At 40.3% G+C, this 67,577-nt stretch overlaps 1 protein-coding gene across 1 annotated transcript; it reads left to right on the plus strand.

The window, feature by feature from the left end:
• The first annotated feature begins 34,416 nt into the window (after positions 1–34,416).
• gpatch3 (G patch domain containing 3) lies at positions 34,417–53,726 on the plus strand. The gene is made up of 7 exons (XM_064945189.1): positions 34,417–34,864; positions 46,160–46,599; positions 46,887–47,061; positions 47,185–47,244; positions 48,582–48,706; positions 53,050–53,177; positions 53,330–53,726. Exons 1-7 carry the CDS (start codon positions 34,444–34,446, stop codon positions 53,511–53,513), a joined length of 1,533 nt encoding a protein of 510 aa, XP_064801261.1. The 5' UTR covers positions 34,417–34,443; the 3' UTR covers positions 53,514–53,726.
• The last annotated feature ends 13,851 nt before the right edge of the window (positions 53,727–67,577 follow it).

Raw genomic sequence — 67,577 nt, forward strand, 5'->3', positions numbered from 1 at the left:
TTAAAGAGAAGATTAAAATGACATCATCAGTTCTCACATTTTCTCCGATCCACACAATAGCGCAGTGTCTTCAGGTCTGGAGATTATCTCCTACTCCCCTCATAAAGCAAACATTCCAATCTGTCTAAAAGATGTACTCTTCTCCACTAATGGAACATCAAAGAACATTCTTATCTGTCTAAAGAGATATACCGTCCTTCTCCCTTAAACCCACAAGGTACAGACAATTCATTCGTTTTACCTGCATTTTCAGTCCTAGTTTAACCAAAAACCCATACATTTCATACCACAACATAATAGTATTAAAATTAATGGTTCTAATTTAAATGTATACATAATTAATCATTTCAACTATAATTTCCTCCAACAGTAAGTTAAGCCACCCTTGTTTCTAGGAAACCATACTCAAATTTAATCATTTGATCAACTATTTAGGAAGAAGTCATCATTTCATGGTGTCTTTGAAGGAAGAAACCACATGGAAAACACTGTAAGCAAGTTAGGTCTAAAAAACTGATTTTGAGATTCAAATTAATTTATTGTGTTATAGGTTTCATGACGCTTGTATCTAAACCAAAGTAGATCCTTTTAAAAAGTAGATCAGTTGGGACTTGGGGTCTCTATAAACTTCAACATGAGATCCTAAACCTCGAATTAAAGTGCATCCTTGTAGCTGTATGGGATAATATAGTCCAAATGTTTGCCTTGGGGTAAGTTGAGCCACTGGCCATGGGGTAAACTGAGCCAATGGTTGAGCCAATGGCAAGTTGAGCCATGAGACCAATTTTTCAAGTTGGGTTTTTGAGCTTTTTAGTCTAATGGGGTTTTCAAGCATTTGACCTGGAGTGTCACATTGAGATTGACTTTGGATTGTATAGGTAGACACAGCAAGATGACGTAGCCATGAGCATCAAGACTGATATTGGGCGCGTTTGAGTGGTAAGGCTAAAGCATCCAACTATAGATGAAAGTCGAATAGTGAAGTCGACAGTCGAAAGTCGGACGGTAATGTATTTTTCCAACAGCAATGCTTATATCAAAATGGTAGTGTTGCCAACGTTTATCAAACATGTACAGTGTCTTACCCCCATATTACACATATCACAAAATGAAATCATAATATAATATTGTGTGTACAATCAATAAGTGAGAGAGTGGCTCAAATATCACATTTATTTGTATATATCCACTGTACACATAAATCTCAACAAATTCCTGTTTCCGTTATGTCTTTGGTCACGTTCACATGGGTCATACAAAACACGTACTGATTAAATGACAATAGAGCTTCTGACATTGCAGGTGATGGCTGCAGGATAAAGTTGGTGAAGATCAACTGCAGAAACTTGCTCTTGACTAGAGTCAAAACTTGGAGAAAACACAAATCTTTAATAAACTACTACTACTACACCAACTACCACTATTCTCATACTGCTATTACATCACACTACACTCAGACGCTAGTCGGATGTGGCAGGGCTAGCAAACTATTACAGAAGGGAAGCACAGCCGCGAGCTGCCCAGAGACACAAGCCTACCAGACGAGCTAAATCACTTCTATGCTCGATTCAAGGCACGCAACACTGAGGCAGGCATGAGAGCATCAGCTGTTCCGGTCGACTGTGATCATGCACTTCGTAGCCAACGTGAGTAAGACCTTTAAACAGGTCAACATAGACAGGGCTGCGGGCCAGACGGATTACCAGGACGTGTGCTCCGGGCATGTGCTGACCAACTGGCAGGTGTCTTCACTGACATTTTCAACATGTTCAACATGTCCCTGATTGAGTCTGTAATACCAACATGTTTCAAGCAGACCACCATAGTCCCTGTGTCCAAGAACACAAAGGCAACCTGCCCCCAGGAGTTGAGGGTAGGTAGCAACACATCTGCCACGTTGATCCTCAACATAGGAGCTCCCCAGTGGTGCGTGCTCCCTGTTCACACACGACTGCATGGCCAGGCACGACTCCAACACCATTAAGTTTGCAGACGACACCACAGTGGTAGGCCTGATCACACCGACAACGATGAGACAGTCTATAGGGAGGAGGTCAGAGACCTGGCCGGGTGGTGCCAGAAAGCTAACTATCCCTCAATGTAACCAAGACTAAGGATATGATTGTGGACTACAGGAAAAGGAGCACCGAGCACGCCCCCATTCTCATCGACTGGGCAGTAGTGGAGCAGGTTGAGAGCTTCAAGTTCCTTGGTGTCCACATCAACAACAAACTAGAATGGTCCAAACACACCAAGATAGTCATGAAGAGGGCACAACAAAGCCTATTCCCCCTCAGAAAACGAAAAAGATTGCCATGGGTCCTGAGATCCTCAAAAGATCCAGGACTTCTACACCAGGCGGTGTCAGAGGAAGGCCCTAAAAATTGTCAAAGACCCCAGCCACCTCAGTAATAGACTGTTCTCTCTACTACCGCATGGCAAGCGGTACCGGAGTGCCAAGTCTAGGACAAAAAAGTATTCTCAACAGTTTTTACCCCCAAGCCATAAGGCTCCTGAACAGGTAACCGAATGGTTACCTGGACAATTTGTATTGTGTGCCTCCCCAACCCCTCTTTTACGCTGCTGCTATCTATGCATAGTCACTTTAACCTCTTGATGCTATGGGGGCGCTATTTCATTTTTGGATAAAAAGACGTGCCCGTTTTAAGCGCGATATTTTGTCACAAAAATATGCTCGACTATGCATATAATTGATAGCTTTGGAAAGAAAACACTCTGACGTTTCCAGAACTGCAAAGATCTCTGTGCGTGCCCTAGAACGTGAGTTACAGGCAAAACCAAGATGAGACGGCATCCAGGAAATCAGCAGGATTTTTGAGGCTCCGTTTTCCATTGTCTCCTTATATAGCTGTGAATGCGAGAGGAATGAGCCTGCCCTTTCTGTCGTTTCCCCAAGGTGTCTGCAGCATTGTGACGTATTTGTAGGCATATCATTGGAAGATTGACCATAAGAGACCACATTTACCAGGTGTCCGCCCGGTGTACTGCGCCTAATTGGTGCTGCCAAACCTCAGCTGCAAGTATTTTTCCATGGAATTCAGAGAAGAAAGCAGGCTTCCACGAACGATATATCAATGAAGAGATATGTGAAAAACACCTTGATTGATTCCAACCAACGTTTGCCATGTTTTGGTCGATATTATGGAGTTAATTCGGAAAAAGTTTGACGTTGTTGGTGACTGAATTTTGTTCGTTTATTAGCCAAATGTGATGTACAAAACGGACGATTTCTCCTACACAAAGATTCTTTCAGGAAAAACTGAACATTTGCTATGTAACTGAGAGTCTCCTCATTGAAAACATCCGAAGCTCTTCAAAGGTAAATGATTTTCTTTATTTGGTTATCTGGTTTTTGTGAAAATGTTGCGTGCTAAATGCTACTCAAAATGCTAAGCTAGCTTTGCATACTCTTACACAAATTAGTGAATTGCTATGGTTCAAAAGCATATTTTGAAAATCTGAGATGACAGTGTTGTTAAGAAAAGGCTAAGCTTGAGAGCAGGCGCATTATTTTCATTTTATTTGCGATTTTCAGAAATCGTTATGTTGCGTTATGCTAATGAGCCTGAGGCTTTATTCACGATCCCGGATCCGGGATGGGGAGTATCAAGAGGTTTTAACTGTACATTCTTGTACATACTACCTCAATTGGCCCGGCCAACCAGTGCTCCCGCACATTGGCTAGCCGGGCTATCTACATTGTGTCCTGCCACCCACCACCCTCCAACTCCTCTTTTTACGCTACTGCTACTTTCTGTTCATCATATATGCATAGTCACTTTAACCATACCTACATGTTCATACTACCTCAATAAGCCTGACTAACTGGTGTCTGTATATAGCCTTGCTACTGTTATTTTCAAATGTTTTTTACTGTTGTTTTATTCCTTTACTTACCTACACACATACACACAAACACACATACCTTTTTTTCGCACTATTGGTTAGCGCCTGTAAGTAAGAGTTTCACTGTAAGGTCTGTAGTTGTACCTGTTGTATTCGGCGCACGCGACAAATAAACTTTGATTTTTTTTTTTTTACTATTATAATACCACTACTTCTACTACCACTACTAATATAACCTCACTACTCCTGACCCTATTGTACATCATACACTACAAATACACAACTGCTGATATTACACTACTATTATACTTCTACTACAACAAGTACTATTCTAATACTACCATTACCACTACTACTGCTATTTTAATACTACTGCTACTACTACTACTATTATATTACCACTACTACTACTACCAGTACTACTACTACTGATACTACTTATACTGTACTACTATCATTCTAATACTACTACTACTATTCTATTAACACTGCTACCACCTCCACTACTACTAGTACTACTACTATTCTATTAACACTGCTACCACCACCAATACTACTACTATTACGTTCTAATACCACAACTGCTACTATTCTAATTCCACTACTACTACTACTACTACTACTACTACTACTACTACTACTACTACTACTATTATAATACCACCACTAATACTACTACTACTACTACTACTACTGCTACTATTCTAATACTACTACTACTACTACTACTACTATTCTATTACCACCACTACTACTACTACTACTACTACTACATTCTAATACCACTACTACTACTGCTAATATTCTAATTCTACTACTACTACCACTATTCTAATACTACTACTACTACTACTACTATTCTAATACCACCACTCCTACTACTACTACTACTGCTACTATTCTAATACTACTACTACTACTACTACTACTATTCTAATACCACCACTACTACTACTACTACATTCTAATACCACTACTACTACTGCTATATTCTAATACCACTACTACTACTATATTCTAATACCACTACTACTACTATATTCTAACACCACTACTACTACTATATTCTGATACTACTGCTACTATTCTAATACTACTGCTACTCTTCTAATACTACTACTACTACTACTACATTCTACTACCACTTCAACTACTGCTACTATTCTAATACCACTATTACTTATCAAGTCTCTGCACTTACTTTATGGTGAGTTCCCATCTCTACTCCTACACTACTCCTGTGCTATTAGTGTTATAGTCACTCATACTAGCCTAGTGGTTAGGGCGTTGGACTAGGAACCGGAAGGTTGCAAGTTCAAACCCCAGAGCTGACAAGGTACAAATCTGTTGTTCTGCCCCTGAACAGGCAGTTAACCCACTTTTCCTAGGCCGTCATTGAAAATAAGAATTTGTTCTTAACTGACTTGCCTGGTTAAATAAAGATAAAATAAAAATACTAGTACTACAGGTGTACTACCTCTAAAATGACCCTTTCCCCTTTTCCTAAATTGAAGCAGAGTATAGGTGTAGTACCGTCAGCTTGACTGCTTGACCAATTATTTGAAAATTAAATTGCATTAGTCTTTGCCATGCCAGAACCTGGTTTCTCCACACAACTCAATGTTACGGATGTGACTCTCCTTAGTTAAAGATAACTTCTCCTTAATGCAACCGCTGTGTCAGATTTCTAAAAGGCTTTACAGCAAAAGCACACCATGCGATTATGTTAGGTCAGTGCCAGAGGTGTCACTCCAACCAAGGAGAGGTGTCACAAAAGTAAAAAATAAAGTTAAAATTAATCACTTACCTTTGATGATCTTCATCTGATGGCAATCCCAGGTCTCCATGGTCTCCATGTTTTTGTTCATGTGTTTAGTTCAGTAATCCAAATGCACAAAGTGCGCTCACAAAGTCCAGACAAAAAGTCAAAAAAGCTCCATTATAGTTCGTAGAAACATGTCAAACAATCATTATAATCAATCTTTAGGATGTTTTTATCATAAATCTTCAATAATATTTCAACCGGACACTTCCTTTGTCATTAGAAAGGAAAGGGAACGGAGCTCGCGCTCACAGCCACACGCGATAAACAACTCAAGGCTTTCAGCCTGACCAGTGGTTGAAACAGCTCTTATTCGCTCCTCTTTCACAGTAGCAGCATGAAACAACTTTCTAAAGACTGTTGACATCTAGTGGAAGCATTAGGAAGTGCAATCTGACCCCATAGACACAGTATATTGGATAGGCAATCACTTAAAAAAAACTACAAACCTAACATTTCCCACTTCCTGGTTGGACTTTTCTCAGGTTTTTGCCTGCCATATGAGTTCTGTTATACTCACAGACATTATTTTAACAGTTTTGGATACTCTAGCATGTTTTCTATCCAAATCTACTAATTTGATTATTCTAGCTTCTGGGCCTGAGTAGCAGGCAGTTTACTCTGGGCACCTTATTCATCCAAGCTACTCAATACTTCCCCCCTTTCCCAAAGAAGTTCTAATGAGCATCAGAAACATCTACAAATACTTTTTTATTTTCTTATTTACCTGAACCATGGTGTCCATTATTTTGTTCAGTCCTGGACTGGTCGACATTCTTCCATTTCAGTTGCAGCCCGTATTCTGATATACACAGTTTGACATTCCAAATATTAAAATGTTGTTTTCTAACCTCATCCACAACACTGCATAGTGCTGTGCCTAGTCAAGCATAGACTAACCTGGAACATGCCACAAACCATGAAGGACATTGAGTTGGTTTTGATTTAATTTGTGTGTGTCTGTGTGTGTGTTTTTTTTACAATTGCAGAAACAGCAAAAGGTCACATTTAAAAAAAAAATATATATATATAAGACAGCTGGATTCTCTTTCATATGATCAATCCCAAATTATCAAATGGCCCAAAGAAACAAACAACAACAAATAACCCCTCACAAACAAAAGAAACAAACAAGCCATAAAAACCAAAAATCTAAGTTGTCAGTTTGCACCTGAGTTCTCCCAAACTATGCCATTCTGCAGTCAGTGGGGGTTGCTGTCAGTTCTCTCTCCACCGCTTGCAACATGTGCATTCCAAATGGCACCCTATTCACTATATGTGCACTACTTTTGACCAGAGCCCTGTTGGCCCTGGTCATAATGTGTGTACTGTATAGGGAATAGACTGATTTGGGAAAAAGCATACCTCCCCCAGCCCTGGCATTTGTGCTTTTATAAAGCTGTGGGTCTAGGGCTCACACAGTAATAACTAGGTAAGACACAGCAGGGGGAGGGGACTGTTGGCAGATACATACATTAAAATATTCTGCCATTTCCGGACGAAGGAAAGGGGAAACATGGGCAGGCAGGGAATGACTGAGATTAAAGCCAATCTTTGATCACCCCCCTCCCCCCCACTCACATTGGATGAGGGGCCACGTTTTGTTCCTTATTGAGTTGGGGTGGGTGGTGGGGAAGGAGTGGTAGTTTACTTCTTTTGTGTGAATGCACAATCACAATGCACCCAGGCTCAATTGTGTCTGTGTGTCAAATCAAAATCAGATACAAGTTTATTGGTCGCACACACAGTTTAGCAGATGTTATAGAGGGTGCAGTGAAATGCTTATTTGACTACCTCCTAACAATGCAGATGTAGGCATGTTCCTGGTAGGCTTATCAAAGTTATGTTTTTGATTTGTCCTTGTTTGTTTGTTTGTTTGTTGTTGTTTTTTTGTTGAAGACTTTATCGACAGGTTCAAAACACCCTCAAATGCCGTGATATTGGGGTGGCGGTGCAGGGCAGAGCTGCCCGAGATATTGCTAGGCATTTCATTCAGAGATGGAATTTTACAAAGGTAAGACAAAAGAACATTGTTTCTTTACATACTGTTTGTTTTTGGTTATCATATCTTTTTCTTCGCAATATCCCATGATATGGAAGTCTTGCAGTCGAAGGCAATTAAATATAATAATAATAATAATAATAATAATAATAATAATAACATATTTTAAAACATTTATTTCAGATACAGGAAACTATCATTTCTTATGTTGTTTACAACTTTCCAAAAGCTTAAGACAATGCATTATACATTATATTAGCTTTGCAAATGCCACATCAATTCTCATTTTCACACTCTGCACTCTCATATACAATTTTGCATAAAGCATAGTCGAAAAACGTGAAATTATGAACTAAATATACCTTAAGTGCTGCAGTCGGGGACAAACATGCTATCTAAATTACCTATAAGGTTGTTGATTTGTTTCCCACTTCTCTGAGTGCTCCAGGCCTTCTCCAGTCCTTCTCCAATAGAGGGATATATTTATTAGCTTGAGCCTAGCACCCCCTGGAGTTAGTATTTGCCTCGCTCACCCATACTACCACCAAAACCATCTCTACCTCGCTCCCATTTCAGGGCAATTTGAGGGCAATTTGATTGTCGGGTAATTGAATTGATTGAGCCTGTATGGTTTCCTTTAGAATTAACGGCAGTCATATTTCAGGTTTGGCTGGGGATCAGAGGAGCAGCGTTTTTTCCCGAGTAATTAAGGAAAGGGAGAAGCTAGGTGCAAATGGGAGAAAGAGAGAAAGAGGAGAATACAGGGGGACCGCAGCCAGATGAATGGCCCTGATTATGTGTTTGAGTGAAAATGAGAAATTTCTGGCTCAAAGACAAAGTGCAATTGCATTGGGTTGCCCGGGGTAGTCAATTGGGGTGGCAATTGACTACTGCTGATCAGGGAACAAGGCCCGAAGTCATTTTCTCCATTCATTGGTCTAACAAAGAAAGCACAGTTTCAAAATGAAAATAATTTAATCAGAGATATGAACATGAAGCCATATCAGATGTACTGTTCAGTAAATTTGTGTATAAACTGTAGGCCCTCATTATCAGTTACTATAAAGATTTCTAGTGTTTCCCCCACTGTATAATCCCCAGTTTGTGTCTGCTGTTTTGTGTCTGTTACTATAGATTAGTTGATGCCATCCCACTAAAAGACGCCTGTTACAGTTTCTACATAAAAGATAACTTGCCATGAATCCAAATAACAGTACTCAATAAAACAGTAGGACGATCTGAAACAAGTTACAACAAGATATCTGCTCAACATCCAGTTTTGTTGAATTCAGGTTATCGACTAATGTGAATTCAACATTAAATAAGTGAGACGTTGATGCTTGTCGTTTCATTTTGGTTTGAAATAGGTGGATTCAACCTGTGCTTAAAAAAACACACGCAACCTCATCAACCCAAAGACCCAGTTTGTTTATTGTGTTAACCTCTTCATCCCTCTCTATTGTCTCTCCATAAAACCAACTAGACCAACACTTGACTGAACTCTATAAACAAAGACCGAATGAACACAGTATCTGAAATTGTTATTTTTGTCTTTGGTAAGTCTACCTTTGTCTCTCTCTGCATCAAGGTCACCTTAGTTTGAGTAGCTGGCTCTCGGATGTGTGCCAACAACAGTCTAGGCGGAGAAGGAGAGCGTTTCTCTCTTCATTGAGACTGAATGGATTTTTAATCAACACATTATGCCAGTTGTTAATTGCCTGAGACGCCTGCTGCTAAAATAATTCGCTACTTTTTATTGTACTAGTAACCATCTGTTTAAAAACACAGGGCTGGGATTAGCCTTGGTCCTGTGGTGAATGTTGACATGAGATACAGACGGCTAATTTGCACCACCACCACCTTACTTATCAGCCACAAATTTGTGGAGGGAGAAAAAATAAGAGATTAAATGAATGTTTTGAAAATGACGGAAGATGAGAATGCAGCTTCTGACAATGAAAGTTAAATGTTGATAAGGAAACTTGGATAAAGCTGAAATCCAAACATTGTCACTTTAAAAGGCTAGTTTAAACTCTTATTAATACAACAATTCAACAGAAAACAGCACATACAGTACATTACATTTTTTCGTTCCTTTCTTAAAAGCAGAATTTGAGAGATTTGGAGGTTGCTTTACCAAGTAAATCTGCTTTGCACCAAACAATGCTAATCGCTCAGCCGGGCACCCAGACTAGCAGTTAGTTGCCCCCTGAAGAACAATACTGTTCTTATGAGAACACCATTCTACTGACCTCAGTCATTCTCCCTTGATTTGGTCAAGCTCATCAAGAAGACACCAGACGCAGTAGTTAAAGAGTTGTGTCTGGTGTGGACAATAGGGATTCTAGAACATTAAGAGCACAGTTAGTGGATGAGTTTACCCTCATACACCCCGCATTCACTGCAATCAGACCCACTGTTAAAGTAGACAGAGAAGGCCAGTGACTTCTGAACACCACACACTGATCCTCTGTTTAAGTGGATGTAAGGGCAGCATATTGGAGTCAAAGGGAACTGTGACATCACAGCTTTTCTCCTGTGTAATTAGTAGCCTTTTTCTGGGGATGATTTTCAGTCAACGCAATGCTCTGATGTCTGGTCTTAATCAACTCTCTTTTTGTCTGTGTGTGTGTGTGTGTGTGTGTGTGTGTGTGTGTGTGTGTGTGTGTGTGTGTGTGTGTGTGTGTGTGTGTGTGTGTGTGTGTGTGTGTGTGTGTGTGTGTGTGTGTGTGTGTGTGTGTGTGTGTGTGTGTGTGTGTGTGTGTGTGGTGTGTGAAGAAGCACTCTGAATAATGTTTTAACCCTGGCTGATGCCCAAGTCTCTCTCTGCCCCCATGGAGCTGCCGCCACTCCTGGGAAAACATACACAGGAGTAATGTACATGTAGGGAGAACACACACACACACAAAACTATACGTATATACTGTACTATCAGCATGTATTATAAAACTGTGTGTGTGTGTTTTGAAGGTATAGAAAATGTATTTCTCTGCATTTAGGTATTGAGGTTGATAGGCCAGTAGTCTATAGGGTCTAACATCCACAAGGAGTCTATATACCTGGCATACATCTCTGCCATCCAGAACAGCAAACACTTAATCTACATACTGTAGAGGTGACCGTCATACTTTAGCTATAAGACTGCTGACCTAGGTCAAATGAGGTTGTATGATAACTTACTTATCTTAAACTGGGATTCAAACAAGTCACACTGCGCCAACATCACACTGAACTTGACTTTTAAAGGTAATTTATTCTTGAGCTGATGTCGGTGAAATGCGATGTCAAGTGCAGTGCGATGTCGGTGTGGTCTTACAATAAGAAATGTTTTGGCCCTTCATCAGCCCTTCATCATTTCTGGTACATAACCAATGCACCTCTTCCAGAACCAGTTGTTCATCAGCTGTGCAGACAGAACCATTCATAACAGCATAGGAGATGCAGTGACAGAGAGGATCCTACGAGCGTACAGGTGTGTGTGTGTGTGTGTGTGTGTGTGTGTGTGTGTGTGTGTGTGTGTGTGTGTGTGTGTGTGTGTGTGTGTGTGTGTGTGTGTGTGTGTGTGTGTGTGTGTGTGTGTGTGTGTTTGCATTTGAGTTTTTATGATGTGTGTGTTCACATGTGGGTTTACAATGTGTGCTTATGTGTCTGTGTGACCACACATGTTTGTAAATGGTTGTACTGTCCTTGTGGGACCAGAAGTCCTCAAAGGATAGTAAAACAAAGAAAATTACATTTTGCCAGTCCCCACAAGAAAAAAGGCTATTTTAGGCTTCAGTTTAGGTTTACAATTAGGGTTAGAGTTAGGGTTAGGGGTTTCATCTCAACTACAGTATTGCACGACTGTAAGGAGGAGGGAGGTTGCTCATTCACAGAGACTGCTGGCTCAAAATCATGAAAAGAATGGTCAATCAGGTATGTTGATGGAATGTGTCAAGATATCGTAATATCTCCTTGGATCGTATTCTGCACCAAGAGGTTTCAAAACGTATTTTTCTGAAGTGATGCTGTTGACAGATACCCCGAGTGGATGACTGCGTTGCAGTTAGCTTTAGGGGGAGACAGTGTGGTTGTGGAGTCTGCACTGTGACCAGTGACCATACTTGGTTGGTTTTCCAATCCATCAGTGTGAGTAAAACGATCCATCATGTCTGCTCCAAGTAGCAGGGTTCAGATTCGAGGCTGGTAAACAAGCGATAGGTCCTGGTAGTGTAGTTTCAGCATGAGTCTCAATGTGAGAGGGGAGGTAGTCTGAGTGAAACCTCGAAGTGTAGTGTCACATCATTCCCTTTTTAATCAATGTTTAGTTGGCTTCATATCCCTTTTGAGATCATTGAACAGCATTTGAGAGATTAGCGATATTGTCGAACACGAATCAATTAGCGCATGACAGGTTAAGCAGTCCTCCAGGACTGTTTCCGGGTATGTTCTCTTTGAGTTGCATGTAGCGAACATATTCCCCACAAAGTGGAGGGGTTGTTTTCAACAAAGTGATATGTCATTTCTGTTCTTGGTGAAAGCAGATCGACTTATCGAATTTTGAGTGGACTTCGCTTTTGCGAAGCTTTTTACCTTTTTCTTCGCAACCTTTGTATCCGAGTCTATAGACAAAGCCTGTGGGCTTGTTTCTTGATCGAGCTGGCCATGGATAGGGTCTCAATTGAGAGCAGGAGTAATTTGATTTCTAACGTCCTTGTTAACAAGGGCGTTAATTCCGGCAGACCTGTTCTTCATGTAGTAGAACTTTTAAATTGGTCTACATTTTGATCATCCTTGAACCCTTTGTTGCCCTTGTGCTCTGACACTTTGTGTGGGTTGGGTGCAGGAACATAGTGATCAGGTTGATTGTAATGATAGTTGTTTCGATGGCGACGTACTTTAGTTATTTTGACTGTGGTGGGTATTGGTATCATGGTTTCTTGGTAGAAACCGTTGTTGTGCTTCATCTCTCAACGCGAGTGTGAGTGAGTGAGTGAGTGAGTGAGTGAGTGAGTGAGTGAGTGAGTGAGTGATCCCGGTCAAACTTCGAAACTGAGATGTCAGGGCTCTTAGCGTTGCATACTTTGAGCTGTGCTCACAAGCTCTCTGAGCTGTAAGATAGGCAAGCCAAGTGGACTGTAGGGACCAAGTAGGTAATGAAGGTGGGATACATGTTTGACAGAAACATTTGTTTGAATGGTAACAGCTCTTCCATTCCTGTTTCAGTGAGTTGGCCAAAGTAAGCTGAACAAAGCCTATGATAGCTGGTGGTTGTTCATTCCGAGCTTGTTTGACAGTAAAAGCCAGTGTGCTGCTGTGTTTGTGAGTCACAGAACCACTGAATTCTACTTTCAAAGCTGTGGCAAAGCTGTGGCAAGTTTAACCTTCTTTGGGATAGGGGGCAGCATTTTCACTTTTGGATGAATAGCGTGCCCAGAGTAAACTGCCTCGTACTCAGTCCCAGATGCTAATATATGCATATTATTATTAGTTTTGGATAGAAAACACTCTGGCATTTCTAAAACTGTTTGGATGATGTCTGTGAGTATAACAGAACTCATATGGCAGGTAAAAACCTGAGAAAAAATCCAAACAGGAAGTGGGTTTGTAGTTTTTCAACTCATTGCCTATCGAATATACAGTGTCTATGGGGTCATATTGCACTTCCTAAGGCTTCCACTAGATGTCAACAGTCTTTAGAAACTTGTTTGATGCTTTTACTGTGAAGGAGGGGGGAATGGGAGCTGAATGAGTCAGAGGTCTGCCAGAGTGCCATGAGCTGGTCACGCACTTTCAGGTGAGAGGTAGCTTGCGTTCCATTGCAATTCTACAGACAAAGGAATTTTCCGGTTGTTACATTATTGAAGATTTATGATAAAAACATCCTAAAGATTGATTCTGTTCTTCGTTTGACATGTTTCTATGAACTGTAATATAACTTTTCGTCTGAACTTTCGCTTGGACTTGCCTGATCGTCGTGAGTTTGCATTGTGTACTAAACGTGTGAACAAAAAGGATGGACTTTATCAAACAAATCAAACATGTATTGTGGAACTGGGATTCCTGAGAGTGCATTCTGATGAAGATCATCAAAGGTAAGAGAATATTTATAATGCTATTTCTGACTTCTGTTGACTGCACAAAATGGCTGATACCTGTTTGGCTGTTTTGTTGTCTAAGCGCTGTACTCAGATTATTGCATGTTGTGCTTTTTCGGCTAAAGCTTATTTGAAACCTGACACAGCGGTTAACCTCTTTCAGCTACGGGGCACTATTTTTATGTTTGGAAAAATACCATTCCCAATGTAAACTGCCTATTTCTCAGGCCCATATGCTAGAATATGCATATAATTGACAGATTGTTTTCTATCCTACTCTAAAGTTTCCAAAACTGTCAAATTATTGTCTGTGAGTATAACAGAACTGATATTGATGGTGAAACCTGAGGAAAATCAAACCAGGAAGTGGCTTCTATTTTGAAAGCTCCATGTTCCATAGCCTGCCTTCGCTCCATTTAAAGGGATATCAACCAGATTCATTTTCCTATCGCTTCCTCAAGGTGTCAACAGTCTTTAGACTTTTGACTTTTATTTTGAAAAATGAGCGAGAAAGATCACATCGCAACAGAGCTTGGGCAGCCATTGTCTCTCCCTCTCTTACTGAAAAAGAGACAATGCCAGTTGATATATTATCGATTATATATTTTAAAAACAACCTGAGGATTGATTATAAAAAAATGTTTGACATGTTTCTGTGGACATTACGGATACTATTTGGAATTTTCGTCTGCGTTGTCGTGACCGCTCGAGCCTGTGGATTTCTGAACATAACGCACCAAACAAATGGAGGTATTTTGGATATAAAATAATCTTTATGGAACAAAAGGAACATTTACTGTGTAACTGGGAGTCTCGTGAGTGAAAACATCCGAAGATCATCAAAGGTAAGCGATTAATTTGATTGCTTTTCTGATTTTCGTGACCAAGCTACTGTGATGCTAGGTGTTCATAATGTTTTGTCTGGTGATCGATAAACTTACACAAACGCTTGGATTGCTTTCACTGTAAAGCATATTTTCAAAATCTGACACGACAGGTGGATTAACAAAGAGCTAAGCTGTATTTTTAGTAATATTATTTGAATGTGGCGCTCTGCAATTCAGCGGTTGTTGATGACAATTATCCCGCTAACGGGATGGGTAGCATCAAGAAGTTAAGTATAGGTTTATCTAAAGTTCCATGTATTATTTTCATCAACATTTATGCTGAGTATTTCTGTAAATTGATGTGGCTCTGCATAAATCACATGATGTTTTGGAACTACTCAACATAACAGGCCAATGTAAACTCAGATTTTTGGAGATAAATATGAACTTTATCGAACAAAACATACATGTATTGTGTAACATGAAGTCCTATGAGTGTCATCTGCGGAAGATCATCAAAGGTTAGTGATTCATTTTATCTCTATTTCTGCTTTTTGTGACTCCTCTCTTTGGCTGGAAAAATGGCTGTGTTTTTCTGTGACTAGGTGCTTACCTAACATAATAGTTTGGTGTGCTTTCGCCATAAAGCCTATTTGGAATCAGACACTGTGGCTGGATTAATGAGAAGTTTATTTTGAAAATGGTGTAAAATACTTGTATGCTTGAGGAATTTTAATTATGAGATTTCTGTTGTTTTGAACTTGGCACCCTGCACTTTCATTGGCTGTTGGCGAGGTGGGAAGCTACCATCCCACATATCCCAGAGAGGTTGAGCAATGGCTTTTTTCTGGCCACTCTTCTGTATAGTCCAGCTCTGTGGAGTATTGGCTTACAGTCGTCCTAAAATCTCCGCTGTGGAGCTTTGCAGCTCCTTCAGGGTTATCTTTGGTCTCTTTATTGCCTCTCTGATTAATGCCCTCCTTGCCTGTTCCGTGAGCTTTGGTGGGCGGCCCTCTCTTGGCAGGTCTGTTGTGGTGCTATATTCTTTCCATTTTTTATAATGGAATTAATGGTGCTCCTTGGGATGTTCAAAGGTTCTGATATTTTTTCAAAACCCAATCCTGATCTGTACTTCTTCACAACTTTGTCCCTGACCTGTTTGGAGAGCTCCTTGGTCTTCATGGTGCCGTTTGCTTGGTGGTGCCCCTTGCTTCGTGGTGCTGAAGACACTGGGCCTTTTCAGAACATGTGTATATATACTGAGATCATGTGAAAGATCATCTTACATTGCACACAGGTGGACTTTATTCAATTAATTATGTGAATTCTGAAGTTAATTGGTTCCACAAGATCTTATTTAGGGGCTTCATAGCAAAGGGTGTGAAAACGTGATGGAACCGCCTTGGAGGGCGGTTCCATCACATTGTCACAATGTCTGTGCTCACTTGGGAGTGGTTACTGACTTGGTAGAGGTTCATATGAAACATCATTATCTTATTTAGAAGGCTAAAATCGCACCACTTTTTCACAGTGTTCCCATATTTAATCATACAATTTTTACAACATTTAGATGTAATTCTGACATATACATTGTGAAAGCTCTTAAAGTTACAATGTTTCCATTATACCGTCTTTAATGACATCAAAAAAATCACAAAAGATACAACATGACCATTGTTTGGATCCCCACCGATCATTTCTCACATTATTTATGTTTAGAATATTGTTTCATTATCCACTTTTGGATGTTGAAGTTCTTTGTGCAAGAGTCTCTCTAAACCACTCAGACATTCCATTATTGGATACTGAGAGGCAGAGTGAGAAAGTTAGAAACCATTTACAGCCAGTCGTTAAGTCATAAAACCCCCACTTCCCCCCCTTCCTCTTTGGTGGCAGAGAGGGGAGGGCTCTCTTTGATCCTCACCCAGGAGGGAAAGCCATGACAGTACTATTGAAGACCTGTTTGAAGACACATTGCTATAGCTAACGTTAGTCTAAACGTTTCACTTACTATAGCACGAGCCATGATATTTTTCATCCCTGTACCCCAAAAAACAAGTTAGGTAGCTAAAAAGTTAATGTTCATTGAATGAGAGAGAGATAAAGATAAGAAACAGTGGTTTGAAGAGGAAGAGAGACCCATCTTTGTGTTTTAAAAACAATTTACTTTACTGTGGACCCAAATAAATGACACTGACAAAGCACTGATATCATTTTTTTCCCTCTGGGTAAGATGATGATGGGAATAGACAGGCTCTTGGATCTGGTGGCCAGCAATGGATTCAACATTGTCATCACCATGGATCACTCTGCTAAGGTAAGAATGATGACCTAGTAGTTTGTGTTTGTATCTGTGTTTGTTTGTCAATTCTTCTTGCCCCCACCGGCAACCTGACATTCAACAACACCAGGTCACAGTCAACACATGACACTACCCAGTCACTTTATTGGCTTTTGCACACTTGTACTGGACTCATGTACTTGCTCCTCTACAGTTATTTATGTTTGGTGTGATTGTCTTGTAGTGTTGTGAGGATTGTATATTGTTTTTACTTTGCCTGTATGACATACTAATATAATCTTATCTCTCAACAGATGAGATTGTTCTTCTTGGCCATGGAGAAGTCAGCCACTCGTTCCAAACTCAGCAAAAAATAAACATCCTCTCAATGTCAACTGTGTTTATTTTCAGCAAACTTAACATGTGTAAGTACTTGTGTGAACATAACAAGATTCAACAACTGAGACATAAGCTGAACAAGTTCCACAGACATGTGTCCCTGAACAAAGGGAGTTCAAAATCAAAAGTAGCAGTCAGTGTCTGGTGTGACCACCAGCTGCATTAAGTACTAAAGTGCATCTCCTCTTCATGGACTGCACCAGATTTGCCAGTTCTTCTGTGAGATGTTACCCCACTCTTCCACCAAGGCACCTGCAAGTTCCCAGACATTTCTAGGGGGAATGGCCCTAGCCCTCACCCGCTGGTCCAACAGGTCCCGGACGTTCTCAATGGGATTGAGATCTGGGCATGGCAGATCTCAATGGGCTCTTTGCTGGCCATGGCAGAACACTGACATTCCTGTCTTGCAGGAAATCACTCACAGAACAAACAGTATGGCTTGTGGCATTTTCATGCTGGAGGGTCATGTCAGGATGAGCCTGCAGGAAGTGTACCACATGAGGGTGGAGGATGTCTTCCTTGTAACGCACAGAGTTGAGATTGCATGCAATTACACCAAGCTCAGTCCGATGATGCTGTGACACACCACCCCAGACCATGACGGGCCCTCCACCTCCAAATCGATCCCGCTCCAGAGTACAGGCCTTGGTGTAACGCTCATTCCTTCGACGATAAATGCAAATCCGTCCATCACCCCTGTTGAGACAAAACCGTGACTCGTCAGTGAAGAGCCCTTTTTGCCAGTCCTGTCTGGTCCAGCAACGGTGGGTTTGTGCCCGTAGGCAACATTGTTGCCAGTGATGTCTGGTAGGACCTGCCTTACAACAGGCCTACAAGCCCTCAGTCCAGCCTCTCTCAGCCTATTGCGGACAGTCTGAGCACTGATGGAGGGACTGTGCGTTCCTGGTGTAACTTGGGAAGTTGTTTTTGCCATCCTGTAACTGTCCCGCAGGTGTGATGTTCGGGATGTACCGATCCTGTGCAGGTGTTACACGTGGTCTGCCACTGCAAGGGCAATCAGCTGTCTGTCCTGTCTCCCTGTAGCGCTGTCCTTGCAGCATGCTTAACTCTTAGAACTACCCCTCCCGGCTCCGGGAGAATTGGCATAAGCAACCGCTGAATAGCATAGCGCAACAGTCAAAAAATATTACTAGAAAATATTCATATCTGGACCATCCTGGGTGAAATATTTTGAAATGCAGTTTAGCCTTTTGTTAATAACCCTGTCGTCTCAGATTTTGAAATTAGGCTTTACAGTGAAAGCAATACAAGGGTTTGTGTCAGACCCTGACCATAGTTTGCTTTGTAAGTTTCTATGTTTTGGTTGGTCAGGGTGTGATCTGAGTGGGCATTCTATGTTGGATGTCTTGTTTGTCTATTTCTATGTCTGGCCTGATATGGTTCTCAATCAGAGGCAGGTGTTAGTCATTGTCTCTGATTGGTAACCATATTTAGGTAGCCTGGGTTTCACTGTGTGTTTGTGGGTGATTGTTCCTGTCTCTGTGTTTGCACCAGATAGGACTGTTTAGGTTTTCGCACATTTCTTGTTTTGTTAGTTATTTCTTGTCTAGTTCCTTTATTAAAGAACATGAATAACCACCACGCTGCAATTTAGTCCCCTTCACCAGAGGAAAACCCTTACAGGTTTGTGTAAGTTTATCGATAGCCTAGCATAGCATTATTTCCACTTAGCATCAGGAAGCTTGGTCACGAAAATCAGAAAAGCAATCAAATTTACCTTTGATGATCTTCGGATGTTTTCACTCACGATACTCCCAGTTAGACAGCAAATGTTCCATTTGTTCCATAAGGATACTTTTTATATCCAAATACCTCCATTAGTTTGGTGCGTTATGCCCAAGAATCCACTGGAAATAGCGGCCACGACAACGCAGACAAAAATTCCTAATTATATCCATAATGTCGACAGAAACATGGCAAACGTTTTTTATACCTATCCACTTGCGCAATGTGGTCGTTCACGCTCATTCTTCAAAATAAAGGCCTGAAACTACGTCTAAAGGCTGTAGACACCTTAGGGAAGCCATAGAAAAAGGAATCTGGTTGATATCCCTTTCAATGGTCAATAGGGATGCATAGGAACACAGAGCTTTCAAAATTAGAGCCACATCCTGATTGGATTTTTCTCAGGCTTTTGCCTGCAATATCAGTTCTGTTTTACTCAAAGACAATATTTTTATCGTTTTGGAAACTTTAGAGTGTTTTCTGTCCTAAGCTGTCAATTCTATGCATATTCTATTCTTCTGAAAGATCACATTGTGTAAGTGGATAGGTGGGGGCAATGAGTTTTGCAATACAGAGTAAAGCGGCCATTGTTTCTCCTGGTGTTATTGAAAAACCTACACAACAGGTTGATATATTATCGAATATACATTTTAAAAACAACCTGAGGATTGATTATTAAAAAAAAAACGTTTGACATGTTTCTGTGGACATTATGGATATTATTTGGAATAAACTTCTGCGTTGCCGTGACCTCTCTTTCCTGTGGATTTCTGAACATAATGCGACAAACAAAATTAGGTATTTTGGGTATAAAAATAATCTTTATGGAACAAAAGGGAGTCTGGTGAGTGAAAACACCCGAAGATCATCAAAGGTAAACGATTAATTTGATTGCTTTTCTGATTTTCGTGACCTAGCTACTTAATGCTTAGTGTACATAATGTTTTGTTAAGCTATCAATAAACATACACAAACAATTGTATTGCTTTCGCTGTAAAGCATAATTTCAAAATCTGAGACAACAGGTGGATTAACAAAAGGCTAAGCTGTGTTTTGCAATATTGCACTTGTGATTTCATGAATGTTAATATTTTTTTGTAATATTATTTGACTGTGGTACTATGCTTTTCAGCGGTTGCTGACGAAAATGATCCCGCTAACGGGATGGGTAGCGTCAAGAAGTTAAGGCACGTTCACGCAGATGAGCAGGGACCCTGGGCATCTTTCTTTTGGTGTTTTTCAGAGTCAGTAGAAAGGCCTCCTTAGTGTCCTAAGTTTTCATTATGGTGATCTTCATTGCCTACCGTCAGTAAGCTGTTAATATCTTAAAACCTCTTAGAGATCGGGCTACTTTTTTCAACATTCTGTTAAAAATCGCGCAACATTTCAACGTCCTGCTACTCATGCCAGGAATATAGTATATGCATATGATTAGTATGTGTGCATAGAAAACACTCTGAAGTTTCTAGAACTGGTTCAATGGTGTCTGTGACTATAACACAACGAGTTCCGTGGTCAAAATCACCAAGAAAACCTGGTCACTAAATCGACGAAGAAAAAATCCATCCACCAGTCCATGTATTGTCTATTGGAAAGAAAAATACTTAAGGCTGAGGATACAGTTCCTATAGCTTCCACACGATGTTGGCAGTGTTGTGATTTCGATTCAACTAAATCGTTGGTCATCTGAGTAATAGCCACATCCGGTTTTCAAGTCCACAGCTGTAAACAATGGAACCGGAAAAGTTGGTTACGTTTCCCAAACTCGTGCCTATTGAATACAGATCGCTCCATGATCAATTTGATCGTTTATTAACGTTTAGTAATACCTAAAGTTGGATTACAGAAGTAGTTTGAAGTGTTTTGTCAAAGTTTATAGGCAACTTTTTTTAATTTTTAAAAATAACGTCGCATTTCAAAAATGTGTTTTTCCTGTATCTGACGGTGTTCATAAATTGACATTTTGGGTACACAAGGACGGATTTAATCGGAAAAAAAAGACCCAATTGTGATGTTTATGGGGCATATAGGAGTGCCAACAAAGAATCTCATCAAAGGTAATGAATGTTTTATATTTCATTTCTGCGTTTTGTGTAGCGCCGGCTACGCTAATTTCTTTGTTTACGTCCCCTTCTGGTATTTCGGGGTGTTGCCTGCTATCAGATAAAAGCTTCTCATGCTTTCGCCGAAAAGCATTTTACAAATCTGACTCGTTGGCTAGATTCACAACGAGTGTAGCTTGAATTGAGTACTCTGCATGTGAATTTTAATGAAGGTTGGAGTTTTAACGAGTGCTATTAGCATTTGGCGTAGCGCATTTGCATTTATTGTTGGCAGGGGGTGCGGTTGCGTCCCGGGTGGGCCAGAAAGGTTAATGACCGTTCCACAGGTGCATGTTCATTAATTGTTTATGGTGGGAAACAGTGTTTAAACCCTTTACAATGAAGATCTGTGAAGTTATTTGGATTTTTACTAATAATCTTTGAAAGACAGGGTCCTGAAAAAGGGACGTTTCTTTTTTGCTGAGTTTAGTACCCATTCCTGCAAGCTGAATTTCAATTACGATCATTATTTTTGCAGTCTTTCATGCCATCCAGTGTTGTACAGTATATAGTCAAATGAAACACGTTTCTTTAATGTTTTTCTTTTTAACGATTTGCTGTTGACAGTTCATATTCACGCTGAAAGTTACATTATTTTGGCTCCAGTTCATCATACTGTATGTATCAATTATTGTGTATTAATATTTAATACAAACAATACCAGCAGTTGCTGTTTTAAAATTATAAATAGTGACAATGTCTTTTGAAAAAAATCAAGCAGAGGTTCTAGCTAGTGTATCCCACTGTCCTTGGACTCTTGTCGGATGAAGTTGTTCGGTTTATCAAGTCCCAGGCTCCCATGACTGTTATGACCATTTATTTACAGGTTAATTGCAATTCGCTTTTTGCTTTAGTGCCGTCTGTACCTGATAGAGCAGATCTAGTCTCACATGCAGAAGTAAGCCATTTGGTGCGAGAGACTCATTGGAAGGAGCAGACAAGAGCACACCTAGAATTTCTGACTGAGCGGACGCACATTTGAGCATCCCCAGGATGGTCCATTTACTTTGTGCTGTTATAATTTATGCTATTAAATCCTGTGATTTCATTGGGGCATTTACCCCTCATAGCAAATAGCTGGCAACACAATCGAGGTGGAGCTGGCAGTCACTGAGGGAGAGGGTAGTAAAGTACCTGAACAGCTTGTTTTGAACAATATATTTTTGAAACAAGAAAATGTACAAATTTACTGCACTTATATGATAATTTAAAAAGTTATCCATTAATTACATAGTACATATATATATACATATATATCTTTTTAATACAATTATTTTATTTTATTGGCCAATCACAAGTGGGGCGCCGGGCCCCTTAATACCCTTATGGGCGAGCCGCCACTATAAATGAGTAGCCGTTTGGATAAGGGGATTGTAAATATACATTTTAAAAAATGTAGATCTATTTTACCTTGTGATTTGCTAGAGAGAAATGTGAAACCAGTCATATGCCAGCAAACTGAAGCATATCAACATATTACCTTTTCCACATTGAAGCATATGAAATGCTGGCATTATAAGGTTATTATTAGGCTAGCTTATTACAAGTTGTGCAATAATTTGGGACATGTAGGCTATTTGAATCATTATGGAACACAGACCATAGGTAGCAGTTTTACCCTGGAGCACGGATCACGCCGACTGGACCGTTGTAATAACAGTTCCATGATTAGTGAGGATTTTCAGGGTAGATTTATAGGACTACTCTTGTATCTTACTACTGTGTGTGTGTGTGTGTGTGTGTGTGTGTGTGTGTGTGTGTGTGTGTGTGTGTGTGTGTGTGTGTGTGTGTGTGTGTGTGTGTGTGTGTGTGTGTGTGTGTGTGTGTGTGTTCAGGGAGAAAAGGCGCTTCCGGGTGTACATGATGCCTCTGCAACCCAGCTTCGAAGGCGACATCTCCTCAGGAGGGGCCCAGGCCATCAAAGCCATCATGTACTTTAATTACAGTTAATCACTGCTCACACAATCTCACACACTCTCACACACTCCTTCCCTAATTGCCTCAATTAAGCTCTAAATAAGCACTGGACACACGCCTTTGCCTTAGAGACAGGCAAATTACAATGGCCAGGCTAAAAACAACAGTTACCTCATCTCACGCTTAAAAGGCGATTAAGGAACACACAAAAACATCACGTCTCCCACGCAGTGCGAAAGTGAGAAAATATATAAAAGAAAGCTTTGATATGCCAGTTCTGAGCTAAGTGGGCAAAGAAGAAGGGATGGCCAGAGAGGAGAGAAATGGGAAAAGAAAAGAGTAATGAAAGTGGAGATGAAAAGAAAGACAAGAGGATTGATGTCTGTTTCTTCTCTTCCCTACAGGACCATGTGCTGGGGAGATCACATTGAGAGCCTGAAATGTGTGAGTAACTAGACGTCCCATTGGCTGCCAATTCATTTCACGGCCCCCTGAACATGGCCCCTCTCTCACTGCCCCCTGAACACTCATTATCGACAGTGCACAAAACCTGCATATGTATGGCGTCAACTGAGCAGCACTGGCCCTTTTGTAAATAGAAATAAAGATCTCATGCCTTAAATGGGCTAATTCTCTGACTAACAACGCTCCGCATTAAGGGCATTTATACACCTCGCTGCAGCCAGCAGTATTAATAGAACCCTAGTCGATTAGCTGAAATCTAACCCCCAAGTGTTGCCGTGTGAGGGGGTCTAGATGTTGGATGCTTTGATAGGAGAGAGAAAATGATACAACCTGTGTGTGCATCTGTGTGTGTGTACAGTGGAAGCCTGCTGGATCAACTACATCTCGTTCTGTGGGCTGAGGACTCATGCTGACCTGGACGACAGACTAGTCACTGAGCTGATCTATGTACACAGCAAACTACTCATAGTGAACAATCGCAGCATCATCAATCAGTAATATAATATACTGTAACAACAATACTATACAACACAACATAACCACAACAAACTGGTCATAGTGAACAATCACACCATCATCATCGGTCAGTAATATAATATACTGTAACAACAATATAAGAGCGTCTGCTAAATGACTTAAATGTAAATGTAAATACTATACAACACAACATAAAATAACATAACCACAACAAACTGGTCGTAATGAACAATCACACCATCATCATCAGTCAGTAAGATAATACACTGTAACAACAATACTACACAACATAAAATAACATAACCACAACAAACTGGTCATAGTGAACAATCACACCATCATCATAAGTCAGTAAGATAATATAAAATAAAATAAAAACACAAGACAGCACCACATGGGCATAGTGAATAGCGATATGATCATCATCATCAGTAAGCTGGACTGCATCTAACACTATACACTACAAAACATGACATGAGAAATAACTTCACAATGCTCTCAGGAAGACAAACTAAGTACTGGTGCTGTGCAAATTTTGTTTGCTGTTGAAAAAGAGAGAAGGACACCATCTGCCCTGTAGATGGCAATGTCACACAGGGAAATAGCAGAGAGCATGCTCCAGCTGCAGGCAATGCTGCAGCGTTTGGCAGCAAACGTGTTCTGAAAACCATTCAAATAACATCTTTCACCCAGAACATCTGTCCCCTAGTTAACTAATTTCCTCACACATTGAAGTATACTTTTTGAGAACATTTTAGATTTTTAGATACAACTGGAAACTTCAAGGAGTAGGGTGTTTACCCTCCGCTTGTGCCATGTCATGACATACCTGGACCACCTATTGATATGTAAGTAAATCATGTGTTAAATGAGGTGCTAAGGAGACTAAAGTGGCACTCCAAGCACAATTTATAAGTTCATCCTGTGTGTCTGCTGGCAGGCTCAGCCAACATCAACGACAGAAGCATGCTGGGTAAGCGCGACAGTGAGATGGCCGTGGTAGAGGACGCAGACATGGTAATGGCCGTGATGGACGGAGAGAGCTACCAGATTGGGAGGTTAGCCCTGTCACTCAGAGAAGAGTGTTTCAGGTCATTTAAATTAATAAGAAAAAGTGGGGTAGGTTGAGTTGTTTTAACATTCAGCATCACTCCTTCAAAGGAAATATAATTTTCTTTCTAACAAAGACATATGCATATTTCATGATCTTGTGTATCCCTGGAAATAATCAGAATTCATGTAAACACTACAGATTTGAAAACATAGCTTTTGAAAACAAAGTGGTCTCTTGGCACAACTAACCCCGGGTATGGAGTAGGTTGTGTCGCGGGACAGGGTAAATTAAGCCTCCTACACATTTCTGCACTGAATTAAATATGTGATCGACCGTCTCGATTCGGTCTTATGTAACAAAATTAGAAATGGATAACAGTAGAGACTCAGAGCTAGAAAATGGTATGGACAGCCCAACTGATATATAGAACAATCTTAAAAGGATCTACTTTGGTTTAGATACAAGCATTATGAAACCCCTAAAACAATAAAATAATTTGACTTGGAACTAACTTCCTTACCTCCGTTTAAATATGCCACTCACCACCTGGATTCGGCCTTACGTAGCAACATTTTAATTTCTTTCATAAATTGGATAAAAGTAGACTCATAGCTACAAAATGTTATATCATACACTGCATTTGAGGAAACAATGGGAAAGTAATTCTGCTTTGAAAGTTGATCAGCTTGTAAACTCACTGAGAAAAGTCTTTCATTGTTTTGGTGCTACTATTGGAGAGCCCTTTGTCTACACCCATTCAGCATTGTTCACACCCTCTTAATCCTTAGCCCCACCCATCTCTTTAAGCTAGAAATGCTGTTCCAATATCAACTAATTCGCAACGGTCTCGATCAAGTTATTTGTATAGAATTTTTGATATCTGTTATCTTGTTGGTACTAGGGGGCAGCATTTTCATTTTTGGATAAAAAAACGTTCCCGTTTTAAACGGGATATTTTGTCACGATAAGATGCTCGACTATGCATATAATCGACAGCTTTGGATAGAAAACACTCTAACGTATCCAAAACTGCAAAGATATTGTCTGTGAGTGCAACAGAACTGATGTTAGAGGCGAAACCCAGATAAAAATCCAATCAGGAAGTGCCGCATTTTTTGAAACCACTTCATGCCAATGACTCCTTATATGGCTGTGAATGAGCTCCGAATGAGCTTGCGTTTTTTACGTATTCCCCAAGGTGTCTACAGCATTGTAACGTCTTTTTACGCATTTTTGTTGAAGAATAGCCGTAAGGGACCACATTGAGCAAGTGGTCACATGATGGCTCCTGCAGAAAATCTTGCATCAAGTACACAAGTTGCCATTTTTCCAACCGCTTCTTATGAGAAACCAATTGTCCCGGTGGATATTTTATCAAATATATATGTGAAAAACACCTTTAGGATTGATTCTAAACAACGTTTGCCATGTTTCTGTCGATATTATGGAGCTAATTTGGAAAAAAGTTTGGCGTTGTAGTGACTGCATTTTCCGGTCGATTTCTAAGCCAAACGTGAAGAACAAACGTAGCTATTTCGCCTACCAAAATAATATTTTTGGAAAAAAGGAATATTTGCTCTCTAACTGGAAGTGTCCTGAGTGAAAACATCCGAAGTTCTTCAAAGGTAAATTATTTAATTTGGTTGCTTTTCTTATTTTCGTGAAAATGTTGCCTGCTGGTAGCAGAGCCTAACATAGCATTATGCCATGATAAACTTACACAAATGCTTGTCTAGCGTTGGCTGTAAAGCATATTTTGAAAATCTGAGATGACAGTGTGATTAACAAAAGGCTAAGCTGTGTCTCAATTTATTTCATTTGGGATTTTCATGAATAGGAAGATTTTCTAGGAAGATTTATGTCCGCTGCGTTATGCTAATTAAATCATGTTTGATGCACTCTGGATGTCCAATTTTTGCTGTGCTGTCTATTTGAGATGAAATGAACATTGTGGACAGTTTTCAGCAAGTTGCAACATTGAAATACAGAAAAAAACACTTTTCCATAAACAAGGTCTAAGTCATGTTTCATGCACTCAGGGTGAAAAAAATGGTTCTGTTTAAACTAGATGATAGGAACACTGTGGAGAATTTTCATCAAGTTGCAACATTGAAGTTCAGAAATAACCACTTTTCCATAAACAAGGTCTAAATAATGTTTGATGGATTCAGGATGTAACAATTTTTTTGTTCTTTTTACACTAGATAATAGGAACACTGTGGACAATTTTCAGCAAGTTTCAATATTGAAATTCAGAAATACCCAATTTTCCATAAACAAGGTCTAAATCATGTTAGATGCACTCAGGATGTAAAACAAATTGTTCTGATTAAAACTAGATGATAGGAACACTGTGGACAATTTTCAGCAAGTTGGAAAATTGAAATTCAGAAATAACCACTTTTCCATAAACAAGGTCTAAGTCATGTTTGATGCACTCAGGATGTTAAAAAATGGTTCTGTTTAAACTGGATGATAGGAACACTGTGGAAAATTTTCAGCAAGTTGCGACATTGAAGTCCAGAAATAACCACTTTTCCATAAACAAGGTCTTAATCATGTTAGATGCACTCAGGATGTAAAGCAAATTCTTCTGATTAAACTAGATGATAGGAACACTGTGGCCAATTTTCAGCAAGTTGCAAAATTGAAATTCAGAAATAACCACTTTTCCATAAACAAAGGTCTAAATCATGTAATATGCACTCAGGATGTAAAAAAATGGTTCTGTTTAAACTAGATGATAGGAACACTGTGGACAATTTTCAGCAAGTTGCAACATTGAAATACAGAAATAACCACGTTTCCATAAACAAGGTCTAAGTCATGTTTCATGCACTCAGGGTGAAAAAAAATGGTTCTGTTTAAACGAGATGATATGAACACTGTTGACAATTTTCAGCAAGTTGCAACATTGAAGTTCAGAAATAACCACTTTTCCATAAACAAGGTCTAAATAATGTTTGATCCATTCAGGATGTAACAATTTTTTTGTTCTTTTTACACTAGATGATAGGAACACTGTGGACAATTTTCAGCAAGTTGCAATATTGAAATTCAGAAATACCCCATTTTCCATAAACAAGGTCTAAATCATGTTAGATGCACTCAGGATGTAAAACAAATTGTTCTGATTAAACTAGATGATAGGAACACTGTGGACAATTTTCAGCAAGTTGCAAAATTGAAATTCAGAAATAACCACTTTTCCATAAACAAGGTCTAAATCATGTTTGATGAAATCAGGATGTAAAAAATGGTTCTGTTTCAACTAGATGATAGGAAAACTGTGGACAATTTTCAGCAAGTTGCAACATTGAAATTCATAAATAACCACTTTTCCATAAACAAGGTCTTAATCATGTTTGATATAATCAGGATGTAAAAAATCATGTTCTGTTTAAACTAGATGATAGGGAAATTCTGGACAATTTTCAGCAAGTTGCAAAATTGAAATTCAGAAATAACCAATAACCACTTTTCCATAAACAAGGTCTAAATCATGTTTGATGCACTCAGGATGTTAAAAAAATGGTTATGTTTAAACTCGATGATAGGAACACTGTGGAAACATTTCAGCAAGTTGCAACATTGAAGTCCAGAAATAACCACTTTTCCATAAACCAGGTCTAAATCATGTTTGATGAAATCAGGATACATGGTGCTGCAATTGTGGTGGAAAGCACATTCCCAAGTTCCAGGAATGCCTGTAAGGGTGAAGGAGGTCGGAAAAGTATTTAGCTCCTGTCATTTCACTGAGTATCTCTTATCTCTTAGGGATTTGAAAGTGTTCTTTTTAAATATTGGCATTGAGATCCTTGGGATTTATGTACACCCACTGTTTTCTTGGATTTTACACAGACCATGGAATTTACACAGTCAGATAGTTCCTCAAATGTTTTTATGACATTCAGTCCCTCCATGCAGCCTAGCTCTGTCCTCAGTTTCTCACGGAGCGCCACAGGAACTCACCTGGGTGGGTGGATCACTGGTTGTGCATCTTCTCTCAGTTTGATGGAATATGTAAGGGTTGTGGTCCAACCTATTTCCTCATGAGTCACATTTGTACTGTACTGGTGGGCACTTTGCATACAGCTCGTTTCACTGATAGTATAAACTTGTCTCCCAACAATGACTCACTATTACAAACATTAAGGGGTGAGTGCAATTTTTACATATTCCCTTTGTGTCAATGCCACTGTCTTTTTTTGTATTTTAGGTCTCACTAAGATTCTGTACATCACTCAGGCTTATAAGGTTTGCTTTAGCACCTGTATGTAGTTCAAAGGGAACAATGATGCCATTCAACAGCAAAGAACCTATCCAAGTATCAATCTGTTGGGCATGCACCTCTTTTGCATTGTGTAGTTTTGGCTCACACTAAACTATTCCCACAAACAGGCCATCTGATTAATTCACTGCATGTTCAGTATCAATAACACAGAACTGTGTTTCTGCCTAAATTTATGTCCTCCAGGAAGCACATTTTAGCTAAATGATTTCTGCCTTTGCATTTTGCACAGTTCTTTCCGTAGGCAGTAATGTCTATAATGTCCATTACCGCACTGCCTGAAGTCATGAGGCGTTTGATTCCTGGATTTGGATTCCATGTGCCCTTGTGTCCTTGTTATTTACTACATTCCCCGGCACATTTTCTTGCTCCAATCCCGCAGCACTCGCTGCACGGTCACCAAATGTTTGAGTGCCTAGCAGAGCTCACTAGCATGCAATATTTTTACTGCATCCTCAAGAGTCAGTTCACTGTCCCTGAGCAGTATCGCTCTCACCTTCATGTCCAATATTCCAAAGACAATGTGGTCACTTATCGTTGACTTCTTAATTAAGCTACCCAAAATTGCATGTCTGTGCCTGATCTTTAAGTCCCTTAAGAAGCTATCAAATGACTCTCCTAGCTTTTGAACACGGTAGCGAAACACGTATATATTTCATAAGTTTCATTATTTTTAGGTGTGCAGTAATCAGTTTCAACAGTGTCCAGATTTTCTCTTATCCTCATTCTCAAAAGTAAATGTGTTGTACAATTACTTATATGGCTTGTGAGCCAGCCACCGTTAACAACAAACCTACTTTACGTGCTCCTGGTTAATTGGAGTTACCAATCGCGTTGAAGTACAGAAGAAAGCGATGTTTGAAACTTCGCCACATCAACATTTCCAGTTGCAGGAAAGACGGCAGCGTTATTCTTTCCATTACATCCTATTATGTGCTCTCAGTCCTGGTACCTTTTTAATGTTATTTAGAAATAATCAAATTCTGACACACTCCAATGACCTTGTAACTTTACTGTGACCTGTCAACTAGGACAAATACCTAACACCTACTTCTTTATTAGCGGTCTTTATGACAGTTCCTGCATATCATTACATATCATTACAACATATCATTACAGTTTCCCATTCATCATCTCCATCTTTACAACACACTTCTCGATTCAAACTCGACATCCACTTCCACCACAATGTCCCTCCTAGAATGCAGCTAGTTCCTTCTTTGTCAAAAACAAAAACAGTTGTTGATTTGCATGATTATCTGTGGAGCACCAGAGAAGACAAGACAAGTGGACATTGAGACAATCAATCAAAGCCTACACGTGAATAGGCCTGCCCTGAGTGCATTCAAAACTTTCTAAAATGGGGAGTGAGGTGAAACGGAGGAGTCACTGTCAGTCTTTTGACTTTTGAGTCTCTACCAGGCAGTCATGTTAGGATATATCAGCTATCCTGTTAAGGCTTTTGTGCAGAATCCACAACAGTATGTAGGAGGGAGATTACAAGATGTGGGAAGTGTGCAGGAAGGCATGGAACAGCGGATTGTGTAGTTTTGGTAGATAAATGTGTGTTAAGTGTAGGGCTGCACATGTTGCTGGGGGTGGGAAGTGTCTGGTGCGAGACAGGCAGGCTGAAGTGGCCAAAGTCAGAGTAATGCAGAAGAGGAGGATGGTTCAAGGTTGAGGGATCCTGCAAGGATCCCAGTGAGTAATAGATTTGTGCCAGCACAGAGGGATAGGGTAATGAGTGATTTTTATGCTTCAGTAAGGTTGGCTTCTTAGCGTTCATAGCAATGGTTATCAACTGTACTGCAGAAATGGAACGTAATTCACAGAAAACAGATGGTATGGTGGCAGCGGCAGAGACGTGTTTGGGTATACGAGATATGACTTTAGAAGAGTTACAGGGTTTGTTGAGGGATAGTGTCCCGTACTCCCATGCCATTGGCATTGTGCAGGAGCAGATCGGGTCAAGGTAGTGGAATGGGGTAGTGGGTTTTAATGTGTAGGTGGCAGCTGCAGATAAGTACCTTGGTGTACATGATTTTACTGCAGAAGTGTTAATTGGGTGGTGATTTTTTTAAATGAAATAGTGGTATATAGGTGTAGGGTGGTGGTGCCATTTATTTAATAAAAAAAAAATTGTGACAGGAATAATGAAGAGAATTTAATGTAGGTAGGTCGTGACTGGCCTCGCACTTCAGGTGTATGCACCTTAAAGTCGGATGCAATCCACCAATCCCAGTCGGATGATATGTCACTTTTTCCCTAGTTATATGTACATATCTAGCAGTGGTCGAAAAAGTACTCAATTGTCATACTTGAGTAAAAGCAAAGATACCTTAATAGAAAATGACTTGAGTGAAAGTCACCCAGTAAATTACTGCTTATTTGGTGTTACATATCAACAGTAAATGGAATTGCTCAAATGCACTGAAGTATCAAAAGTTTAAATAATTTCAAATTCCTTATATTAAACAAAACAGGTGACACATTTTTATTGACAGATAGCCAGGGGCACACTCCAACACTCAGACATAATTTACAAACAAAGAATTTGTTTTTAATGAGTCTGCCAGGGATGACCAGGGATGTTGATAAGTGTGTGAATTGGACCATTTTCCTGTCAAAATGTAACTAGTACTTTTTGGTGTTAAGGAAAATGTATGGAGTAAAAAGTACATTATTTTATTTAGGAATGAAGTGAAAGTAAAAGTTACCCCCAAAACTACTTAAGTAGTACTTAAAAGTAGTTTTACCTCGTACCCCTGCACATAGACTCTGTACTCATTGTGTATCTATTACTTTTGTTATTATGTGTTTTATTTTTCTATTATTTCTCTATTTTCTTTCTCTCTGCATTTTTTAAATTTCACCTTCCTTTAACCAGGTAGGCCAGTTGAGAACAAGTTCTCATTTACAACTGCGACCTGGCCAAGCTAAAGCAAAGCAGTGCGACACAAATAACAACACAATTCGTTCCAGTCATTGGCAGTAGAGAACTGGAAGGAAATGTGGTCAAACAGGTGTTGGCTTTGGGGATGACCAGTGAAATATACCTGCTGGAGCGCATGCTATTGGTGGGTGTTGCTATGGTGACCAGTGAGCTGAAATAAGGTGGAGCTTTGATAGACTGCATCCAATTTTCTGAGGAGAGTGTTGGAGGATATTTTGTAAATTATATCACCAAAGTCAAGGATCGGTACGAGGGTATGTTTGGCAGCATGAGTGAAGGAGGTTTTGTTGAGAAATAGGATGCCAATTCTAGATTTAACTTTGGATTGTAGATGATTAATATGAGTCTGGAAGGAGATTTCACAGTCTAGCCAGACACCTAGGTATTTATAGTTGTCCACATATTCTAAGTCAAAACCGTCCAGGGTAGTGATGCTAGTCGGGCGGGCGGGTGCAGGCAGCGATCGGTTGAAGAGCATGCATTTAGTTTTACTAGCATTTAAGAGCAGTTGGAGGCCACAGAAGGAGTGTTGTATGGCGTTGAAGCTCGTTTGGAGGTTTGTTAACAGTGTCCAAAGAAGGGCCAGAAGTATACAGAATGGTGTCATCTGCGTAGAGGTGGATCAAAGAATCACCCACAGCAAGAGCGACATCATTAATGTATACAGAGAAAAGAGTTGGCCTGAAAATGTAACCCTGTGGCACCCCGATAGACTGCCAGAGGTCTGGACAACAGGCCCTCCGATTTGACACACTGAACTCTATCTGAGAAGTAGTTAGTGAATCAGGCGAGGCAGTCGTTAGAAAAACCAAGGCTGTTGAGTCTGCCGATAAGAATACGGTGATTGACAGAGTCGAAAGCCAGGTCGATGACGATGGCTGCACAGTACTGTCTTTTATCGATGGTGGTTATGATATTGTTTAGGACCTTGAGCGTTGCTGAGGTGCACCCGTGACCAGCTTGGAAACCAGATTGCATACGGAGAAGGTACGGTGGGAGTCGAAATGGTTGATTATCTGTTTGTCCACTTGACTTTTGAAGACTTTAGAAAGGCAGGGCAGGATGGATATAGGTCTGTAACAGTTTGGGTCTAGAATGAATCCCCCTTTGAAGAGGGGGGTGACCACGGCCGCTTTCCAATCTCATGAAATCATAGCCGTTACGAGAGGTTGAATGGACTAGTAATAGGGGTTGCAACAATGGCAGTGGATAATTTTAGGAAGAGAGGGTCCAGATTGTCTAGCCCAGCTGATTTGTAGGGATCCAGATTTTGCAGCTCTTTCAGGACATCAGCTGTCTGGATTTGGGTGAAGGAGAAGCGGGGTTTGGGCCAGTTGCTGCGGAGCTGTTGGCCGGGGTTGGGGTAGCCAGGTGGCCATAGAGAAATGCTTATTGAAATTCTTGAGGATTATTGTGGATTTATCAGTGGTGGCAGTGTTTCCTAGTCTCAGTGCAGTGGCCAGCTGGGAGGAGGTGCTCTTATTCTCCATGGACTTTACAGTGTCCCAGAACTTTTTAGAATTAGTCCTGCAGGATGCAAATTTCTGTATGAAACAGCTAGCCTTTGCTTTCCTAACTGACTGTGTGTGTTGGTTCCTGACTTCCCTGAAAAGTTGCATATTGCGGGGACTATTCGAAGCTAGTGCAGTACGCCACAGGGTGTTTTGTGCTGGTCAAGGGCAGTCAAGTCTGCTTACTTAGGAGATCGGCTGTGAGTAAGCATTTCACTGTTAGGGGCGGCAGGGTAGCCTTGTGGTTAGAGTGTTGGACTAGTAACCTGAAGGTTGAAAGTTCAAATCCCTGAGCTGACAAGATACAAATCTGTTGTTCTGCCCCTGAACAGGCAGTTTACCCACTGTTCCTAGGCTGTCATTGAAAATAAGAATTTGTCCTTAACTGACTTGCCAAGATAAATAAAGGTAAAATATATTTAAAAATGTCTACACCTGTTGTTTGTGAAGCATGTGACAATACAATTCGTTTTGACTATAGCCAGCACGCACACCTAGCAATTTTAGGTGGTCTAACATGCTTCCTCCATGCAGTAGATGGCGCTACTACGTTTAATTTTGAATGGTTTTACATTTTCGTTTATTACTGACACGACCGGTCGTCTTCTCGATCACTTCCGTAATGACGTTGGTCGACAACAAATAAACAAATATGGCTGAATCCAGCTCGGCTATGTACTTTGCTGTTAGCAATATACCTGCTGCCTTTCGATCTGCTAACCTTCGAAACTTTTTTAGTCAATTCATAGAAAACAATGGTTTCTTGTGTTTCCATTACCGACATCGACCGGAGATTTTGAAGGAGTCCGAGGGCACCCAAGTCAACATGTCAGACCATACGAGTAGAGACATTCCGACAACAGAAATGCCATCCACAGATGTCGAGGAGGGCACAGAGGAGAGTGGATCTTCGCCGAAGAGTATAAAAACATGTTGTTGCGTGGTATCGGTACCTTCAAATGAGGCGGCCAGATTGGTCCATATGTACGCGGGGAATCAATGGATCGACTCGAAGGGCAACTGGCTTGCGAGGCGTTGTGTGATAAGAAAAGTGAAAGTATCACCTTCCACAGGTTAGTATGTATTTGGAGTCATTAACACTAGAACATCTGGGCTTCGAGGGACTTTAAGCCACATTCTAACTGTCTAATAAATAGATGTCCTATGATATCATGAAAATCTGTACGTTTTGACCGGTTTGTACGTAAAACATTTTTACATTCAGGCATCTTTTCACCAATGGGTAAAATGTTAATTGTGTAGATAATAGGCCTACACTAAGAAAACCAATGGTCCAAACCTCACATCTATACCATCATTTGTTAAATGATTGGAGTTTTTACCCGTGTAGGGTGGCCAAAAGTAGAGCGGCTAAATCAATGGAGGCCACAGAAAGAAAAAAATGGCCATAAATCATGAAAGTAGCATCAAGTCAGACTGGGAAAAATAGGTTTGAACCCATCGGTAGTCCAACTGCAGTCCAAAAACAAAGTAGACCATCCTCAGCCCCTGAATGACATTTACATAGTCTTCTGTTGGTTTTATATGGTGGTTGGCATCCAACCAATGCATAATGTAATACTACATCCACTGAAGATATCCCAAGCAGTTCACTTAATCCTGGCTGTTCAACCCCATTACTCCCCAAATGTAATAACAATCGCACCCTTTCCCTCACATATTTCCAGCACTTAAATAGAACATGTTCCACTGTCTCCATCTCCTCCTGACAATGATCACACCTCCCAGTCAGATGTTTCCCTACCAATGTCAATGCACTATTGGAATGGAAAGGGGGATACCTAGTCAGTTGTACAACTGAATGGACTTAAATGAAACATGTCTTCCGCATTTAACTAAACCCCTCTGAATCAGTGAGGTGCGGGGAGCTGCCTTAATAATCGTCATTGGTGCCGGGGAATTTTTTTTAATTTTACCTTTTATTTTACTAGGCAAGTCAGTTAAGAACGAATTCTTATTTTCAATGACGGCCTAGGAACAGTGGGTTAACTGCCTGTTCAGGGGCAGAACGACAGATTTTTACCTTGTCAGCTCAGGAGCCTTGTGTGTCCCAGTCTCAACCTTGTGGCTACATTTTCCTCCCTTTATTCTTGGCCCTGCCCCACCTTTTCTGGATCTTACACAGGTTGTTTTCCCTTTCTCTCCCTGTTCCACAACTCTTGCCATTTGTTTTTAAACATTGTTCTTATTAACCCCTTGGCTTCTGCTTTACTGATTTGATAATTACATCTCAACCTTTTACATCGTCACATCCGAGTGTACATTAAATGTTGCTTGCTCAAGTGAGAGATTGATGATTGAGAGGCAATGTCCTTGGTGGATATCTTGAAATTGAGGTTAAAAATGACCAACCTCAAGCTAAGAATGCACCTATCAATCTAACAAAGCTAACGAACACTCCTGTCAGGTAGCTAGCTACAGTCACCCATAGGTGGCCAGCTAGTTTTACAGTTTGGGCATTTATTACAATACATTTCAGAATTCCCCCCAAAATGTATGAAGGTAGCTATGTTTTATAGGCTCCTCACTACGACTAAGCCAATTTGAGCATCATTCCCATTTGCCAATGCTAAAATCAATGTCATCTATATCTATTGTTTAGCAAGCTAGTTAGATAATTTTGTCTCGCATGCCAAAAATGCAGCCATGTTGATTAAATTTGACACTCCGCGGCCACCGAAGTTTGACACGTGACTACAGTTTGCATTGAATTGTGGGTCATGTCAACCTCCCAAGTGGTCAAAGGCTGCATTCCAAACACGTCAAAGACACACCCTCAGCCCTCAAATTAAGTGGACACTTCTTATGACATATGATGAGTTGACACTTGCAGTGCAAACAAAGAATGAATGAATTTTAAATTGACTGCTCTTTCACGTAAATTCATCACTCGTTCGTCCCACAGTTTTGTTTTCATTCATCATGGAACCACCGGTAGATCTTGTGTATGCTTTATATGCGCTACAGTCAATTAAGATTGCATTTCCTATCTTGGCTAAATCAAATCAAATTTATTTATATAGCCCTTCGTACATCAGCTGATATCTCAAAGTGCTGTACAGAAACCCAGCCTAAAACCCCAAACAGCAAGCAATGCAGGTGTAGAAGCACGGTGGCTAGGAAAAACTCCCTAGAAAGGCCAAAACCTAGGAAGAAACCTAGAGGGGAACCAGGCTATCTGGGGTGGCCAGTCCTCTTCTGGCTGTGCCGGGTGGAGATTATAATAAAACATGGCCAAGATGTTCAAATGTTCATCAATGACCAGCATGGTCGAATAATAATAATAATAAGGCAGAACAGTTGAAACTGGAGCAGCAGCACGGTCAGGTGGACTGGGGACAGCAAGGAGTCATCATGTCAGGTAGTCCTGGGGCATGGTCCTAGGGCTCAGGTCCTCTGAGAGAGAGAAAGAAAGAGAGAAGGAGAGAATTAGAGAACGCACACTTAGATTCACACAGGACACCGAATAGGACAGGAGAAGTACTCCAGATATAACAAACTGACCCTAGCCCCCCGACACATAAACTACTGCAGCATAAATACTGGAGGCTGAGACAGGAGGGGTCAGGAAACACTGTGGCCCCATCCGAGGACCCCCCCGGACAGGGCCAAACAGGAAGGATAGAAGAGAACGCGTCCGCAGAAGTCACATCGAATACTAGCCATTCGACAATAAAGTGTGTCAGGGAAAGTTGTATGTGCTAGCTAACGTTTCCAAAAGCTAACCAAACAAAAACATAATTTTACGATACATGTTTGTGCCTTAATAGGCAGCACGGTAGCGGGACCTCTTCCAGTGAAACTGGAGGGCTCACAATTCAAATAAATAATCATACAAATTATGGATATTAAACATTTATGTACAGTTGAAGTCGGACGTTTACATACAAAAATACATTTAAACTCAGTTTTTCACAATTCCTGACATTTAATCCTAGTAAAAAATGCCCTGTCTTAAATCAGTTGGGATCACCACTTTATTTTAAGGATATGAAATGTCAGAATAATGGTAGAGAATGATTTATTTCAGCTTTTATTTCTTTCATCACATTCCCAGGGGGTCAGAGGTTTACATGCACTCAATTAGTATTTGGTAGCATTGTCTTTAAATGGTTTAACTTGGGTCAAATGTTTCAGTTAGCCTTCCGCAAACTTACCACAATAAGTTGGGTGAATTTTGTTCATCCTCCTTCCTGTGAGCATCAGGTTGGGCTGCATCCCTCTCGACAGCTTGGAGGAGCCTCTGCTGAAATGAGTTGAGTGGCTCTGGGGGCTGGTCCCTCCGATGACACCTGGTGTGACGTTGTTTCTCTCTGTTTCTCTCCATGGCCACATCCTGTTCAACGAGGTCCTCAGTGGTCACTTCCGTGAGGTTCATAATAAGGTGGTCCTAGATCCAGAGGTGCTTCCTCCATTTCATCATCTTCCATGGCTGCACCGGTGGTGGTCATACTTGTGGATGATGTAGATGTTGTAGAGGGTCTCGCTGCACCGGTGGAGGCGATGGTCGCACTTGTAGATGACGTTGAGGGTCTTGATGCACCGGTGGCGACAACACTTGTGGCTGACGTAGTAGAGGGTCTGGCTGTAAAATTGCCACTCGTTGCCATAGGCACAATAAATGGATCCAGAAAAGAAAATGTGGCAGAAGCGCCAAGGCTGCTGGCCTGAAGCGGCTGACCCAGACCTCTTCCCTTCTCTCTCTGTCCCTGAGTCCTCTCCACTTCCTCCTAAAATCTTCTTCTACATAGACATGATAAGCCAAACCATTACCTAGCATAACTATAGTTATTAGATAGCTATCATGAACATGTCACCTACTGTACACTCAGACACACGCACACGGTTATCTGACCAAATTCAGGGGTACAGTATAGAGGTCGACCGATTTTAATCGGAATGGCCGATTAATTAGGGCCGATTTCAAGTGTTTATAACGATTGGAAATCAGTATTTTTGGTTGCCTATTTTTATTTTATAAAATTAAATTTGATACCTTTTTATTTAACTAGGCAAGTCAGTTAAGAACACATTCTTATTTTCAATGACTGCCTAGGACCTGTGGGTTAATTGCCCAGATTTTCACCTTGTCAGCTCAGGGCTTTCAATCTTGCAACCGCACAGTTAACTAGTCCAACGCTCTAACCATTGCGCTCCACGAGTAGCCTGCCTGTTACGCAAATGCAGTAGAAGCCAAGGTAAATTGCTAGCAAGCATTAAACTTATCTTAAAAAAACAATCAATCATAATCACTAGTTATAACTACTAATCCAGTTTAGCAGGCAATATTAACCAGGTGAAATTGTGTCATTTCTCTTGCGTTCATTGCACACAGAGTCAGGGTATATGCAACAGTTTGGGCTGCCTGGCTCATTGCGAACTAATTTGCCAGAATTTTACGTAATTATGACATGCATCGAAGGTTGTGCAATGTAACAAGAATATTTAGACTTAGGGATGCCACCCGTTAGATAAAATACCGAACGGTTCCGTATTTCACTGAAATAATAAACGTTTTGTTTTCGAAACGATAGTTTCCGGATTCGATCATATTAATGACCAAAGGCTCGTATTTCTGTGTGTTATGTTATATTTGATAGAGCAGTCTGACTGAGTAGCAGCAGGCCCGTAATCATTCTTTCAAACAGCACTTTCGCGCGTTTTGCCAGCAGCTCTTCGTAAGCACGGCGCTGTTTATGACTTCAAGCCTATCAGCCTAATGGCTGGTGTAACCAATGTGAAATGGCTAGCTAGTTAGCTGGGTGTGCGCTAATACTGTTTCAAACGTCACTCGCTTTTAGATTTGGAGTAGTTATTCCCCTTGCGCTGCAAGAGCCACGGCTTTTGTGGAGCGATGGGTAACGATGCTTTGAGTGTGGCTGTTGTCGATGTGTTCCTGGTTCGAGCCCAGGTCGGGGCGAGGAGGGGGACGGAAGCTATACTGTTACACTGGCAATACTATAGTGCCTATAAGAACATCCAATAGTCAAAGGTATATGAAATACAAATGGTATACAGAGAAATAGTCTAAATAGTCATTATTTATTTGAGGCTAAATTGATTCTATTGATGTTTTATATTAAGTTAACTTATTTTAACTCAGTATTGTTGTAATTGTCATTATTACAAATGTTTTAATAATCGTCCGCTTAATCGGTATCGGCCTTTTTGGTCCTCCAATAATCGGTATCGGCGTTGAAAAATCATAATCGGTCGACCTCTAGTACAGTAGTATCTACCATGTCTATTATTAATTATCTGACATTCACACTCTTTCAAACATAATTATTTGGTAAAGTTATCAGGCGTAGTAACTAGAATAATTTATGACTTTCTTTCACACACCTCATTGGCTACGTTAGCTAGCTAGCTAACCACATCTAGCACAAGCTCACTACTAAACTGACCTGCAAATCCTACTATTGTGGACACTTGTCTCCAAGCAGTATTTTTTTGTGTTTATGTCCCTGTAGGTGTCAGTAGTTGTGTCAAAGACACGGTTTTGAGGATACTGCGAAAATGATTTTCTTCTCAATGTGTCCAACCGCATGCGACCAGCTGCAAAAGATACCTGCATCAGTATAGTTGCCTAGCTGCGCTACTGCTGTTATGCAGCAGTGATGCAAAAACACAGTCCGTGTGTTTGAAGCGTGAGGGTTTACGGCCGAGGGCTGTCTACTTGATTTTGAAACGCAGCCCTGGATTCGACGGGGATTCGACCGAGGGAAAGTGGCTAGCGCGAGGGCTAAGGGGTTCAAATGTAATGTGATTGGACTCAATTCGGGATCTCAGGTGTCTTTTTTTTACTTATATATATATATTTATTTATTTATTTATTATTAACAAAAATCAACAAACAAGAGGAATAGTCACATGCAAACAAGCATACACAAACTTTTATATTGCCAGGAATCCTAAACAAACAAATCATATTCATTAATAATACACATTTATTTGCCTTTTTGTTTTTTCATTTTAGTTAATGAAGTAGTGCCATATTGTTTAAATTCATTTTATTAAGGTAAAAAAAGCTAGGTTTGGAATTTGAGAATTTGCATTTGTGAATATAAAATGTACCTAGTATTATTAGCAGTTGAATTAAATGTATCTTTATTAATGTCAGAATTTCTGAAAAAATCATTTCAAAACCATTAAATTGTACAACCGGTCCTGTATGTAATAAAGTTGTGTGAGTCAATCCAAAACATGATACTATAAATACTGGTAAAAACTCACAATTATAGTCAATATTCAGCTTGAATCTTTCCAAAACATGTTTCACAGGATAAATTCTATGTAACATTTTAAATGAAACCTCTACCTTGTTACTGATACATTATTATTTTGTTAGCAATTTTCCATGCTTTCCTACATTGTATATCACCATAGATATTCTACCCAAGAAATCCTGCTGAGGGAAGTGTATCACAAACAATACTCCTAATCTGTTTATTACTACATTTCTCTTTGAGGATTTTAATATTGCCAATTAATGTATTTTCATGTAACGCTATTACTTCAACCACACAGGAATGAAAAATTTAAAAATACAACTCCCCCCTAGGAATTGAATCAAAAATTGCATATTCTTTCGGGGGTTATTGGAATTCAAAACTCATCAAGAAATCCCCATATGAGAGTAGATATCCATCCTCATTCAGTAACTTCAGTAAAAAAAAATATCAAACCAGTTACAAAAAAAATACATTTTTAAATCGTTCATCTTTGTTGTTCCATAGAAAGTATCTGTGAGGGAAAGCTGTTTATACGCTAACAGCTAAGCTAAAAGTGCCTGCTTATGGAATTTGGCCAATTTTACTGGGATGTTATCAACATTAAAATTACACTGAAGCAGAAATTCTAAACCACCAACAAATAAGTCAAATAAATAATTAGGGAAGACATTCCAAATACTGTTCTGGTTCTTAATATACTGAAATCTAAAACATCAAAGTCACCAAACCCCAATACACGGATTGCTTTGAACATAAACTCATGTTCTACAGTGTCAAAATCTTTATAAAAATCAACAAACATAAGAAAACTATCATCAAGGATGAGGTCATTAATAGTCAATCATATCTAAGATCAACCTGATGTTATTTACTAATGTGTGGACCATGTAGAAAACCAGATTGTTCTTCATCAATTATATGATGTATGCCTTGTTTCAACCGCTGAGCAAATACAAGGGCAAATAATTTTCCATCATTATTCAACAGGCTAATGGGCCTCCAGTTGTCTATATAAAGACTATTCTTGTTAGGTTTGGGAATCAAAGTAATTACACCTTGCTTTAAGGAAGCCGGTAAGCTCCCCTTTTTCTATCGATTCTTGCAAGAATGAAAGGAATCAATTGATCATTGAATGTTTTATAGAACTCGCTTATTAAACCGTTTCTAGGGGACCTATTGTCCTTAAGGTATTCAATACAATCTTTTATCTCAATTTCAGGTAACTCATCACAAAAATCCCTGAAATCATTATCTGTCTATCTTAGCAATGTTTGCTACATTGTCTAAGAAAGGATCCATATTGGAAGTTGACTGGACTGATGTATACAGATTCTGATAAAACATCCTGTTGAGAGATTTATTTTGGATTTTCATTGGGATTATTATTGAGAATTAATTTACGTATGGATGTCATTTCGCCTGCCCTTTTTTTCCTAAATTAAATATTTTGTTTTTTTCTCTCCCTCCATCCATTTTCAATCTTACAAATCCTCCCCGGGTCTTTTCCTCGTAGATAGTCTAACTGCATTTGCAGTGATGATGGCTCCAGTAATTCCTAATTAGTTAGATCATCTTTTTTTGTGTAATCCATTATTCCCTTTATGTAATTTCTTTCTCTCTTGGCACGAGCTATTTTTTTCCCCCATTGAAATCCCAAAAAGTCTTTCATTCCTGCTACTGGCTTCTTAAATACTTCATTCTCTAGTAAATTCTTATTCATTTTCCAGTAACCAATACTAACTTTTTTTGTTGACAAACCATTCATATTTATCTTTATTGAAATCCCTTTGTGGTCTGTTAAAATCGATGGTTCAATTGAGACTGTATCAACCTTGTCAGCCATAAATCAATATGGGATTGTATAGATACATCTTTGGTTCTCCATGTAAACATAATCTTATCTGGGTTCTTATGTCTCCACATATATAGAACACCTAACCATAGACATATATTCCTTATCTCACAAACAGATAGCAATTATATCTAGATTGTCATGTAAAATTGTATTAAAATCTCCACCACATTTTGCTTTGGCCAATGGAAATGTAGACATTTTACTTCCTTTCCTCTCGATGTCTCTAAATAAAATAGTTACTTGACTTGTTATGGTTAGCATAAGTTTTAACAACAAGGAATTGAATGTGGTTGACATCTCTCAATAGCACAATCCATCTCCCTGTATTACCTGCTTCATTACTTCATGACCCTTAAAGTTGCCTTTTAAAATTGCGTCACCTACTGACCCATTGGTGCCGAATATCATTCCCCCATTTGACATTTCCAATACGCAGTATCTGTGGAATTAAATAAAAGTTGGGACTTTTATCTTTTACAATACAAAAATAAAGATTTCCTTTTCAAAATTTTACGGATTTCCCTGGCATTAATAGAAAAAACAGAAATTGACATTTACTATTACAGTGACTATATGAAGAATATTAAACTTGTATACGTTCACATGAACCGGGTTCTCACAAAATGAAACGTTCTTTCTAGTTGCAAATAAAAACAGTCCTTTGCACCATGCAGGTGGTAGACCTAAAGTATATTTTTATACAATTGCAAATAACATTGTGCCATAGATTGGTAAAACAAATAACAAATCAAGCTAACATTAAGTGAATTTCCCTGCCATAAAATAATTGGTTCACACAAATAAAGCTCTTTCCTTAAGAAATATATTTTATCGGTTGCAAATAAAAATCAGTCCTGCACCATTCACTTGGTAAATCCAGTAGTCATCAAGCTAGGCATCAGTGCAAATTTCCCTTCCATTAACAAAGCCTTGGCTCCCGCAAAGTATGCACTTTTCCCCTCTTTCCTTGCTCTCTCAATCATCGGCCACAGACGATTCCGAGCTTCTTTGTCAACTGCTCAGGTTGTTGTTCTTTAAATAGTAATTTTTCTTTGCACTTTTCCATGTCAGATTCCTCGCTGTCCTGGAGATTAATCTCATGATCACTGGTCGTGGTGGCTGGTTCTCCCCATCTCTCAGCCTACCCAGGCACTGCACTACATCCAGAGAACCTGCAACAACATTTTGCTTGTCCTCCGGGACTATTGCCCTGCAAATGTCCTTCACTTTTGTTTTGATGTTCTCGTCAGATCTTTCTGTGATTCCATAAATTTGAAGATTCCATCTGACTATACCGGTCAGTCTTGTTTACCTTTGACTACATTTCAGTGAGTTTCTTCTCCTGATTTGCAACCTGAGTTTTCAATGTTGCGTTCTGCTGCAGAGTATTTACTTCCTCAGCATTGAAATCAATCGCTTTCCTCAGGTTAACGATGCTGAGTGTTCTTTTTAACCAAGTCCATGATGTCAGCTGCACTCTTTGATTTTAGCCGCGAGGATGCGGACGATGTTGTCCTGTAGCTGCCTCAGTGATGGTTCACTTCTCAACTTCTTTGGAAGTTGCTCCTTGGTTGGGGTATTAGGGTATGAATCACATTCGCACCCTTTTTTACACTGCAAGCATATGAATGAGTTTCAGCAATGCCTCTTTTCTCCTTGGACGTTTCAACATCCATTATCTCAGCAACAGTTTGGTTATGTCCTGACTCCATGCTGCTAGCTATGAAGATTTTAGCTAGCTAACGTTAGCTAAACACACTGAAACTTTGATAGTTAGCTTGTTCTTTGGAAATCGTCCCCCAAAAATATTTCAGTGGCTTGATTAATTACAAAATGTATCAAAATAGCTACATATCATTTTTCCACATTTTGTTGTTACAGCTTGAATTTAAAATGGATTTAATTGAGATTGTGTCACTGACCTCGACACAATACCCCATAATTTCAAAGTAGAATTATGTTTTTCAACATTTTTACAAATAAATAAAAAGCTGAAATGTCTTGCATCAACCCCTTTTGTTATGGCAAGTAAGTTCAGGAGTAAATTGCTGAACTCACTGTGTGCTAATAGTTAACATGATTTTTTTTTAATGACTAACTCATCTCTGTACCCTACACATAAGATCGCTCAGTCGAGCAGTGAATTTCAAACACAGATTCTACCACAAAGACTAGGGAGATTTTCCAATGCCTCGCAAAGAAGGGGACCTATTAGTAGATGGGTGAAAAAAAACTGCCATTTGAGCATGGTGATGGCACATTATTCATTAAACTTTGAAGGGTGTATCAATATACCCTGCCACTACAAAGATCCATGAGTCGTACCTAACTGATAGGAGAGAACTGAGGATGGATAAACAAAATTGTAGTTACTCCGCAATGCTAACCTTAATAACAGTGGCAAGAAGGACTCCTGTACAGAATACAAAATATTCCAAAACATGCAAGCAGTTAAGTAAAACTGCAAATGTGTCAAAAAATGTTTTATTTGTCCTGAATACAAAGCTTTATGTTTGGGGCAAATCCAACGCAACACATCACTGAGTACCACTATTTTTCAAACATGGTGCTGGCTGCATCATGTGGGTATGCTTGTCATCAGTAAGGACACGGGAAAAAATAATCAGAAAAGAGCTAAGCACAGGCAAAATCCAAGATGAAAAAACTGGTTGTCTGCTTTACAACAGACACTGGGAGACAAATTCACCTTTCAGCAGGACAATCACCTAAAACACAAGGCCAAATCTGCACTGGAGTTGTTTACCAAGATGACATTGAATGTTCCTGAGTGGCCTAGTTACAGTTTTGACAAAAATTGTCTTGAATATCAATGGCGAGACTTGAACATGGCTGTCTAGCAATGATCAACAACCAACTTGAGAGCTTTAAGATTAAAAAAATTATAATAATATGCAAGTATTGTACAATCCAGGTGTGTAAAGCTTTTGTAGAGACTTAAAGACTCAGCTGTAATCGCTGCCAAAGGTGATTCTAGCATGTATTGGCTTGGGGGGTTGAATACTTATGTAATTTTAGAATCAATTTCAATCCCACCTTGTAACACAACAAAATGTGGAAAAAGTCAGGGAGGGTGTAAAATACTTTCTGAAGGCACTGCAACTGAACCATTACAATCTTGTCATGGGTTGTCGTGCGCATCAGACAATAGCCTGGGGATGAGGTCAGACATAAAACCATAAAATCTGCCTCTTTGTATGCTATTCATAAAATGTAATGAATCTACATTTTTATTTCAGATGAGGTTGAATTCCCCTACAAGACAAAGTCCGGGCACAGGCGCCACGTGGCACTAACAGAACGCTTCACAGAGGCGGACCTAAAGGGCTTACCAGAGCTGAACCCACCTTCTCTTATGCCGGCTGGTAATGTGGGTACAACCGTAAAGGTATTCTTACAGCTTATTCAGTCATGCCGCCTACCCCCACGCCTCATACGCAAGCTGGGTCTCGCCTTCCCCAAGACAAGCTGCAATCGGCGCTATGGTAATGTGCCCTTCCAGTACCATAACACCAGCTTAGCACCATCAACTGAGGAGAGTGTCTTCACAGCTGGTGGGCATGAAATATCAGGTCCTGGTAGTGTGGCCCCTCCCTCAGGAACCCAGGGGCCCACTGACCCCTCAGGGGACCCTGAAATACCAGAGGAAGACGAGGATGCCCAGTCAAATGCAGATGATGTGAGTCTAAATTTGTTATTGAGTATACTGTAAATATCCTATAACCTGTGAGCTACAGCACTTGCTGTGTTAAGTTCATAAGGGAATGATGTTGAAAAGAGGAAGGGCTTAAAATGGTAAAAAGCCAGAGTAAAGAAAAATACATCTCAAGGTATAAACATCTGAGTAGCCTACATAACAATGGCTGGGTAATATGAGAGTATTCTTGTTGCTGTGAACTCTGGCTTTACAGATGCATTTGCCATTTCTTGTATTGCATATGATCCTTGTGTTCTTCTGTGCTGTAGGACGATGACCGCTGTGAGGAGTGGGAGCGCCATGAGGCCCTACATGAGGACGTGACGAGCCAGGAACGCAGCAAGGAGCGGCTCTACGAGGAAGAGATAGAGCTGAAGTGGGAGAAGGGAGGCTCGGGCCTGGTCTTCTACACTGATGCCCAGTACTGGCAAGAGGAAGAAGGAGGTATAACAGGGGCTCCACTAGCCCTCTTAAAGATCTGACCTTCTGATTTAATAATTCTGTCTTGTAAAATTCATAATTATACATTAGTCAAATAGTGATTATTGTTTTTTTCTCTCCGCCTAGATTTTGATGAGCAAACTGCAGATGATTGGGATGTGGACATGAGTGTTTACTATGACAAAGGTAACCTGACATAGCATGTTTTCCTTCACAATTCAGGATCTATAGCCAGGCTTCCATCCAATTTGCAACAGATTTTCATATGAGTATTCTAAAATATGCATAAAGAAAATATGCTTGTGTTTCCACCAAACTGACTTGTTGCAAATACAAATCTGTGCGTGATTACGTAGTGCGCACATTTATTTTTAAGTTTTCATGTACTAAATAAAACATTGAAGAATATTTAATGTCTTTCCATCGCATAGTTTTGTCACAAATTGTTGCGTTTAAATAGCAAATGTGTCTACTCTGGTTTTGGCAAAAGCCAACAGCTTGCAGATACAGTATGGTTAGGCTAGTCTAAATGATGACATTAGAGCGAGAATGTTTTGATTTGTCACAACGGCAGTCAAGCATCGATCATCATGTCATCATGTCATAAGACCCTCAGTATGTATTGGACCGGAGCATCAAGCTCATACCATGCACTTTCACCAACCTGTGAAGTTCATCATTAATGATTTAATCTGTAGCCTAATTTAAACTTTGTGGTTTCGAGCCGTAGTGGGAGGACCTTACACCATGTCATTGCGTGACTCCAAGTTGAATTCAATATTTGCACATAAAGGCATTTCCACTGCCATTTCTCGCATAATTAATTTTACCAACACAAAAAGATCTCACCAAGTCGAACGAACAAATTATATTATACTTTATACCAAAAGTTCCTGTTTCCATCACAGCTGTCGAGACTTTACTAGCAGGGTAGCCTAGTGGTTAGAGCGTTGGACTAGTAACTGGAAGGTCGCGAGTTCAAACCCCCGAGCTGACAAGGTACAAATCTGTCGTTCTGCCCCTGAACAGGCAGTTAACCCACTTTTCCCAGGCCGTCATTGAAAATAAGAATGTGTTCTTAACTGACTTGCCTGGTTAAATAAAGGTAAAATTAAAAAATTAAAACTGGATTGAAACGTTGTTTACTGATTTGAAATCCTAGTGGACTAGGTAGGCATGCTGTCTTAAGACATTTGAAGGAACATTTAACCTTTGTTTTAACTTTGCAAGTCAATTAAGAACAAGTTCTTATTTACAATGATGGCCTACCAAGATGTAAAAGGCCTGTGGGGATGGGGGCTGTGATTCAAAATTTTGGACGACACACACAAAGACATGAGAAAACCACATAAAGAGACCTAAAACGACAACACATGACAACGCAGTATGGTTGCATCACAACATGGCAGCGGCACAAACATGGTACAGACGTTGTTAGGCACAGACAACAGCACGAAGTGCAAAAAAGGTAGTAATGGTGTACATAGAGAATGAATCTCGTGGGGGCCACTCTCTCCACACAGACGGGGGTGACATGGACTCCCGTGACTACGTCCGCATGCGGTATGAGAAGAGGCTGAGGGAGGGGCTGGAGGACCGGTCTGGTAGACAAGATCAGCCAATCGGCAACTTTGAGAAGTTCACAAAGGTATGGAAGCCCTTGTGCCAATCCACTTAATAAAGCATTTATAATGGATTACTCTATAAGATGTTTAATGTAGGTTTACTAATCATTCGTCTTTTTTTTATTAATTTTTATTTTATCATTAGTTAAGTATTTTTGTGTGGCCTTATCTAAAGTGTGGGCAATTTATACTTGTTTTTGAGTGACCAGTAATTTCTCTCACAAAAAATGGACATGCCATTGGAAGACGTTCCAGCAGTACTGGATGCTCCTTACCTTAAGATTTCAAAATAGCCTAGAGCATATCAATGGTAAAACACAGGATGTTAAAGAACTACACTACATAATCAAAAGTATGTGGACACCCCCCCTCCCCCTCCCCTTGCTGCTATAACAGCCTCCACTCTTCTGGGAAGGCTTTCCACTAGATGTTGGAACATTGTTGCTTGGACTTGCTTCCATTCAGCCACAAGAGCGAGGCCGGGAACTGAAGTTTGGCGATTAGACCTGGCTCGCAGTCAGCATTCTAATTCATCCCAAAGGTGTTCGTTGAGGTCAAGGCTTTGTGCAGGCCAGTCAAGCTCTTCCACACTGATCTCGACAAACCATTTCTATATGGACCTTGCTTTGTGCACGGGGGCATTGTAATGCTGGAACAGTAAAGGGCCTTCCTCAAACTGTTGCCACAAAGTTGGAAGAATAGTCTAACATGTACAGTGCCTTGCGAAAGTATTCGGCCCCCTTGAACTTTGCGACCTTTTGCCACATTTCAGGCTTCAAACATAAAGATATAAAACTGTATTTTTTTGTGAAGAATCAACAAGTGGGACACAATCATGAAGTGGATTGACATTTATTGGATATTTCAAACTTTTTTAACAAATCAAAAACTAAAAAATTGGGCGTGCAAAATTATTCAGCCCCCTTAAGTTAATACTTTGTAGCGCCACCTTTTGCTGCGATTACAGCTGTAAGTCGCTTGGGGTATGTCTCTATCAGTTTTGCACATCGAGAGACTGGAATTTTTTCCCATTCCTCCTTGCAAAACAGCTCGAGCTCAGTGAGGTTGGATGGAGAGCATTTGTGAACAGCAGTTTTCAGTTCTTTCCACAGATTCTCGATTGGATTCAGGTCTGGACTTTGACTTGGCCATTCTAACACCTGGATATGTTTATTTTTGAACCATTCCATTGTAGATTTTGCTTTATGTTTTGGATCATTGTCTCGTTGGAAGACAAATCTCCATCCCAGTCGCAGGTCTTTTGCACTCCATCAGGTTCTTCCAGAATGGTCCTGTATTTGGCTCCATCCATCTTCCCATCAATTTTAACCATCTTCCCTGTCCCTGCTGAAGAAAAGCAGGCCCAAACCATGATGCTGCCACCACCATGTTTGACAGTGGGTATAGGGTGTGTTCAGGGTGATGAGCTGTGTTGCTTTTACGCCAAACATAACGTTTTGCATTGTTGCCAAAAAGTTCAATTTTGTTTTCATCTGACCAGAGCACCTTCTTCCACATGTTTGTGTCTCCCAGGTGGCTTGTGGCAAACTTTAAACAACACTTTTTATGGATATCTTTAAGAAATGGCTTTCTTCTTGCCACTCTTCCATAAAGGCCAGATTTGTGCAATATACGACTGATTGTTGTCCTATGGACAGAGTCTCCCACCTCAGCTGTAGATCTCTGCAGTTCATCCAGAGTAATCATGGGCCTCTTGGCTGCATCTCTGATCAGTCTTCTCCTTGTATGAGCTGAAAGTTTAGAGGGACGGCGAGGTCTTGGTAGATTTGCAGTGGTCTGATACTCCTTCCATTTCAATATTATCGCTTGCACAGTGCTCCTTGGGATGTTTAAAGCTTGGGAAATCTTTTTGTATCCAAATCCGGCTTTAAACTTCTTCACAACAGTATCTCGGACCTGCCTGGTGTGTTCCTTGTTCTTCATGATGCTCTCTGCGCTTTTAACGGACCTCTGAGACTATCACAGTGCAGGTGCATTTATACGGAGACTTGATTACACACAGGTGGATTGTATTTATCATCATTAGTCATTTAGGTCAACATTGGATCATTCAGAGATCTTCACTGAACTTCTGGAGAGAGTTTGCTGCACTGAAAGTAAAGGGGCTGAATAATTTTGCACGCCCAATTTTTTTAGTTTTTGATTTGTTAAAAAAGTTTGAAATATCCAATAAATGTCAATCCACTTCATGATTGTGTCCCACTTGTTGTTGATTCTTCACAAAAAAATACAGTTTTATATCTTTGTTTGAAGCCTGAAATGTGGCAAAAGGTCGCAAAGTTCAAGGGGGCCGAATTCTTTCGCAAGGCACTGTAAGGTTGTTAGAATAGTCTAACATGTAGGTTGTAGCATTAATATTTCCTTTCACTGGAAGTAAGGTGCTTGAAGTATGAACAACAGCCCCAGACCATTATTCCTCTTCCACCAAACTTTAAAGTTGGCACTATGCATTGGGGCAGATGGTGAAGCGTGATTCATCACTCCATAGAACGCGTTTCCACTGCTCTAGAGTTCAATGGCGGCGAGCTTTACACCACTCCAGACGACGTTTGGCATTGCGCATGGTGATCTTAGGCTTGTGTGCGGCTGCTCTGCCATGGAAACCCATTTCATGAAGCTCCCGACGGACAGTTATTGTGCTGATGTTGCTTCCAGAGGCAGTTTGGATCTCAGTAATGAGTGTCGCAACGGACAGATCATTTAAATGCGCTTCAGCACTCGCCGGTACCGTTCTGTGAGCTTGTGTGGCCTACCACTTTGTGAGCTGTTGAGCTGTTGTTGCTCCTAGATGTTTTGACTTCGAAATAACAGCACTTAGTTTACCTGGGCTGCTCAAGCAGGGCTGAAATTTGACAAACTGAATTTCTGGGCAAACCAAGATTAGACTGCTCTTAGGAGTGACTGCAATCCACGCTTTGGTTTTGGTAGAAAAGTCACTGCTGAGAAAAGCTTATTTTATTCAGCATATAGTGTGTCTGAAGCATAGACGAAATTGCCAATGTAAAAGGCCTGCGGGGATGGCGATTGGGGGGAATATGTCCAATTGGGGGGGGCCTTTCCACCTATACTGTGTTTTCGAAATACCTCTCCGTATACTCAAGACATAAGTCATGTCAAACTGTGTAGAACTGCAGGAGATGCGTTTTAAAATGTACAAAAATTAAATAATCTGCTCATCATTTTACCATTATGGGGTCATTTGGAGACCTAAAGGTTGTGGCGAAATCTGCACGGAGCCTTCACCGTGCACTGCCACTTTAAGAGCGCATGAGCAGTAAGGAATGAGGAAATAAAGAGAGCTCATTCAGCTCTTTGGGGAGGAGCTCTTGGGTGGCGCGACAGTTTGATTGTGTGGGCTTGTGCTGCAGAAGTTTTGTTTGTTTTCAGCGTGTGTAGTTTATAAAGTATTTAACTCGATCATCGGTGTAATCGCTCTAGGTTGTGGTTGTTTTCGTTTGGGACCGCGCCCGTTATGTATTAGTAGCAACATTGTTGTGAAGCTTTAACATACAAACCATCGGACAGTCAAACAGTACACCGGCACGCCTGAAGACCACAGCTAAGATCTCTCTTGTTCTCTTTCTCTTTTTCTCTTCCCTCTATTGTTCCAGTGCTTTACCCTGCAACAGACTCTCTATTTTTCCAATGCACTTCCCATTGAAGTTCATTAGAGCTGGACTATTATTGCCCTGCCAGAAGTATTTGGGTGGTCATTTTTGTTAAAAGGGAGGTTGCTTGCAAGTTATGCATTGTTATGTGAACTGTATTGAGGTGTACTAATGACATGTGTGCCGAGATGAAGTTTGCGACATGTGGACATCTGAGAAGATTGTGGAAATCCTCTGTTGATGACTGGGTTCTTTCTTGTATGAAGTTGCTGTTAAATTGCTCTGCCATTATTATTATTATTATTGTATGAGGTATTCTTGTTGGGGTTACCCATGTGCTGTGATGTGGGTTTTATATGGTGTGGATTCTTTTTTTTTTCTCCACTGGCTTTCTGGTAAACAGGCTACACTCTCGGCAGTCTCTTCTGCTGATGTGTGTGGGTCTGGTAGTGGTACTCTCTCTATTCTACTCTTTTCCTTTCGGCATGGTTAATACCTGCCTGGCGCCCGAACAAAATCATTCTTTACCCCTCTCTAATAAATACCGCTACAAGGTACTGTTGGAATGTCTACCAATAGCATTTGCTGGAATGTCTACCCATTTACCTAGTACTCTGTTCTTATTTAGTGGGCAGAATGTAACTGGTGTGGTCTGAATTCCTCAATAGCAGGAATGGCTTTTTCCACTGTCTTGTGCCTGGTACTAGGACTAGTACTGATCTTTTTATGTTGTCTAGGGTGTTGGTCGCCGGGTGATGGAGAAGCAGGGCTGGAAGGAGGGAAAGGGCCTGGGTAACAGTCAGGCAGGGATTCCAGAAGCCTTGGAGAATGAAGGACAGCATCCTAAATGCAAGAGGGGCTTTGGGTGAGTGCAACAATTACTATCACGATTAAATCTATGGCCTTTGTAACTTGGATATGTACAGGAAGGTAACAGAAAGTTGAAGGATATTACAAGTTATTCTTGTTGACATCCAGGCAAATAAAACCCTGATTACAATATGCTGTTTTGTGCAGGTACCATGGAGAGAAGCTGAGCACCTACTTTGTGAAAAAGGCCAAACCAGACTTGTTCATATCCACGGTGTATGATAAACCCAAAGACATAGACCAAGGAGACCCCTTATTGCGACGCAATCCCAAAACCAGCATGAAGTACAGAGGCTGGCAGCCAGGTGGCAACATTTTTCCAAAAAGATGACAACTCTGTATTTACATAATTTCTTATTTTGTCTTGTCTCCTAGATGAATTACACATTTGTAATTTTGACCATAGTATGATTGAAGTATGATTGAAACAGAAGTAATTATTTTAGGCAGTAGTAGTTGGCATGACCTGCCTTCCGCCTGCAAGAATAAGGTCGTGACTCTGGCGATTTTCCTTCAAAATAAAAGTCCCGCAATGATGGTAAAATGTTTTATACCAATGGTCGAAATTTGTAACATTTTGAGGAAATGTTGGTATACTTAGAATTTTGTTTAACAATATGAAAGGAATAAGGGTAATCGCCTTTTATAGCACATATTATAGCAATCGCATTCTTAACAGTATTAATTACTAGATATCATAGTAAGACATAATGCTATTAATAATATAATCAACTTTAGAAAACACTTAAATCCTATTGCTAATTAACTTATTCAATTTGCACGATGTTCAGTACGTTTTCCATTCTGGACATACTACACCATAGTACACAATTTCCTGTACATTGTGTCGCAGAAATCAGGAGCACTTCCAGTTTCCAATTTCATAGTGTACAACCCAAGGAGTGTCACCGCTCAATCTAAAGTGGCCTATCACCTTAAATGCAATACGTTTTTCATATTGGACATGCAGTATCAGTCAATTTGGACACCTACTCATTACAGGGTTTTTTATTTGTGCTATTTTCTTCTTTGTAGAATAATAGTGAAGACATCAAATCTACGAAATAACACATGGAATCATGTCGTAACCAAAAGTGTTGCAAAAAAATCAACATATTTGAGATTCTTCAAAGTAGCCACCCTTTGCTTTGATGACAGCTTTGCACACTCTTGGTGTTCTCTCAACCAGCTTCATGTAGTCACCAGGAATGCATTTAAATTAACAGGTGTGTTAATTTGTGGAATTTCTTTCCTTAATGCGTTTGAGCTAATCAGTTGGGTTGTGACAAGGGCTCTATTTGGCCCTATTTGGTAAAAGACCAAATCCATATTATGACAAGAACAGCTCAAATAAGCAAAGAAAAACAACAGTCCATCATTACTTTCAGACATGGTCAGTCAATATGGAAAATTTGAAGAGCAGTTGCAAAAAAAGCTCTGAAACTGGCTCTCATGAGGATCACCACAGGAAAAGTAGACCCAGACTTACATCTGCTGCAGAGGATGAGTTACCAGCCTCAGAAACTGCAGCCCAAATCAATGCTTTAGAGTTAAAGTAACAGACATCTCAACATCAACTGTTGAGAGGAGACTGCATGAATCAGGCCTTCATGTTTGAGTTGCTGCAAAGAAACCACTACTAAATGACAATAAGGAGAAGAGACTTGTTTGGGCCGAGAAACATAAGCAATGAACATTAGACTGGTGGAAATCTGTCCTTTAGGACTGAGTCCAAATTTGAGATTTTTGGTTCCAACTGCCATGTCTTTGTGAGACGCAGAGTAGGTGAACAGATGATCTTTGCATGTGTGGTTCCCATCGTGAAGCATGGAGGAGGTGTGATGGTGCTTTGCTGGTGGCACTGTCAGTGACTAATTTAGAATTCAAGGCACTCTGCAGCAACACACCATCCCATCTGGTTTGCGCTTAGTGGGACTATCATTTGTTTTTCAACAGGACAATGACCCAAAACACACCTTCAGTTTTGTAAGGACTATTTGACCAAGGAGAGTGAAGGAGTGCTGCAACAGATGACCTGGCCTCCACAATCCCCCGACCTCAACCAAATTGGGATGGTTTGGGATGAGTTGAACTGCAGAGTGAAGGAAAAGCCGCCAACAAGAGCTCAGCATATCCAAGACCGTTGGAAAAGCATTCATCATGAAGCTGGTTGAGAGAATGCCAAGAGTGCAAACCTGTCATCAAGGCAAAAGATGGCTACTTTGAAGAATCTCAAATATAAAATATATTTTAATTTGTTTAAAACTTTTTTGGTTACTGCATGATTCCATGTGTTATTTAATAGTTTGTCTTCACCATTATTCTACAATGTTGGAAATAGTACAAATAAAGAAAAACCCTTGAAAGAGTAGGTGTGTTCAAACTTTTGACTTGTACTGTGTGTATATATTCACTTTTTTTCTCACAAAAGTAGCGCACTGGGCCTTTACCTGTCCTGTATTAGTGGACAGACATAGCATGTGCAGCACCCCCACCCGAAACATCTTCCCGTGGCTATGGACGCACTTGATATTGTATGCCCAGCAGAGAATCAGAGATGAAGTGCGGCATCAGGCACACATCGATATATAGCCTAATAAGCCTAATTCGTAAACACTGAAGTATTGAAATTTCATCATTTCCAAATGACTGTGCATTCGGAAAATATTCAGACCCCTTGACTTTTTCCACTTTGATACGTTCAGGCTTATTTTAAAATGAATTAAATTCATTTTCTTCCTCTATCTAAACAATACCCCATAATGACAAATATAAAGGGTTATAAGGGGTTTTAGAATATTTTTGCTAATTTATTAAAAATATATATTTTTACCTAAGTATTCAGACCCTTTGCTCTGAGACTCGAATTTGAGCTCAGGTGCATCCTGTTTCCAATGATCATCCTTGATGTTTCTACAACTTGATTGGAGTCCACCTGTGGTAAAATTATATTGATTGGATATGATATGAAAAGGTGCATCCTGTCAATATAATGTCCCATAGTTGACAGTGCATGTCCAGAGCAAAACCAAGCCATGAGGTTGAAGGAATTGTCCTTCGAGCTCTGAGATAGGATTGTGTCGAGGCACAGATCTGGGGAAGGGTACCAAAATATTTCTTCAGTCATTGAAGGTCCCCAAGAACACTGCGACCTTCATAATTCTTAAATGGAAGAAGTTTGGAACCAACAAGACACTTCCTGGTGCTGGCCGACAGGCCAAATTGATCAATCGGGGAAGAAGGGCCTTAGTCAGGGAGATGACCAAGAACCCGATGGTCACTCTGACAGAGCTCTAGAGTGCCTCTGTGGGGATGGGAAAACCTTCCAGAAGGAAAACCATATCTGCAGCACTCTGCCAATCAGGCCTTTATGGTAGAGTGGCCAGATGGAAGCCACTCCTCAGTAAAAGGCACTACAGCACCCTTGGAGTTTTCTAAAGGGCACCTAAAGACTCAGACCATGAGAAACAAGATTCTCTGGTCTGATGAAACCAAGATTGAACTTTTTGGCCTGAATGCCAAGCGTCACGTCTGGAGGAAACCTTACATCATCCCTACGGCGAAACATGGTGGTGGCAGCGACAGGAAGACTAGTCCGGATCGAGGGAAAGATGAACAGAACAAAGTACAGAGAGATCCTTGATGAACACCTGCTCCAGAGCGCTTGGGACCTCATACTGAAGGCGACGGTTCACTTTCCAACAGGACACACAGCCAAGACAACGCAGGAGTGGCTTTGGGACAAGTCTCTGAATGTCCTTGAATCACCCAGCCAGAGCCTGGACTTGAAACCGATTGAACATCTCTGGAGAGAACTGAAAATAGCTGTGTAGCGACGCTCCCCATCCAACCTGATGGAGCTTGAGAGGATCTGCAGAAAAGAATAGGAAAAACTCCCCAAATACAACTGTGTCAAGCATTTCGTGTCATACCCAAGAAGACTTGAGGATGTAATCGCTGCCAACGGTGCTTCAATAAAGTAGTGAGGTAAAGGGTCTGAGTACTTACAGTATGTAAATGTGAGTTTATTTTTTAAAATAAATTAGCTAAAAAAAATGTTTTTTAAATGCTTTGTCATTATGGGGTGTCATGACGTTGTCCTGGGGATAGGTTTATGACAGTCATAAATACCTCTTCCCCCCTTTATCCTCTCTCTACCCTACTGATGTGACATTTGAAAATCCTTTGGTTAACATAGAGATTCTGGGAACATCAGAAGTTGGGTGGAAATCCGACCAATTGAACATATGCGGTGGTACTTAATGAATATGATGTCAGTTCGGTTGTCATCTGAGACATTCTCATCAATGATAGGATGACGAACTCTACAGTGGAAAGTCTGCACATTGTAGTTATCGGATTCACATGGAATTGTTCAATTTAAATGTTTGAATATAAAATTATTGGTGAAAAGATTAAATGTAATTTTAGCTTCCAAATGAGAAATTTGGGTTTTCATAAGGTTAGGGCCCTGCTCAATCAGTGGCCCACCCCTGTGAAGAGACCTGGGTTATAAAACTTTTCAAACACACCCTTCTCGCGCCACTATATAAAGCCTTGACGAAAATGTAACCTCCTGTTCTGAGGATGTGAGGACGACGGTCCAATGTCAGAATGGTTCAGATAATAACTACAGAAGGAAGCCAACCTCAGCATGAGTTTGGTTGCGAATGGTATGAACTTTGAACTCTTATTCACTACAGAAGTGATACCTCCTAGCAGTTGAGTTAGCAACAGCAGCTGCACACGTGGGCTAGGAAAGAACAGACAGAGTATTCCGTCTACCACACAACAACGTTACTACAACGTATCCAATTTACCACCAGAGACATTCTTCAAAGGACTCTGTTGGGAAACACGGCCTTCCATCTACCACCAACCTACCGAAGCGCAGCTCAGACAAAATATTTATTGCATTTTCCTTTTCCAAATGGGCGGTAATTTAGAATGCATAAGATACTGTATTTACAATAGAGACATCGCTTCTCCCTTTGTTCCTCAGTCTTCCCGCTCTTTCACTCAAACCCAGCCGCTTTTCTTTATGTAACCAGCTGTCATATCAAATCAAATTTATTTATATAGCCCTTCGTACATCAGCTGATATCTCAAAGTGCTGTACAGAAACCCAGCCTAAAACCCCAAACAGCAAGCAATGCAGGTGTAGAAGCACGGTGGCTAGGAAAAACTCCCTAGAAAGGCCAAAACCTAGGAAGAAACCTAGAGAGGAACCAGGCTATGTGGGGTGGCCAGTCCTCTTCTGGCTGTGCCGGGTGGAGATTATAACAGAACATGGCCAAGATGTTCAAATGTTCATAAATGACCAGCATGGTCGAATAATAATAAGGCAGAACAGTTGAAACTGGAGCAGCAGCACGGCCAGGTGGACTGGGGACAGCAAGGAGTCATGTCAGGTAGTCCTGGGGCATGGTCCTAGGGCTCAGGTCCTCCGAGAGAGAGAAAGAGAGAGAGAAGGAGAGAATTAGAGAACGCACACTTAGATTCACACAGGACACCGAATTGGACAGGAGAAGTACTCCAGATATAACAAACTGACCCCAGCCCCCCGACACATAAACTACTGCAGCATAAATACTGGAGGCTGAGACAGAAGGGGTCAGGGGTCATATCTGTTCCGCCCGCTCGGGACGTTTTCCTTTATGATGTAATTTGTAATCAAGGGATGGTTAATTCTGTGTATATGTAATTCCATGTGATTAGTTAGGTATTTAGTAAATAAATAATTAAACCAAATTTTGTATTGCTGATTCAAATTATTAGCTAGGGTTCGTTAAGATAACCAAGGATTTACAACTTTCAGATGAGACTGAAATAAGGTGACGATTAATATTGACTGCTATTGATGTTAAATATTACTAGGTCTTTAAGAGTTTATTCGGAAGATAACTGCTCTATACATATTATTTTGTGGTGCCCCGACTTTCTAGTTACTTACATTTACATGATTAGCTTAATCATGTAATTACAGAGAAAGGATTTTATAGAATAGCATGTCATATCACTTAATGAGGGGAAAACATGATTTAATCCATTTTAGAATAAGGCTGTAACGTAACAAAATGTGGAAAAAGTCAAAGGGTCTGAATGCTTTCTAAATGCTCTGTACATGACCCTCTCCTGGACTAGATGATTTAAAAAAAGCTAAACCCTACCTTTGACTGGAATTGAAAAATTATTACCCTCCCCCATTTTCCTCCAGGTGCCCATTATGTACATTTCGATCCATCCCTTATTGAGTAGCCAATCAGCTTAAATCCAATGGTTTTCTCATACTGGCAATACATATTGCACCTCACACAATTATCTGTCCGGTATGTCGCTGTAAAGGGTCAATTTTACTCAGGTGCATTTCTAATTTCTAAATCCACAGAGTTTACACACAGAGGAGTTTTGCTGCTCTTCTTGCGGCCCTTATAGTGGCCCATCAGCTTAAATCCAATTGTTTTTCCATATTGGACATAGTGCCTTAGGGAAGTAATTCAGACTCCTTTACTCTTTCCACATTTTGTTAGGTTACAGTCTTATTCTAAAATTGATCAAATAGCCCCCCCTCAATCTACACAGAATACCCCATAATGACAAAGCAAAAACGTTTTTTTACATTGTTTTGCAAATTCATAAAAATACATTAAAAACTGAAATCATATTTACATTAGTATTCAGACCATTTACTCAGTACTTTTTTAAAGCACCTATGGCAGTTATTACAGCCTCAAGTATGACACTACAAGCATGGCACACACATTTGAGGAGTTTCTCCCATTCTTCTCTGCAGATCCTCAAGTTCTGTCAGGTTGGATGGGGAGCGTTGCTGCACAGCTATTTTCAGGTATCTAGAGATGTTCGATCGGGTTCAAGTCCGGGTTCTGGCTGGGCCACTTCAGGACATTGAGACTTGTCCCGAAGCCACTCCTGCATTGTCGTGGCTGTGTGCTTCGGGTCGTTGTCCTGTTGGAAGGTGAAACTTCACCTAAGTCTGAGTTCCTGAGCGCTCTGGAGCAGATTTTCATTAAGGATCTATCTATACTTTGCCTTGATCCTGATTAGTCTCTCAGTCCCTGCCGCTGAAAAACATCCCCACAGCATGATGCTGCCACTACAATGCTTCACCGTGGAGTTGGTGCCAGGTTTTCTCCAGACGTGACTCTTGGCATTCAGTCCAAAGACTTCAATCTTGGTTTCATCAGACCAGAGAATCTTGTTTCTCATGGTCTGAGAGTCTTTAGGTGCCATATCTCAAGACTGGTAAATAAAAAGAAAAGATTAAGATGGGTAAAAGAACACAGAGGATCTCTGCCAAGAAGACCAGCATCCCGGAGTCACCTCTTCACGTTGAGACTGGTGTTTTGAAGGGTACTATTTAATGAAGCTGCCAGTTGAGGACTTGTGAGGCATCTGTTTCTCAAACTAGACACTAATGTACTTGTCCTCTTGCTCAGTTGTGCACCGGGGCCTCCCACTCCTCTTTCTATTCTGGTTAGTGCCCATTTGCGCTGTTCTGTGAAGGGAGTAGTTTTTTTATTTTATCTTTATTTTACTAGGCAAGTCAGTTAAGAACAAATTCTTATTTTCAATGACGGCCTAGGAACAGTGGGTTAACTGCCTGTTCAGGGGCAGAACGACAGATTTGTACCTTGTCAGCTCAGGGATTTGAACTTGCAACCTTTCGTTTACTAGTCCAACGCTCTAGCCACTAGGCTACCCTGCCGCCCCAGTACACAGCGTTGTACCAGATCTTCAGTTTCTTGGCGATTCCGCCCATGGAATAGCCTTCATTTCTCACAACCAGAATAAACTGACAAGTTTCAGAAGAAAATCCTTTGTTTCTGGCCATTTTGAGCCTGTAATCAAACCCACAAATGCTGATGCTCCAGATACTCAACTAGTCTAAACAATGCCAGTTGTATTGCTTCTTCAATAAGAACAATAGTTTTCAGCCGTGCTAACCGTGTCACTGCTATTATTTTGGCCTTTTAAGAGTGGGAAATCAGCTTACATCAAGATATTTGCATAGTAGATAGCTAGGTTTTATTTACACATCCATGTTGCACAATAGATCAACAACTATTTACACAGAAATGTACTTTAAAACAGCTGTAAAAAATAGCAGCCAAAAAAACAACAGCAAAACCTACAATAATCAGACTTAGTAGTAGACTTAGGAACTAGTACTTATTAATCAAGGCTGGTTCAACCTGCTCTTAAGGACCCACAGGGTGTGCAAGCCTTTGTTCAGGTCCAGTTCTACATACAGTGCCTTGCAAAAGTATTCGGCCCCCTTGAACTTTGCGACCTTTTGCCACATTTCAGGCTTCAAACATAAAGATATAAAACTGTATTTTGTGAAGAATCAACAACAAGTGGGACACAATCATGAAGTGGAACGACATTTATTGGATATTTCAAACTTTTTTAACAAATCAAAAACTGAAAAATTGGGCGTGCAAAATTATTCAGCCCCTTTACTTTCAGTGCAGCAAACTCTCTCCAGAAGTTCAGTGAGGATCTCTGAATGATCCAATGTTGACCTAAATGACTAATGATGATAAATACAATCCACCTGTGTGTAATCAAGTCTACGTATAAATGCACCTGCACTGTGATAGTCTCAGAGGTCCGTTAAAAGCGCAGAGAACATCATGAAGAACAAGGAACACACCAGGCAGGTCCGAGATACTGTTGTGAAGTCTTTAGACAATTACAAAGTCCTAAAATCTATGCATTCAAACTTTTGCTAATACATTTCATAAGTAATACTTAATACTCTGAATTTGGAAACTAGAAGTGCTCTTGAGTATTTAACATTTATTTAACTAGGAAAGTCAGTTAAGAACAAATTCTTATTTACATTGACGGCCTACCAAAAGGCAAAAAGCCTCCTGCGGAAACGGGGGCTGGGATAATAGATGTTTTATTTTAAATAGGACAAAACACACATCACAACAAGAGAGACACCACAGCACTACATAAAGAGAGACCTATAAGACAACAACAATAGCATGGTATCAACACAACATGGTAGCAACACTACATGGCAGCAGCACAACATAGTAACAGCACAACATGGTAACAGCACACCATTGTACAAACATTATTGGGCACAGACAACAGTACAAAGGGCAAGAGGGTAGAGACAACAATACATCACACGAAGCAGCCACAACTGTCAGTAAGACTGTCCATGATTGAGTTTTTGAATGAAGAGATGGAGATAAAACTGTCCAGTTTGAGAGTTTGTCGTTCCATTCGCTAGCTGCAGCTAACTGAAAAGACGAGCGACCCAGGGATGTGTGTGCTTTGGGGACCTTTAATAGAATGTGACTGGCAGAACGGGTATTACAGTGGGGCAAAAAAGTATTTAGTCAGCCACCAATTGTGCAAGTTCTCCCACTTAAAAAGATGAGAGGCCTGTAATTTTCATCAACACTTCAACTATGACAGACAAAATGAGGGGAAAAAAATCCAGAAAATCACATAGTAGGATTTTTAATGAATTTATTTGCAAATTTTGGTTGTAAAATAAGTATTTGGTCAATAAACATTTGTTATCTCAATACTTTGTTATATACCCTTTGTTGGCAATGACAGAGGTCAAACGTCTTCACAAGGTTTTCACACACTGTTGCTGGTATTTTGGCCTATTCCTCCATGCAGATCTCCTCTAGAGCAGTGATGTTTTGGGGCTGTTGCTGGGCAACACAGACTTTCAACTTCCTCCAAAGATTTTCTATGGGGTTGAGATCTGGAGACTGGCTAGGCCACTCCAGGACCTTGAAATGCTTCTTACGAAGCCACTCCTTCGTTGCCCGGGCGGTGTGTTTGGGATCATTGTCATGCTGAAAGACCCAGCCACGTTTCATCTTCCATGCCCTTGCTGATGGAAGGAGGTTTTCACTCAAAATCACACGATACATGGCCCCATTCATTCTTTCCTTTACACGGATCAGTCGTCCTGGTCCCTTTGCAGAAAAACGGCCCCAAAGCATGATGTTTCCACCCCCATGCTTCACAGTAGGTATGTGTTCTTTGGATGCAACTCAGCATTCTTTGTCCTCCAAACACGACGAGTTGAGTTTTTACCAAAAAGTTATATTTTGGTTTCATCTGACCATATGACATTCTCCCAATCTTCTTCTGGTTCATCCAAATGCTCTCTAGCAAACTTCAGACGGGCCTGGGCATGTACTGGCTTAAGCAGGGGGACACGTCTGGCACTGCAGGATTTGAGTCCCTGGCGGCGTAGTGTGTTACTGATGGTAGGCTTTGTTACTTTGGTCCCAGCTCTCTGCGGGTCATTCACTAGGTCCCCCTGTGTGTTTCTGGGATTTTTGCTCACCGTTCTTGTGATCATTTTTTTGCCCCACTGTATATGTGGACGATGAGGGCTGCAGTAGAAATCTCAGATAGGGAGGAGTGAGGCCAAAGAGGGTTTTATAAATAAGCATCAACCAGTGGGTCTTGCGACGGGTATACAGAGATGACCAGTTTACAGAGGAGTATAGAGTGCGGTGATGTGTCCTACAAGTGGGTGAATGCCTTATGATTTACGAATCATGGTGTAGTCACAACAACATACAGTAACTCAAGTCCTTTTGTTTACCTGACCTAGAATTCCTTACAATAAAATGCTGACCGCATTATCTTCCAAGAGAATTCTCTTCGATTATAGTCACAGCTGTGATATGTATATACTGTATTCTATACCATCTACTGCATCTTTTTTTGATTTTTTTTAATTGAAGTTCCTCGGCATACACATCACAGACAAACTGAATTGGTCCACCTACACAGACAGCTTCGTGAAGAAGGCGCAGTAGCGCCTCTTCAACCTCAGGAAAAAGCACTCACAAACTTCTACAGATGCACAACCAAGAGCATCCTGTCAGGCTGTATCACCGCTTGGTACGGCAACTGCTCCGCCCATAACTGTAAGGCTCTCCAGATGGTAGTGAGGTCTGCACAATGCATCACCGGGGGAAAACTACCTGCCCTCCAGGACACCTACACCACCCGATGTCACAGGAACGCCATAAAGATCATCAAGGACAACATCCACCCGAGCCACTGCCTGTTCACTCCGCTATCATTCAGAAAGTGAGGTCTGTACAGGTGCATCAAAGCAGGGACTGAGAGACTGAAAAACAGCTTCTATCTCAAGGTCATCAGACTGTTAAACAACCACCACTAACATTGAGTGGCTGCTGCCAACACACTGACTCAACTCCAGCCACTTTAATCATGGGAATTGATGGAAATTGATGTAAAATATATCACTAGCCACTTCAAACAATGCTACTTAATATAATGTTTACATATACTACATTACTCATCTCATATGTATATGTATATACTGTACTCTATGTCATCTACTGCATCTTTATGTAATACATGTATCACTAGCCACTTTAAACTATGCCACCTTGTTTACATACCCTACATTACTCATCTCATATGTACATGCTGTACTCGATACCATCTACTGCATCTTGCCTATGCCGTTCTGTACCATCACTCATTCATATCTTTATGTACATATTCTTTATCCCTTTACACTTGTGTGTATAAGGTAGTAGTTTTGGAATTGTTAGGTTAGATTATTTGTTGGTTATTACTGCATTGTCGGAACTAGAAGCACAAGCATTTCGCTACACTCACATTAATATCTGCTAACCATGTGTATGTGACAAATAAATTTGATTTGATTTGACATACAACATACTTACAGTGAAGCCGCTCAATAACTACATCATACCTGTCATCCAACAGATTCCCATTCAGAGCGACACACAGAAGCATCCATGGCCAATGCCCTGCTCAAGGGCATGCTGACCGATCTTCCACCAGGCCAAAAAACAAACCCGAACCCTCCAAGACCCCACAGTTCCCCAATAGCTGTCCCTCAACCATTCGAGACCCCTCGCACAGTCCCCCCCCAGGAATATTTTTTAAAATAAAAATACAATTCATTCCATTCCACCAAGAACCACCCAACACACCAACAACCAAGATAATGAATTAAAGAGAAAAAAGTAAAAGACAGAAGAAAACAGCAAGCAATGCAAAAATACAACTAAAATCATAACAGCAATGCCAACTGTATATGTTGTGTGCATGTCTGGCACTGTTACATGTATGTGTGTGTTCTTGTATGTGTTAATTTGAATGAGAGTGAGTGCATATGCATGTGCACAAACACCTGCACGGCATCAGCCTCAGGCAAACTGGCATTAGTTTTAAAAACACTACCACTTAGTGTCATTCAAATTTACTTTTTATTATGATTTATTTTGACTTTTATATTTGACCATCATTCTATCTCTCACAGCAACTCCACTCCCACTTGTCTCCAATTCCACATACCAACCCTCAGCTTCCCTCAGACCATCCCATCTATCTCTGCTGACCACCAACTTCGGATTTCTACGTTACACATATCTTTCAACTAACCGATCGCTGCAGCTGTACATAGTCTATCGGTAAATAGCCCACCCAATTTACCTACCTCATCCCCATACTGGTTATATTTATTTACTTTTCTGCTCTTTTGCACACCAGTATCTCTACCTGTACATGACCATCTGATCATTTATCGCTCCAGTGTCAATCTGCAAAATTGTAATTATTCGCCTACCTCCTCATGCATTTTGCACACAATGTATATAGACTCTCTTTTTTTTCTACTGTGTTATTGACTTGTTAATTGTTTATTCCATGTGTAACTCTGTGTTGTCTGTTCACACTGCTATGCTTTATCTTGGCCAGGTCGCAGTTGTAAATGAGAACTTGTTCTCAACTAAGCCTACCTGGTTAAATAAAGGTGAAATAAAAAAATAAAATTGAAATCAACTCATACACCCTGTACCATGGAATTGGTACATCAAAAATCTCTTTCCAACTATTTTGCAATCTGTATGACACAGTTGTCAACATCCTGGTCCTCAAATGAACCTGGTATACTTTCCTATTTGTGCTATTTTTATTCCTCTGCCAGTTTTGACCCTTTATGTTGGGCATACAGACCAGTTCCCTACCTCCTCCCGCTGCCACCTGCCTCCTCCATTTTTGGGGCAATGCTGTAATCAATTGGTTGTACTCTTTGATTGAGCAGACCTTTCCGTACAATTCTGATAACTCCATGAAGGACATAACTCTACCATTCCAATTTACAATATCATTTAAGAACAAAGTACCCTTTTCAAAACATCTTTCCCATAAATACAGGTATTTTATCAACTAGCACATCTGAGTTCAGCCATAATATTTGTTCTATCTTTTCAGGGGGATGAAATCGAAATTGTAGCCAGCTCTGCATTGCTTGAATGAAAAAGAGAGATACTTTGAAAAAAGTATCATTTTCAATTAATCAAAAATGAGACATGGCAATCTGCACAAAGGCAAAAAGACCATTTTCAAACAATGGATGAGCTTTTCTTAGTAATCTACTTGAGAACTATTTAGAGTTCAAATAAAACTTTTGAATAAGTGAAGCTTTTAGAGAGAGTTGTAGTGCTTTTATATTTAATAAGCTCAACCCACCCAATTCATATTCATTATATAGATAGGCATGTTTTATTTTGTCTGGTTTTGCGTCCCAGATAAAGCAAAATATGTTTTGCTCAATTGATTTGAAAAACGATTCACCAGGAGTAGGCAACGCAATAAGTAAGTGCATAAGGAGTTAATCAGGGCATTTTTTCCATAAATAGGCAGCTATTCATCTCTCCATGATTGCAGGATCTTGTCTATTTTTACAAGTTTTCTATTTAAATTCATTGTGGAGAGCTTATTTATATATTTTGTGATATGAATACAGAGTATGTCTACTTCACCATCAGCCCATTTTATAGGTAAACTGCAGGGTAATGTAAAAGTTGTATTTTTTAAGGATCCAATACATAATATTGTACACTTATCATAATTTGATTTTAGTCCAGAGAGTACAGAAAAGTTATCTAGATCTTTAAATGAGATATTGCAAGGATCTAGCTTGCGGACTTAAAATAAAACTTGAGTCATCAGCATACATGGACACCTTTTGTTTTTAAGCCTTGGATTTCTAATCCTCTAATGTTGTTATTGGATATGATTCTAATAGCTAGCATTTCGATGGCCATAACAAATAGACATGATGACAGCGGACACCCTTGTTTAACTCCTTTTGACAATTCAAAACTCTCTGAGAAGTAGCCGTTATTTACTATTTTACACCTGGGGTTGCTATAAAAATCCAGGCATTTATAAATAAAATCCAGTCTTACTTGATCAAAATCCGCTATAAATACCATTCCTGGCTTCTTATGTTTCATGATGTTCTATCATTTCTAGTAGTTGTCGTATATTATCTCCAATGTATCGTCCATGTAAAAAACCTGTCTGA

The sequence above is a fragment of the Oncorhynchus masou genome, chromosome 29 (assembly GCF_036934945.1).
Source record: "Oncorhynchus masou masou isolate Uvic2021 chromosome 29, UVic_Omas_1.1, whole genome shotgun sequence".
NCBI classification, from domain to species: Eukaryota; Metazoa; Chordata; class Actinopteri; order Salmoniformes; family Salmonidae; genus Oncorhynchus; species Oncorhynchus masou.

Excerpts from the sequence above, each read along its gene's own strand:
- gpatch3 (XM_064945189.1), top strand. The coding sequence starts at position 34,444 with ATGGCTGAATCCAGCTCGGCTATGTACTTTGCTGTTAGCAATATACCT. Across the intron at positions 47,245-48,581 it reads GAGTGTTTACTATGACAAAG|ACGGGGGTGACATGGACTCC; the intron begins GTAACCTGACAT and ends CTCTCCACACAG. Across the intron at positions 48,707-53,049 it reads ACTTTGAGAAGTTCACAAAG|GGTGTTGGTCGCCGGGTGAT; the intron begins GTATGGAAGCCC and ends TATGTTGTCTAG.